Raw genomic sequence first — 72089 nt, forward strand, 5'->3', positions numbered from 1 at the left:
CTGAGGAAGTGCATAGTTCATCCAAAATTTTTTTTTTCAGGTAGTAATTAAATCAAGCAATTGTTATACTTTTCCCTTTGGAAAAACCTGGGCTTTCAAAGGAGCCAACTCATCCCTCTACTTCTTTGACATGGCAGTACAGCCCTGCAAGCAGTACTCTGGTGTTCATAGTTCAACTCTTGAACCTCTTGATGTTTTAAATGACATTTTTCTTATGCCAGCCTTAGGCTATGACTCACAGAAGAATACTGCAGACCAAAAGTCTCTTATCAAGTAATTTTTTTTACTTTTTCTTACCAGTTCTGAACATTGTATTTCTTCCTTTTATCTCCCTCATTATAAAAATATGATGTAGTTTTTCTCTTAAGGTGCAGAAGACTGCCAGGCACACCAAAGATGTGATTTCTTTTCCTGGGTATTGCATCAGACACTACATTTTCAGTCTGACATTTAAAAATTAGACCACCATTAGACCAAATGACTTTGATTCACAGTCCCCTTCATAAATAAATAAATAAATAAATAAATAAATAAGCCCTGTTAATATAAAAATATTTCCTTCATAGGAAAATTATATTATAAAAGGTATATGATCAGCCTTATGAGAGAAAGCAGTCACCATTTTTTTTTCTCTGTGTTTGTTTTCCTAATTGCCTTTACAGTGACTTTCAACGCAGCCTTCAGGGGCAATCCATCATGTGGATGCAATACTTCACCTCTGGTTCAGTCCTGGACATCACTAGCACAATAGTCCCTACAGGAAAGATCTGAAATATTTATCCATCTAAATTATTTCATTTAGGCAATGAAATAAGATTTGAATAAATTTAGGTTACAACATTAGGGCTGAGTACTGTTGAATAGACAAAATCACCAAAATTCACGACACTTTAGTATGTTCACAAAAAAAAAAAAATAAAGAAAAAAAAAAGATATTCATTTATAATAGAGAAATCTCAATTAATTCCTAATTAATTCTCAATTAATTCTCAATTAATTAAAAAAAATCAATTCCTATTTCAATGAGACATTTTAATTTGGACTTTAATAATTCTCAGTGATATGGCTCTACTATGAAATGTATTACTATATTTGGGTCTTTCTGGTCTATAAATAAACCACATAAAAATATAAAAATTGCAAAAACGTAAGGTAAACTAGGTAAACTCATTACAATTTCAGCCATCCTAGCTGCCCTCAGATCACTGCTACACTCCCCAAGCTCTCATTGAAATTACAAAGGTTCAAGCAACTTTCAAAAATGCTTCCCACTTCTCTCATGGAAAGTGCTGAAGTTTCCCTGAGCCATTTCAGTGAGTCAAGATTCAGGAAAACAAAGTTCCCTTTTGAAACATTTGTTCTTTTCCTTCCTTCCTTCCTTCCTTCCTTCCTTCCTTCCTTCCTTCCTTCCTTCCTTCCTTCCTTCCTTCCTTCCTTCCTTCCTTCCTTCTTTTTAATTTTAAGTATTTGAATTTAAAAACAAATATTTCATGCAATTTCATGCAACTGTAAAATCTAAAACAGTGCCTTTATACTGTTGGGAATTTGATTTTCTTAGCTTCCCAATGAGACACATCAATCACTTTTGTCCAGCAAAGTGCCAAGATGAAAGAGACTGAATACATCACTTATTTAGTAAAGAGCAAACTCCTTCAGGTTATTTTTAAGAAATCTCTCTGACTGCATTTGCAAAACTGGACATGTGGCAATGAAGGCATTCCAACACAGATTCCAACATGGAGACCATTTGATATGTCTGTGACCCCTGCTTTGCTTATACTTAGCAGTCAGGGTAGGATGTGAAGATGCAGTTGAACCCAGAAATAACAGAATTTATTTACAGTAAAATGTTGGTCAGAGATGCCAACATGTCCTACCCTGCACCAGCTGAAGATATGACTGAAAGGATTTCTTGTCTTGGGTCTGTCGGGGGTTCTTGTGCAGGATCCTGTATCCTGTGGCTGAAAGTACCAGATGCTTCAGAAACAGGAATAAATGTAGTATGGAAAGTAATATAGAAAGTTATAAACAAAGGTCCTCTAAAGGTCCTCCTAAATAGGTCCTCCTAAAGGAATCCGTGTGACTTGGGCTGCTTTGTCTCTCACCTAAACTTTAATCTTTAGTGTTGCCTTCTCAATTACTGGTAACATCTCCTGTCAGTGTCAACGCTTTTCATGCATTGTGGGAAATATGTTCTAACAGATAACCTACTGCTTTGCACATTGAGGAAAGCTAAGTTCTTTAATGCAAACACAGCTGTGTCCTTCACTGGTTCTGAAATCATTAAGAGGCTTTGGATACATTAGGATACTCAGGATACATTAGGATATTCAGGATGTACCCTTCCCTATTCAGCACATTGATTCAGCACACTGGGAGGGAAGATGTATCTCATGTGCCTTGAGAAGTTCTCAGGGTCAGTGCTCATACCTAGGGTTGCTTTAATTGACAGACTGAAAGAGGCATTCACACCATGTGATTCATCTCACCTATCTCCAATGCCTACTTTAGCATAAGATAAATTGTGCCCTAAAAGTTCCAATTTTTCTCCACTGACTGTAATGGAGACTAATAACCTAGGGAACACTGAGATATTAGCTCAATTGCAGGTGTCAATGTCTGGTCAAGGATGAATTCCAGTCACCGTGACTGCCACTTAATGAAGAAATATCCAATCTAGCTTTCAAACCATCAGTAGCTAACCTCCATTCCAACATGTTACTCAGCACAAGTAGCAAAATAAGCCTGAGAAGCTGGCCCAACCTGCCACACACTGCCCAGTCTGAGTTCTGTGCATGACAATGCATGAATCTCCTTGCCTGAGCTAACTGGTTTATCGCAAACCCAGCCCTGTACAGCAGGATGCCACAGAGGGCACAAATACCTTATGTATTAAGAGTCTATGCACAGCTAAAAGTGATGAACTACTGAGACACAGCTAATGTTAGCTGTCTTTCAGCATAGGCAGACTTTATGCATTTGGTTTTCAAAAGACTATTAGGACAGCCTGAGTCTTAAAGAAGGTAAATTCTTTGCATTGACATCAGATGAGTTGTTTATTCTACAATGGAAAGAATATTTTGTGATCTTTGTTTCCAGGGGTTTTCAAAGTCTCCATAGAGATTAGCTTGACAACTTCTAGCACACTTTATAAAAACAAACAAACAAACAAACAAATTAACCATTTGATCTAATTTGAAATCAGGTCTATATATTTACTTAATTGCCCTCCTATTGTGACAATTTTCTTTATTTAGTGACAGACTCCTTGCAATTTCAGCTAAATTTCATTTATAGTATTCTACTCGCTGTCAAATTGACATATTTGTATTGATGTATCCTGTGTTTATTTGCAGACTTTGATATACATGCAGATGCAAAAGAATCTATTCAAACTTTTTCCATAAGTATTTCCTTGAACTATTTACATAGTCACATCAATTTCAGTGTTTCTTTACCATGATTGTCCTTTAGAGAGTTTTATTTTATATCATGGTGGAAAAGGCCTGAAGACTTGTGACTTTTTATATGTCGGTGTTATGTTTTACTAATATGAAATTACAGACCAAAGATAAACCCATAATTTTCCTGACTGGAATTAATTATTCACTCCTCAATGAAATATACTTGTAATAAACACCAGAGAGGCTGTCAAATCAGAAACTAATGGTTCTGCTGCTCAGAGAGCAGAAGTTCTGATTGCTTGGGAGAAAGTACATAGAATTAGCAAATAAAAAACTTGAAAATGAGGCAGAGACAGACTGAATATCAAATTACAATCACTATTCAGATTTCTTGCTATTTTTATGATTTTTTTTTAAAGACTAGGTGTAATTTATTTGCATGTATTAAAATTCAATTAATTAGTATTAGGTTGTGCATTGTTATCAATAAAAGGGTTATAGTTCCTAAAAAAAAATAATCCTGTAGCTTGCTAAATACACTTTGAACAGCCCTAAACTATAGTCTAAAAACCCTACAAAGTCTTCTGCTTACACTTACTGCAAGGAACACAAAAAGGTTTACTCAATATTTAAAATTAAGTAGATTCACAATCCATAGTAAGACTGATAAGAAATTTATGGGACAAAAGTTAGTGCATTTTGTCATTTACCTCTTCCACCTACTTTTTTTTTTTTTTTTTTTTTTTTTTTTTCCCTAGAATATACCAAATTGAGGTCTGGGTTGAAATGTATCACTTCCCATATTGTAATTTTTTGACAAAAAAAAAAAAAAAAGTCGACTTTTTTTTTTTTTTCTGCTCACTAGACAGCTATGCTGTTAAATTAAATATTGTGTTTTCAATGGTATGGTTGTCTTAGGAAAAGAATTGTATTTTAACACTAATTAAAACTTTGCTTTATTACAGCCTGCAAAAACAAACAAGAATATGCAATGAAAAGAGATGGAGCTGAAGAATCTGGTAAACTAGAGCTTCAAGAAACTTGGGTAGTTAGAAAGCCAAAGACAGGTGGATGGGTTGGATGGGTAGGCACAAAGTCATGCAGAGTTGCACCAGCAGAATCTGGTTAAAATCCAGTCATTCTTAATAATATTTCAACTATGAATTCTTCACAAATAGTGTATGTTTGCAGCTATCCTTCTAGCTACAAATTTTGTATCATAAACATACTTTATGAATAAAAACTGGATTTATGTCTCTATCAGTTGAGATGTGTATCATGGTTACACGTAATGATAGGGTAATTTTCTTTGTAGAGGCTCACACAATGTTGTGTTGTAGATTTTTGATGAAAAGTAGTGCTAATGACACACTAATGTTTTAAGCTGTTTCAGAGCAGAGCTTTCACAGAGGCAAAGACTTTCCTACTTCTCCTACTGCTCTGCCAGCAAGGAGGCTGGGAGTGCACCAGGAGCTGGGAGGGGACACAGCCAGGACAGCTGGCCCAAACTGGCCAAATGGACGTATCATACTGTGTCGTGTCATGCTCAGCAATAAACGCTGGCGTAAAGAAGGAGGAAAGCGGGAACATCCACAGTGATGGCATTTTTCTTCCCACTAAACTGTTATATAAAACAGGAAAATGTTACTGTTACAAGACATGACACAAGGAACTCTGTTTTCCTGGAAGTGGTTCAACATCTGCCTACCAATGAGAATTAGCAAATGAATTCCTATCAGTTGAGGTGTGTTAGCTCATTATGTTTGCACTATCTCATCTTAATTTCAAAAATAAGCTAGTAATGAATTAAGTGAACAACTGCATTGGTATGGTTGCTTAGCACACAGGCATGAACTCCTACTGAAATACCTCACCCTTACCATCAGAGAGTGGAACATATCCAAGCTCCATAGGGTTCAAAGAAAGCTTGCTCCAAATAGCTTTTATTATCACAAACCAAATATACTATAAGAACAATATGTGACAGACTTAATGAAAACATCTCATTATACAGTGGTCATTAATATTCATTGGTCTTACTGCAGCATAACTGAGCTCTATGAATAGGCCCAAGAGCAATGAAGTGCCATGCCCATTTGTTGTGGACTGATTTGGCTGTCATCTCAGTGGGTATCAATGAACTAGGAAGTAAAGTATTACCTCTCCACTACTACTGGAAGTAATGTAGTGGTAATTCATTTTGTTTTACAGACTACAGCAGTCCCTCATGCTTGCTCTGCCAGCAGTGAATTCTGGAACCCCTAAAGATTTATGAACTCAATATACAGTTCACAGTACTCTGCACTTCAGAATGAGGTTGAGCAGGAAAAGGTTAGGTCAAGTAGAGGAAAGTCAACAGTTCTTGATCTACCTGATAATAAATAAATAAATAAATAAATAAATAAATAAATAAAAATAAATAAATAAAAATAAATAAAAATAAAAAATAAAAATAAATAAAAATAAAAATCTAATAGGCTTCATTTCCATCCTCATTTTTTATCAGACTTGCAGGATTTTTATCCATAGTTACCTGAGCAGAAGTTTCTCCTGTTCTCTCCACTCACCAGTAATGACAGAGAAAGCCTTAATTTTCCATATATCTGTACGAGGACAAGGTAGTTTTACTCATCCATGTCTCCTGTCTGGTTGAAAGTTATTAGTTGTCCCTGGAAAGAACTCCACTTCAGGGAGCAATGCAGTAGAAGTATCTCTAAGACTATAACCAAATCAAACAGCTAGTACATAAATGTTTTCCTGCCTACTTAGAGATGGATGAATTTCCTTCTTACACCTCTGAACACATGAAATGGGAGAATGATAGTCACTTTGTTTTCATAAAGGTTTGTACTTTCTGTGTGAAGGCAAGCACAGAATTTCTCCTGCATAGCCCTATTTCTCAATTGCTTTTGCTCCTAGGAAGATTGTTAGGTGGGCTCCTATGACTGACTTCCCTTTCTTTGAAAAGGAAAAAATGGTCTTGCATCTTCAGAATAAAATTCTAAACTAAAAAGATTCTATGGAAGGCCCCTGCATTACTAACTTTTCTCTAGTGATTACTCAGAGAGAGTCCTGTCCATAAACAGGACTGCCCGGTAGATACGTGTTGGTTGTGCATTGTTTTTTGTTTGTTTTCCCGTTTCATTCTACGGTACTGATTTCTTCAAAATATCTATTGTCTCTCTTGTTCATGAAGCTTATCTCCAATCTGATATTACTCAAGTGTAGAAGAATTTACATTTTCACAAGTTGCAATGACAGCAGAAATCTTTATGTACAAGAAACTTTAATTCCAACTCTATGACATATAACATATAACATATAAATCCATACTCTAAATTTAACTCATGCTTATGGCTTATGGCTGCTGAAATTGCAAAAGTAATATATAGTAATTAGAAAAAAAAAATGCTCTACTATCAAAAGGAATAATTAGTTTGTTTTTTTAATTCTAACACACTTTTTATTTTATTTATTTATTACATTTATCTTTGAAGCAAAACCATTCAATTTTCTGATCCTACAGGAAAGGAATAGAATCTCCTGCAAAACATCTGACATCAGTGAATTCTATGTGGCCCAAGTGTCACTCCATATAGTGATAAAAATTTTGACAGATTTTTTATGGACATTTGAGTTGTATAGGTACACATGTCTATGTCTTTTAAGACCTACAGTTTTTCTACTGTGTTATAGTTCTGTACTAAATGCCACTAGTTTCTAAAAGCCAATACTGTTCTTTAACTAAGTCAAAATTTAAATCAAGAAAAGATTTCTTTCTCCTTCACTACCCATACCCCACCCCATCTCTGGAGGGAACAGAAAAACAAAATAACGGAATTTCCTTAAAAGGCAATATTTATAGAAAACTTCCTTTGTAACATGAAAAACAAAAAAAAAAAAAAACAAAAAGCAAACAACAAAAAAAAAACCTTCCTCAGCCTAGAAGAGAGGGATCTGGGGGTCGTGGTAGACAGCAAGTTGAATATGAGCCAGCAGTGTGCCCTGGTAGCCAGGAGGGCCAACCGTGTCCTGGGGTGCATCAAGCATGGCATCGCTAGTAGGTCGAGGGAGGTGATTGTCCCGCTCTACTCTGCGCTGGTGCGGCCTCACCTCGAGTACTGTGTGCAGTTCTGGGCACCACAGTATAAAAAGGACATGAAACTGTTGGAGAGTGTCCAGAGGAGGGCTACGAAGATGGTGAAAGGCCTGGAGGGGAAGACGTACGAGGAACGGCTGAGGGCACTGGGCCTGTTCAGCCTGGAGAAGAGGAGGCTGAGGGGAGACCTCATCGCAGTCTACAACTTCCTCGTAAGGGGGTGTCGAGAGGCAGGAGACCTTTTCTCCATTAACACCAGCGACAGGACCCGCGGGAACGGGGTTAAGCTGAGGCAGGGGAAGTTTAGGCTTGACATCAGGAGGAAGTTCTTCACAGAGAGAGTGGTTGCACACTGGAACAGGCTCCCCAGGGAAGTGGTCACTGCACCGAACCTGACTGAATTTAAGAAGAGATTGGACTGTGCACTTAGTCACATGGTCTGAACTTTTGGGTAGACCTGTGCGGTGTCAAGAGTTGGACTTGATGATCCTTAAGGGTCCCTTCCAACTCAGGATATTCTATGATTCTATGATTCAACCATGCATAAGAGTCCAGTGACTTGATCCACTGGCAAAAGAGAACATGTGAGTCATAGAACCATTCAGGTTGAAAAAGACCTCTGAGATCATCTAGATCAACCTTTAACCTGTTACTAAAGTCCACCACTAAACCACGCTACGAAGTTCTAAATCTACATTTCTTGAAGATCTCCAAGAATTCAAAATGCAACATAAATTGGAGATGGACTGATTAACTAGCTTATTTTCTCTGTCATTGTGCCATCTATTGCTTTTCAACAAGTCCATAATAGTTCTATTACTCCTCAGGCTGGCAGTCAGTAACTTATTTATGTTTCTGTGGCATCATTCTTCCTGTGAGCAACTAAACAGATTTGTATTGATGTGATGTTTTTCAGCACCCTAGAGAGTCAACCAGTAGAGCTAAATGTTACTTTAATCATTCCCAGCAGAGAAGTCTAAGTCAATGACCTGTATCTTTGAGCTGTATTACTTTTAGATGCTATCATTTATTTCATAATAAGCAGTCAAACAGAGCTACCGTCTACAGCATCTGCGTATCCGCACACTCTTCCAGGGAGTGTAAGTTATATTAATTTGGTGCTATATGACGGTTTAAATATTTTTTAGCCATCTTTTAAGGTTTACTTTTGGTATTAGATAATCGAGAAGCACACAGTTCACCCTGTTAACCACACAGAATATGTGAATATGTGAATATAGAATATGTGAAACCATATTGTCAGCTGTCAGTCTTTATGAAAGTGTATTATATATTATTATTATTAATAATAATTATTTATTTACTTTGCTAAATAAGTTTAAATTGCTCTTAAAAAAATGTAGAATTTACTGAGGTCAGTAAGAATCTGCCCAGATATTTCAGCAGATTTCTGAAGACTGTTGTAGGCCTTCCTTAAACAAGGAAGAGATGCTTCTATTTCAGCTATCTCAGCCTGTGAATTACCAGCTGAAAGCTTAGAGATGCTGCTGCTTTGGTCATGATAGTCTAAAGAGAGAGATAAGATTACATTTGTAGGATAAAAATTACTCTTACTAGAAGACTGAAATAGTTATAGAGGAATTAAACACTTGAAGGAACCCATGTCTTTTGAGTCTCTAACAGGGAAGCAGCCTGAAAAGCCAGCCCAGAGAATAATGGGTTTGAATCTGACTTGTTGAAATGCACAGTGATCACTTAGCCTGTCAGAGTCAGTCTCAAATTCCATTAAACTCAGCAAGTTCTTCATATGCAGATAAGTTGCTTGCGAGATCTTCTCTTGCAACATCTGTCAAAACTAATATTATTTATTTATTTATTCTGCTTATGACACCAATATTAACAAATCTACTTTATATGTTCTATAAATTCTACCTGTGAAAACAGAAGTATTAGTAAAGAGGAATAAAATGAAATATGTGATATTTCCAAGTAGTCTGCAGAAGAGCATTACAACTCACTCACACAGTATTGAGAGGGCAACACAAATTCAGATTCTGGGAATAACAGGGAAATTGCCAGGAGAGCAGGCACAGGGATGTTCATCCAAGGCCAAGCTGGGTGTGGGGACAACCTTCATGCAGTCTAGCAGCCTGGGCATGCAGAGCATGAGCAGAGCCATGGTGGTGGCCATCCAGGGAGCCCTGTAAGGTTCAGCAAATAGTTTTCCTGCCTCTATGACGTATTGGGATATTTCAGCCTTAGCTTTCCTGTGGTCTGGGATGTAGTATGAGACTCTTCATGAGACTAAAAGGGTGTTGAATATTGTAGATATTCAGATGCAAGGTAGCATCAAGTGGCAGATCCATGACATTTTTCTGACTGTCAGGACAAAAAATATACGGGTTTCTTCTCAAGCTGGACCTACCATTCTGTAACATGTATGTCAAATATTAAGCAACCATGGTGATCAGGAAAACTGATGTTCAGGCCTTTCAAAACTGAAAGAGTAAAGGCCATATCTTTTAGTTTCTTGTTTTGTGTTTCTTGTTTTTGGGTGCATTCTGCCTTAGTGACTGAGCATACAAACGATGGCAGATGTCTCATCACAGTGCTTTTGAGAAAGCAACAGACATTAACAAAATAGCCAACATTTTTTATTAATTGTTAAATGCTACTTTTTTTTTTTTTTCACCCATGAGAATCAACTCACCTACACACAATTTCCCACTGAATATCTTTCAAGTTCTCTGCTTTTGAAATATTCACACTCAATTTATAGTTAACTTGCTCTTCTATACACATTTTCCGCCACTGTACTCAGTGATTCAGCAAAGGAATAACCTATTATTCATAGATGTAGTGCTTCCCTAGGACTGTTCATTCCTTTTATTCACAGTGGAATGCACCTTTATCAACTCTCCTACACCCTTCAGTACCTGTGTGTTATGAAACCACTGAATATAGCACATTCATTACAAAAAGAAATACAGTGGCTTTCTTCCTAGCCTTCTTTTACACTATGAGAAGAAACAAAAAGAATGGATAGAATATACACAGCTAAATGTTTTGTTTAGTCCCTAACATCAAAGGTTGTTAAAAAACAAAAGCAAAACAAAACAAAACAAAACAAAAAACAGCTGATCTAATTTATCTTTTACTGTTTTTATTATTCTGTACTATTTTCCTTGGGTGTCAATAGGGTTGCACAAGAGTAGACATGTTCAGAAAAAGTCTCCAGATCCATAAAAGTTATATTAAAAATAAAAACAATAATGAAATATCAAATCTAGGAGACCTTTATCTGTCAAGGAGGATTAATCAGTGAAATAGGTCCAACCTGGTTTAAACCAGGAATTAACATATCTCCTGTAGTTTCAGAATGGTCCTTCATTGAGTTATTTTTATCCTCTTCAGACATCAAATTAATTTTTCACTTAATTTCAACTCTTCATTTTTATATCCCCTCCCTCCCAGCTATAATTAAAAGTATCTTAAACAAAGCACAGATTTACTAAATCAGTTTTACAGGTCCATTCCACCCTACTTCCAAGGTGCAGTTTCACTGCAGTCTCTCTCCCCAGGTCCACCTTTTCTCCTCCTGCTCAAACTCTGGGAAAGCCTGATTTCTAATGATGTGGAGCCATCTGGTGTTTTTCACTTATGTCACACATTCCTCTAACCTGCTTACAAATGGCAGGTTGCTTTATTATTATAATCCTCTGAAAGGATCAAATAAGTTTAAATCTCCTCCCCCCAAGTTATTTGAAATATTTTAAATATTTTTTGCATATTTTACTCATGTTCTTCATAGGTGGAATTCAACACAGCACTTCAGGCTGATTAAATATTGAGTCAAATTTACACAAGCAAGGATAAACTGGAGAGGGTAAAATAGGAAAACCTCACCTTGTCTTGTTAAATGCTTGAGGAACCTTAACTTAAAGTTTTCTTCAAGATCCTTAAAACGTTATTTCTTGGCTTCTAAGGCATCCATAGGTAGAACAGGTCCCCGCCATGGCACTGCCTGCTTCACTAACCAGATTCCTGTCACTGTTTATCACACCTACTTTGAAATTTGACACTTGTTTGCTGAGAACATGGGACACTGATTAGTTCAGATTTTGAAAGTATACACTGAATTTAGAGGTAATCCAACTGCACTGATAAGTGTATCAGTCCAGGCTTCACCGAAGGACCTACTATTGTCAGTGGAGAGCTCTGCTGCCTGCCCTCTGAATGTGAAGTTAGACACAGGACTGTGGCACTGAAACTCAAGACCAAGACCAAGCTCTCATTGTCTAAACAGGAATTAGGAACTTAAAAATTGGCTGACTGGATCTTGAGTAGTTCTGAGAATGATGGGAGCTACCAGACAGTTAACTGCATTGCAAATCTGGCCCTAGTGCTATTGCAGTCGTACCCAAAATCCCCTCCAGGAATCAGAGATTTATTATTCATCAGTCTGCTCCACAAAAGAATAGCAACCTTTCCTGTGGACAGAAAAAGCCTGTCAAAACACTTTAGGCCCTCAGAATATTAAATGGACTGGTCTTCATGGCAAAGCACTGAATGTAAAAACAGTGGTGTTCTTCCTAGTCTGGTGGCCAGGATGAACATGGGTGCATGTGGAATTTCATATTCAATGAAAGAAATAGGGTGCAGAGCCAATGTGCCATATGTTTGAGATAGGGCTTGATTTAGTGTGCTTTGATAAAAGAATTCTTGGTCACATTCAGGAACAGAATTTAAGCAGCCAGGAGAATGTGATTACAGAGTAAGTTAAAATGTCCCATGAGTCACCACAGCAACATTTTAAGGCATGCTGTTTCATCATGACCACGTATAATCTAAATTGTGAGATGCTTTTTCTGAACTGTAAACCTAAAATGAAAAGAGCATTTACATTCTTTTATTTATGTATTAGAATAAGAACCACAAGCCACCTGAGCAAGTGACTGAAATAAAAGCATTAAAACTAAGTAGAACTATTTGCATCAAAAATTCAAACTTCATAATGACAAATAAAAACAAATTGCAGTTTAGTAATTAAAATGACAAAATAAAAATAATTATCTTCTCAGAGGGGCAGTTCTGTAACATTTTATTTATTTATTTATTTGTATTTTTGTATTCTTATAATGCATTTTTAAGTTTCTTTGGCAGGTAATTAATTTTAAATTCTCAGGGGGAGTCTACTTTCTTAATTTTGGTCTTAAATAGAAGTCTAGTCTCACTGAATCAACAACTTTATTTAAGTTATTTTCTGTTGTACTTTAGTGCAAAGTCCAGTGACTACAGCTGTAATCTTTTCATAGCCCATAAGGTACTCTGGACATTAAATAAATTAAGAGTTGTGTAAGAAAGGGAAGTCTAAGCAATTTTATCACTCACCTTATGCATATTGTATAGCCACTACCTTATTGCTTTTTCTTTACTGTATCTCTCAGCCAAGTAACAGGTTTAAGATATCTACAAAGGCACATGACAATTATCTTGCTTAAAATATTGATTTACTTTTTTTTTTTTTTAATAAAAGACAGTTAAATAAATTGGAATGTCCCTTATGTCCCTATTTCATCCAAACATAAGATATTTTTCTGCATTTTACTGATATTTCTGAAGAATAACTAATTTAGTTATACATTCAGGGTCCACATGGTGTTTGGTGCTTTATAAATCAATAATGCAATCTAAAAAACAAATGGAGTTTTCAGCTGCAAACCAGCATCCTTTTCTCCAAACTGACCTGGCACAGTAAATTAATTTGGTATGAATTCAGTTTCTGGCCACTGGCTTTTACTGAACCAGTCTATAAAAAATTCTGTTCAATTTCCTTTCCTAAAGGCTTTCTCAAATGAGCCATCACATTTGGGTACTCAACTGTTGTCCTCAGTCTATAGGTGGCAAAGACATGAGCAGGGTATATATGAGGCATGCAAGGTGCACGTAAGACTCGGGCTGCTCAAAACTCAACATGACAATTGAAAGAGACACTTTCCCAAGATTTCTTTTATACCATGTGTGTATCACTGTTCTGCCTACAGCAAGGTGAAGAAATACTCCACTAGCTTTCATTTAACTAGCATGGATGGTAGCAGCAGTCCAACCAAAGGTCATGTCACACCACAGCTCACCCCTTTGTCCAGTTTTAGTTCAGATTGCTGTCCAGACTGCACTGGCTTATTGCTGTAGCTGCTTTAATCATGTGTCCTGCAACTAGCATGAATAGACTCTGGGAACAGCTGCCCATCTTCAAGCAGCAGTGATGCTGGTACACGATTTTGCTAGGCAGCCACAACCAAGTAGAAGGATGCATATCTCTTTCCCAGACTGTAGGAGGAGTGGGGACAGGTATTACTGAGGTGACACTAACAGAATGTCTGGGTTGGGGCTGGGACAAGAAGGAGAAGGATTCATCTGGGACATGAAGACAGGACTGCAGGTCTGGGGATCTCAAAGATCTCCACTGACCCTCAGCATGTCACCACAGCACCTCTGCTCCCAAATTCACCCCATCCCTTTATCTTTGATCCCTGTATTGCCTATCTGTGGCCACAGCCTTTTCCCAGTCTGTCCTCCATTCTCATCTGATCCACAGCAACTTCCTCACAGATGCCTTTCCCTTATATTACCTTCTTCACATCCTATGCCCAAAGGGCCAGACATACACATGGGCTATAGATGGAGTAAACAGCCTGGTGCCAGCTGTTACAGATGTCTATGAGCTTAGTGATTTTCACCATTTGTAATGTTTGTGCATGAGACTATGAGTAAACTCCAATTATGCTTTTCTTAGCAGGGGAGCACTACAGAATATAAATTATTTAATGGCTCTTTTACTTATAGATGCTTTAATCAATACTTTATCAATTATTATTACCAGCGTGAATAATGCCTGTGATCTTTCATAAGCAAAGTGCTTAAATGCATGCCTAAACTCAATGCTTTATGTTCAATTTAATCCTTGACACAAGCAATTTCTTATAAACATCAAGAAAATTGGGGCCATAGGGCCTGTGCTGTGAGATATTACATCCTACAAGGATACAGTCCAAAGCTGGCCAAGATCATTGTTAATGAAATGACTGTTCTTTTCGGAGTGGAGTGTGCCCTACTGGAAATTGAGGAATAAGTGTTTATTTTGTCTTCATTAATAATGGACAAAAACTAAATTATATAAATATATATATATATATTCTAAATCCTTGTCAAAATATTAGTTTCTTCAACAGCTTAAAAAAAGTAAACTTTTATAATATAATGCAAATATTGTCTTAAGGAAAAGTGCAATCAAAAAGCTCTTTATCAGTTTTTAAACTGCAAACCAGTATTTTCATACAGATATATTCACTGCTTTTCAGCTAACCCCAAAATAAACAATAAAGAAAGTTTCTTGAAATGCACCTCTTTACATAAAATCAACAGCTACTTCCTATGCTTGTGGGGTACTTTTTTGTTGTTGTCATTGTTATTCATAAACTTGTTTACTTAAAACAAGATTTCCAAGTTATTTAGGTTAAAGCTGACTATCTTTTTAATAATTTGCCACAACAATATTTTAGAACATCAAGTATTTGAAGATTGGTTTTACTTCTGTTAATCTTCTGACTCCTCTTTTTCTTAAAATAGCTTAGAGGTTGGTTACATGTGGGCTGTATTTGTCATGACAGAACTGAAAATATTTTTACTGACCAGCTGCTCCAAGAAATAGAAGGTCTACAGGTGATCAAGGAGAAAACATTAAGGAAAAACAAACAAAAACAAAAACAGGCAGGAAAAACAATAGCATACATACATTACCTTTGCAAAAGGAAGTTGGTTGGCCCCAACTTACGCCAGTTGGCTGTAGGTAGGATGGGAAGAGTAGGGCATGATGTAAAGGACTGAAAATCAACCAACTGCAGGAGCCATTTGGGGACATGACTTCTTTCACAGAGTCCAATGATTCTGTAGACACAATATTTTCCACTGTTGCTGTGGACCATTTTAGAAATGTCATATATGTAATTCACTTTATGTCATACATATGAGGTTGGGAATTTTTGGTCAGTTCCTGTGTACTCTTTGTTTAACGGCCTCTAAAAATAAGAGCACAGAAAGTTAGTATGGTTATTATTTAATATTATTTATTATTATTTTTGTTATTGCTATTATTATTATTATTACTACTTGGAGTCACTTGTTGTATAATATTTACTTGAAATGTTAAATAGAAATAAAATTAATTCTTTTGCCAGTTTTGTGCAGTAAGAGTGAGAATCCTTGCTGTCATTAGGAGTCTACCTGAATATACTCTTTTCAGAGTCTAGTTGGACTTCATGCAGAGCATCCCCTTAAAAGATTTCGTTTCACATCATTATAACATTATTTTGGAACATAAACTATAACAAGATCTTTTTCCTTAACTAGGTACCTTCTTGGGAACTTTCTTTCGCTTAATTGCTTCTGTAACAAGCAATTTAACTGCTAATGAAACACTTTTATTTTGCTCTTTTGACCTTCAGGGAAATAATCTAAACAATAGAAAATATGGTTACTCATCAAAATAGTAACAGGAAAAATCTGTGTCTTTAGAGCACAGAAGTGGAAACAATGGCTGGAATCCATCTAGTGGAAACACTGGAGTGGTTGTGCCTTTTCTTTTCCTTTTCCTTTTTCCTTTTCCTTTTTCCTTTTCCTTTTTCCTTTTTTCTTTTCCTTTCATTTTTCCCTTTCCCTTTCCCTTTCGCTTTCCCTTTCCCTTTCCCTTTCCCTTTCCCTTTCCCTTTCCCTTTTCTTTTCTGTTTTCCAGCTATTTTACACATCTTTCAGCTGATTCGGTTAAGTACTGAATGAAATCCCTGTCTGTTTTCTGCTAACACTCTTTATCCTTTCTCCTTTCTAGGACTAAGTTTTATGACTCCAGTTAGTCAACTGTTTTTTACTCCAGCTGTATTAATGTACCCAGCTGAGCTTTTATCCCAGCAGAATGGCCAGTCTTATTGCACAGAAGAGATACTGTAGAATACGCAGCCCAACAGTGCAGACATAGTCTGTGAGACTATCCTAAAATAATCACCACAGCAGTGATTCCCAAGGAGCAGCTGGCTGTGCTGCTCATTACATTCTCTTCAGCTATTTTAACAATAATGTTTGACAGAAATTTTATCTGAAGTCACAGAAATGCAGGACAGCTTCACAAAAGACCTTTCAAGAGATCAAAATATGCTTGATTGTTCCTGAATAGGAGATGAACAGAAGCTCCTTCTTTCTCTTGTTTCAGCTATAATTAAGACTCTTGCTGTTGTCTCCAGTATCTCCTTCCAAATCACAAAGAGCCTAATTATATGACAGCCTATTTATTCTTGGTTCCTTTGGCCAAATTATAGATGTATGGTAAATTACAAGTAGTGTTCTTTTTCAATTTTCATAGCTGATACTGACCAAAGAAAGAGCTGGTATCCTTGACCAGCAGGTACATAAACCCATTTCCCTAATACTGAAGCTGGGGATTAATCTATCTGTGATTTATCGTTCCTAAGTAAGGAAGAGTAACAACACACATCCAAAGAGTAATTCATCCTTCTGTGGTATTCAAGATCCAGGGCTGTGGCAAAATTGCTAAATGAACAAGCTGCTCCCCTACTCTCTTCTAGGAAGAAGGAAGGAAGGAAGGAAGGAAGGAAGGAAGGAAGGAAGGAAGGAAGGAAGGAAGGAAGGAAGGAAGGAAGGAAGGAAGGAAGGAAGGAAGGAAGGAAGGAAGGAAGGAAGGAAGGAAGGAAAAGAAAAATCTTGGGATTTAACTCTATCCAATTTAGACATGGACTGGACTGCCACACTAACAAATTTATTTGTTGAGAGACATTCTCAAATTCAACCAGAAGGCAAATAGGAGTGTTTTCAGAGATATTTCTGCCTCAATGTCATAGCCAAATGTGACCAATGAACACAGAAATATTTAGCTCTGGGGAAATATATATATATTTTTTTATTTTTTTTTTTTTCCTTTATTTAATATTTTGAACATAACATTTATTATGGAAGCCTAAAACAGATTTTAAATTTTAATGTTTTTATAAGTAAAGAAAGAAACCAGAGCACAGACGACTACTACTGCCACTCAGAGGCTAATACTGCTTCATAGGCCACGCTTTCAGCAGGACATTCAACTTAGACTCATGCAAAATTCTTATTTGGCATTCATCATCATCTCTAGCCAGATAGACTATAACTATGAGATTATTTGTTTTGTTTCTGTATTTGAGCAGCTACTGGAGCAGGTTCAACCTTCTGTTAAAGCATACTCTAATAGAGAAACTTATTAGAGAGGATGAAAACAAAGTACGATGCTTCTGCAATGTTTCTTTCTTCTCTGATTGAGAAAATTTTCCCATAAATATTTCAGTGCACCACATTTAAGAGTAGACATCTCCAGTCTTGATTAATGATAAGGTCATTCTCTTGCATATAATCTATTGTGTTATATGAGAAACAGTACATGGTCCTTGTAATCAAAGATTGTTGTACAGTAGTGAATTCAGCACACACAGTCGTACTTTTACACCTATGACTTACAAAAATCAATAATCACACCAAAAAAGAAGGTACAAGTCCTAAAAGCAAGTAACACTGGTACGGTTTTCTAGTAAAGGTTCTTCATAACCTCTGACAGTGTGAAGGTAGGATCTCCTGAAGCACTCTGGGGCAGAACAAAGGTTATTGTGATATTGTGACACCTCAACTTTGGTCTGTAACAAATTTTTAAATGTTTGGGCCATTTATACCCTCTTATTGTGATTTTCCATAATGAGATATATTCTTTTTAACTTGAAAATAAACCTTACCATCATGTGCAAATTTCTTCGGATCCTCCTTACTAAATTTTAACCTTATGATATTCTGGGGACTCCATAGTGGTTGCCGCTGTCCATAGTGGTTGCCACTTGGATTCTATAACACAAAAACAGAGAACACCCTCAAATACGCATTACACAGGACTTGGGGCGAACTGAGGAGGAACTAAGGAGGAAAACTTAACATAGAGCAGCTAGCATACCTCAGCCTCACTTGCCCTCTCTAGTATGACAGGGATGGTTTCCAAATAGCCTTTTCTATCATCTTGTCCTTCAGGTGTCCTGAGCCTGAATTTCAAGGCAAAGCTTTGTGTTTTTTTGTTTGTTTGTTTGTTTGTTTTTGTTTTTGACTTTGGTCCATGACACAAAACTCTCTCTGGTAGATTTGGCCTCCTCTTCTAGAGCGTGTTGCTTCTAGGCTCCTTTCCAGGATCTCAAAGCGCCCAAAGGTGTGATGCTCTGCATGGAAAGGTCAGCCCCGACAGCTTTGTACTGTGGACACTGTTCAAGAATATACAGAGCTGGACAGCTGCCAGATCTCAGCATTTCTAATACAGGAGTAAAGCAGTAGCAAGACTTCATCTAAATCAGCGGGCAGTCTGGCTATTTATCTGTATATAATGCAGCTTGCATATTTTTTGTTAGTAGCTTTAAAGATAGCCAAAGTATCATTGATTGGTTGTACACATCCCCCAAAATAACACTAAAAATAGGCAGCTTACCTAACAGTGTCTCAAATCAATTACTGGCATCCTTTCAGGATGCATTTAATTATGCAATCCTAAAATCTCGAATTGAAAAAGACTCACAATGTCACAGCTAGTGAAGGGCAGATGTTTAGCATCACTGAGACTCATTAAGTCCTCAGCATTAAGCTCTTTCTTTAACAGAGGGTGTCCAAGCAGGGTTGCTTTTGAACTCTAGCTCTGAAAGACAACCTGGACCTTCTTTAATATGTATCTTTGGTCCTCCTTGTACAGGGAGAACAAGCAGAATTCCTTCAGAGAGCCCATCTGGCTCTTCTGCTACCTACCTTAATGTTTATAGCCTTGAAATCCTCTCTGATCAAATTTTACACATTATTTCTTGCAAAGCAACTATTTTAAGCATGCTCAGACCTTTATTTGCAAAATTACATGACCCTTTTTTGACTTTGCAGTGTTAAGATTATTTAAAATGTTTGATCTGTGTCCTACTAAACTTACATAAATTAATTAATTAATTGTGACCACATGAACAGAGGGAAACACCCTGTGTAATTCTTGGATAAGTCTGGAGCACATTTTCCACAAACAGTTGACGCAACTAGAGTAACTAATTCTGCCACCTTTACTCAAAATCAGCTAGGGGTTAGGAAAAAGTGAGGAGGGACAACAGGCTGCAGCCTTTAATGAACAAGTTTGTGGGTGAATTTCAGCTGTAAAGAGTTCAGAGATGATGTTTTATTTTTAGAACATCAAAGATTTCTGTGGAAGCTTGACTCAAAACTCATTTTCCTTCCCTTGGACATACACTTCTTAGCTTTTGAGAATTTTAGGTTAGCTCAGCACAAAAATAAATAAATAAATAATGAAAAATATATCAGCTTTCTTTACCTGGTTAGTCTTCAACCTCAATTGGACTTCCATCCTTTGTGATTTAATTTTATGTAATCCTACTGTACTATCAACAAAACTGACACTACCTCTTAGGAAAAACTAAGCTCTGCTTTTATTTGTGTGGAAATTGTACAAAACTCTTCACAATCACACAGAAGGTAAGAACATACTAATATAAAATCAAAGACATAGGCAAAAGGGAAGAAGAGCAGCAATGATGTTTTGGTAACTAGTAAATGTCAATAGTTCTGTTAGCATGAGGTCATTAAAAGCATTCTTTTAATGGATTCTTTCTTCCCCCTCCAGAAATGTTTTTTTTTTTTTGGAGAAAAGGTGAAAAACATTCAAGAATTTAAAAGACCAAGGGAAAGAATAAGCTGGGAATAGCATAGGGCAGAAAATAGCTGACAACTGGAAAATAAATAAATAAAAATCCAGATTTGCAGGTATTGGCTGATTGGCTATAGCATTGATTTTCCAAGGAAAGGGACTTATATATATATTTATTTATTCAGATGAACTCCACCTCTACTTATGCAAAATTATAATGCACAGTGAATTCAAATGGTTGATAATACCTTTCTTTAGTGCAAGCTAAGGCATTGTAGTTGCTGTGGGATTTAAGACAGATATCTCAGTGTATCCTTTGTTTCACTGACTTTGTTCAACTCTCTGATTTTGATAGGTTTCATACATGTATATCTTCCTATGCACCATCTGTAGCTTACCCACATAAATATTTTAGCTGAAAACAGAAGTACACTTCTACAGTAAGTATCTCAGTCACCCATTTACTGTGCTTCTGTCATCATTATGGGGAAATATATAGAATGCATGAATTGGGTTCTTTTTGGATAAATTTAAACAGGAAGAAAACCTTCAGGAGATCATATAGTATACTCCAGCTGGAAGCATGCATTTAGACTACAGGACCAGAATAGAAAAAATCCAGAATAAAAATACTTGGAATGGGAGTAGGCATCAGATTATTATTACCAGCTCTTTTTCTCTATAAATCTACTCTTATGAAAGGTAGTGTATGTATATCTTCCAGATACCTGATTCCAGATAATGGATATCATCCTCATGGTCCTTTTCTATGGATTTTGGTTTAGGATTGCCCTGAAAACTGTTGCTGGTAGTTATAAAACTTCATTGGCTAAGTAAAACTTTTTCCAAGGAAACTGGAAGCTGCTAGGTTAACTCTGTACAGTGATTTTAATATACTTTCCTCCTTATCAGGACTGGTATTACACAGGACCGTAAAAGGAGAACAGAGGCAATGTGAAAACAAGGTCAATGCCTCATATGACCCATACAAAATATGTAATGTTTATGAAGTGTTTCTCCTTTTTTTTTTTTTTTTTTTTTCTGCACAGTTGAAATGTCTCTCATGAAGCTGATAAAAATCTCTCTCTCTGCAAGAAAAGCTCTCATTTCACACAGACACCTCCTAAGTGACAAATACTGTGACTATGTGTCCAAGGCTATTCTATCTTTGATTGCCTCTCAGGTAGCCAAAATTAAGGTAGAGTAGCACCTAGGCAAACAGCATGCAAAACTCTGTAGCCAGTATCATCATTTTAGTTCCTTACAGGTTAATCACAACTGGACTGTGATGAACAAAATGAGTCCACAGAAAAGATGAGTCAATTGAAATGATTAAAAAGTACTGAAGCTCTGTGTTATTTGTCTTTTATATGTTATTGATGAGGTTAGGTTTAGATATCAATTTCACATTTATGAAAGTATGAGGGCATCTGTCAAAAAAATAGATTTTGGAGAAGAACTCTTCCCTCTCATCAACTTTTATTTCCCTTTGTTCTTTTCTTTCATTTTTAATAAAAGTAAAAAATCTTGCTTCTGTTATGTAGCCAAAATGACTGGTCATTCATCTTACTATATTCCTCTAATTTTCTTTTGAGAAGGATGTTTTTTGTGAAGTTCCTATTTCTGACTCAGACTTCACTTAACAGCAGCTGATGTGAACCATATTATGTAGCAATCTAATTTAGACTTGCAGGCTAGTCTTACCTTCTGTCCTGTATTCACTTCTGCTTCACAAACTTATAAAAATACCTCTGTCACTGTCTTTGCAATGTTTCCAAGAACATAACCCAACTTTTTCTAGCCTATTAATATGTTTTTAGAATCTGTCATTTCTTCCAGTGTTGCCTTTTAAAAATTTATGATGATTAGATTGTGCTTAACTCCTTGGTTTCAGCTTCAGGTTCTTTAGATTCAGTCATTGCAATGAAAACAACCATCCAGTGTATAAGCAGTGGTTAGCTATATTTGAATGTATGTAAATTAACCTTTTTGCAGTTTAAATCATGCTTTTGCAGTCTGTCTTTCACGTAACTTGGAACTCGCATTCCTATATACTGCTGTATGGGTGTAGGCCAATACCTACTGATGTGTATTTCCTCACTGTGGCCCTTAAGAACAAATCACAGTCACAGGTCCAAGATAGAAAGGGAAACAGTTTCTACCACACTGCAAGATAACAGCACAATTGGTAAGCATGGCTGGAGAACCACAGTGACAAGTGAACTCTTCTCCTTTATAGCAAACTAGTAATTCACTTGTAAACAGATGCTCTGTGGAAACATCCAAGGCCAATTCCACTTTTTTCAGTAACTCTTTATAAAGACCACTCAGCACTATGTTGAAGCAAATTATCTCAGAAGCAATGAAGGCTTGTAATCCTTTCTTTGAGAAAGGATTTCAAGATATATGCTCTCTTTGTACCATACAAATCCTGATTTCCTCATTATTAAGACCTTTATCTTACTGGTAGACAGCCCCAGGGTCAAAATCTCTACTCTACTGGTTTGAAACTCTACTGGAGATAAGGATTTTTCATAACCAGGGTGAATGACATCTCTCACCAAAAACTAAGTCTTGCACCTGGGTCAGAAATTACACCCTGGATCTGTGGAAATTCTTGTCAAAAACAAGACTTTCCCACTTTTTTTTTTTTTTTTTTTTTTTTTTTTATTGGTTGGGTACTGCTTGCATTCCACGGTGAGATAATGCAAGACTCCCAAGACTCCCAGAAAAATCTGTGTCGTATTGGTCATATTGGAACCGGTTGCCCAGGGATGTTGTGGAGTCACAGTCCCTGGGGGTGTTTAAGGAAAGGTTCGACGTGGTGCTCAGGGTTTAGTGGGTGATATTGATGGTAGGGGACGGTTGGACCAGGTGATCTTGGAGGACTTTTCCAACTTTAATGATTCTATGATTCTACATTCTTCCTGAGAAATATGAACTGGCATCTCGATAGTAATATCATACAGTGGGGAAACAATAATGTGTTATTTGAGGAGAGAATTAAAAAAATAAATAAATTAAAATAGAAGAAGAGAAGAGAAAATAATGAAAACTTTTTTTCTGATATTTTCTGATGAAAATCACAGAATCACAGAATTTCTAGGTTGGAAGAGCCCTCCAAGATCATCGAGTCCAACCTCTGACCTAACACTAACAGTCCCCACTAAACCATATCCCTAAGCTCTACATCTAAACGTCTTTTGAAGACTTCCAGGGATGGTGACTCCACCACCTCCCTGGGCAGCCTGTTCCAATGTCTAACAACCCTTTCGGTAAAGAAGTTCTTCCTAACATCCAGCCTAAAACTCCCCTGGCGCAACTTAAGCCCATTCCCCCTCATCCTGTCACCAGGCATGTGGGAGAATAGACCAACCCCCACCTCGCTACAGCCTCTTTTAAGGTATCTGTAAAGAGCAATGAGGTCACCCCTGAGCCTCCTTTTCTCCAGGCTGAACAAGCCCAGCTCCCTCAGTTGCTCCTTGTAGGACTTGTTCTCCAGGCCCCTCACCAGCTTCGTCGCCCTTCTCTGGACCCGCTCAAGCACCTCGATGTCCTTGTAGCGAGAAAATGTTATAATTCACCCAAAAGAAAATAAAGAGAATAATATATACTTTAATATATGCTTTGAATTGAAGCATTGAATATAGAATATTCTATATTCATATAGAATATATATAGAATATATATATATAATATATATAGAATATAGAATATTCTATATTCAATGCTTCAATTCAAAGCATATATTAAAGTATATATTATTCTCTTTATCTTCTTAGAATTTTCTTAGAGTTTCTTATATAGAATATTCAATGCTTCATATATAATATAATATATAATATATATAATATAATATATGAAACATTGAATATGCTTTCCTCTGGACTTTAGCAATTTTAAGGTGATTTAAACTTTAGTCTTCAGCAGCTTCAGGGTTTTAATTTCATTTTCTAATTATTAATTTAGAGAAAAGGAAATAGATCATGTTTGACTGAATATATCAAATTCATTCTAGCATTCAGGTTTGTCTCCTTTGTTCTTATTGTCCTCACATTAGTAATTATTAGTCAATTTTGTAAAGTCTTGCCAGTACTCTAAATGCATCATACGCACTAGGGAGAACAATTCCATGATTAGGGAAACTGAAGCATAAAATAAAAATAAAAACCTAAAATAAAATTTAGATTCATGTAGTACATCTGCAGAGACAAGGTCATGGAGACAGAATGATGCTTCATTGAAGGAGCTGATGGTGAAAACACTGCAACTTTCTGCTTTTTTCTGTGTGGTTTGCATATGCAGTTCTAAGTTATCTAAGAGATGTGCTTGTTACAGCCCAAACATTAAGCCACGAATTTATTATTTGATTTAAATATTTTTGACGTATTAGAATGTGACATCTATAATAAAATATATTCAGGCATCTGTAAGGCTATAATAAACAAACAAAAAACCCTTTGACTTCAAAATTCATTACTGTTCACTCCTCGACATAACTTCAATAAGACTGCACCTTCATGTATCATGAGTATATATGACAGTACATAAAAAGGCAAATATTCTTGGAAAGAAAGAAAAATAGGACAGCACAAATGATGTTAAAGCATTGTATAAAATGCTTGAGAAATAAGTTAAATGTAACACATGGGTATGAGTACAAGAAAATGTGAATTCCTCACACAAAAATTGTTTCATTTTGGAAGCTGCAAACATGTGAAAGAGGGAATAAAATGTACAAGGAATTAGACAAAAATAAGTGAATCAATAAGACAAAATCTTCAGGATCAGACCTAAAGCATGTCACTTTTTTAATGGGTTTGAATTTGTCTGTGTTAATTTATTGCATTTTATATCTATGTCATCTGTAGAGGAGTTTCCTCTCCAAGCTGTTTCTTCTCCACGTGGATGAACACCACCCAGTTCTGCTTAGCTGGAGCTGTGCTGTCTCTTTCTCAAATTTCTAATGTCAGCTCCAAAGCAGCTGCAATCAGAGCCTACTCATTGCCCCATGGCTGGAAGCAGAGGTAGAGTGACTACAAGACAGGGCAAAAGCTTCACATACTATACAATATTCTTGCTGGAGGAATCGCTAGTCTTTGAAAGGCAAGGCAATCCTTCCAATCTGTGATGGACGATGTGGTAAGAATACTACTGTATTTTCTGTAGAAAGCAAGATTATTTCTTGCAGTATTATATATAAAAAATAAATAAATCTCAGTTCTGTATCAAAAGCTATGTTTGGGCCCCTTTACTGTGCTTGGGGGAAAAAAAAAAAAAAAAAAAAAAAAGTTTCTACCTTCTACCATCACTACTTTTTTGAGGATCTCCAGATGAAATTTCTGATACTGATAACTGTTATTGTCTTACAAGATATTATAAAACTTCATAATAGAGTATTTTTAATGAGGAAGGTGGTTCTAATTCAGTATTTATTGCATCATAGAACAGATCTAATTTATTTCAAATCTAAATTAACAACAATCAATTTTCTTGCACATTTTTGTGTATTGATGATAGAATTTAGCTAGAGATGTGTAAATCACATTTTAAGAAACACTGTTCATACAGTACCAGAATATCACCATATGTAGGGGATGACAGACAAGATTCTCATCTTTTGTTATCATGTTAGGCCTTCATGTGCTTCATTCAAAGCCAATAAAGTCACTTGCTGGTATCAACAGGCTTGACTCAAGCTCTCTACAGAGAAGCTACATAAATAGGCACAGGATAGCCAACATGTTCCAGATATTCATTTTGAATGAGTCATTTCTCATGCAAAATGGAAGTCTGTTGGGTTTGCTTTGAAACAGCTGGGAGTCCTGTTTCCAACAAGGCACACAGAGCTTCTCTACATGCTAGTGCCTCCAAATATCAGGGCTGCTTGCAAGTCTTTACTGTGATGAATCTTGCAGAGAGTGAAGTGACAATCAGTCTGAAGCTATGAATGCTTCAGGAAATTACCACCCCTGCCCTCTGCATCTCCTGCACATTTACTGGCAAGTTCTTGCTATATACATCTGTGCAAGGAGCAATGTTTCTTTTTGTTTGTTTGTTTGTTTCTGGTCAGGGCTGAAAGATGATCACTTGGGGTTTAACACAGTTTCAGTCAGTCATATGAACTCAGTGAGAAGCAAATGTAAGGGATGCAATTCTTTTTCACCTTCCTCCTTCAACAACTTTGATGACAACCTCTCATTAAGCTTCTTGCTCTCCCTATTCAAATGTTGTGTTTTATCCTCTTTTGATTCAGACAGCAGCTAGCTCAATTAAAAAACGCTGTCTTATTTGTAATACACCTCCAATGAATTAGCAACAAACCAGACAGGAGAGTATTTATACAGTTCTTAGTAGTAAGGCCCACTAGTTTATCATAATTACTGAGATTAGCTTTTGAAAAATTAAAAGCATGTTTTTATAGGAAGAAGAATTATCACAGGAGTTATCACAGAAAAAGAAAGGAATGACAGAGAGAAGAAAAGACAGAGAAGGGGAAGAGATAACATTTACTGAGTTACAAACATTGCAGATATATAAAAGAAAAATGAATTAATCAAAGATTCTAGAAAAATACAAAAAAAAAAAGGGGGGTGGGGGAGGAGGAGGAAGACAATAATAACAGAACTTACAGCAGTTGTAATACTCAAGTATGAATCAATATTTTGTCTGAGAGCTTTCCAAGAAGATAGGGCTTTTAACCTTGCAGACCTCACCAGCAACAGCAGATTTCCAAAATGGCAAGTGCATCCTCTTAACATAGCTCCTCTGGCCACAGTAGATCCTTAAAACTTTAAAAGCCCAGTTGCTTCTACTAACACCTGGACTGAAAATGCATTGACTTGAAAGTAGTTCTATTAAATATGATATCGCATGACACATCTGGGTGACTTGTTTGCCAGGTACACAGCCATAGACTTATGCCCTGTTGTTTCTGCACCGCAAAACCCAAGGTTCATTTACAGCTCTCACAGGTGATGCATGCTTATCAAAGGGAGTGGAGGGTGAGGGGGGGGGGAGGGAACAATTGTACAAATTAAATTGTTAAGCCAAATGAGGGTGCACATAGATACACACTACCAAAATATTTGTTGGAGCCATGTGTTTGTCTATTTCTATCTTATTCCTCTGGAATTAAAATAACCATCTGCTATATGGAAAAATAAAAATGCATACAGCTGGAGCTCTATTCAGAAAACAGAAAATAAAATAACTATTAAGTTTTTTTTACTTTATATGGTAGATACTAAAAACAAAACATCAACAAAAAAATCAACATAGTTCATCCCAAAGATTAATGCAGTTTAGTACCCCACATATGCTCGTCCCTTCCCATAAACTATTTTATTAATCATATTTTAGAAGCCACAGTTACCTTTCTCACACCTACCTATAACAGGAAACTGTAGTATTTTTTATTTTTTTCTGCTCTTCATCTTCCTGTCCATAGCTCAGGATCTCCCTTCAGTATATGAAAAAGGGTTATGGACTGAATCATATAACACTTGCATTTGGTAAACTCAGATAATATGAAGAATTAGGGGTGTATGCGTGCATGCAAGTGAGTGCATGAGTGATGCTTGGATTATCTCATTTTTTCTGGCTGCAAAATCATAGCTATGATATATATGCAACTGACAGCCTGGGGAATGTTCTGAATGTCTGACCAAAAGCCTGGGGCAAAGATCTTCACCTCACACCCAGAGATGGATAAATAGTCCATCTGCACGTAGGCTCGTGGACATCTACTGGCATGTTTATGGAGATAAGTAAATCATTTTTAGTGTAAGACTGACTGCTGGGCACTTTCCACCCACTGAGCAAAACGTCCAGAGTCAGATGTCCCAGAGTTTTTAACCTCATACTACTTGTGCTATTTTGCAGTCCTCCCTCCTTTTATTAAATGCACAATGTTGAGTTGCCACATTGAGACTGTCTAGACAGAGGGTAAAAAAAAATTAAAAAAAAATAATTTAAAAAGTATAAAATCTTAAAGGTTTTAAAATCAGGAGGAGAAGATACAGCTTTTCCTCCCCTTAAGATGTTCAGCTTTCATAGCTATTCAGTCAATCTCATAAATCTGAAGTGCTTGAACATGATATCCTAGCAGGTGTGAGGATGGTAGGGCAGATGCCCACCACTACCTGTGAGTGTCTAGGTTAGTGATTCCCCAATCAAGGATCATCTCAGTGTTTACGGAAATCAGCAAGAACAGTAAGGCTCAGAGGGAAATGGTGAAAATGAACACTGAGGAGCAAAAGGAAGGAAGGAGGAGAATTTTAGAAATGAATACCAGTGCTCAGGAGTTCACCATACACCCAAAAGGTTAGACTGGTTAGGAAATTCCAGATTTGGGTTCTTTTTTTTCAGCTGTAGCTGAGCTACAGCTGTAGGGTTGAGCATGGATATAGAGGCTGCAGGAGGAGCAAATGGGCTGAAGTAGCAAAAGCAACGAAGGCAACTTACTGACTGCACTTCCCCAGAAACATAGGGGAGGCAGCCAAAAGCAGTGCTGCAGGCTCCTGGTGCAGCCCTTTTCTGCCTCAATCCCCGCCAAGGAGTTGAGGGAAAGGAGAGGTAGTGGGAGGAGGCAACGCATACACTTAAGAGAGAAGAGGAACAGAGTATAAATTCCAACACAGCTTTGCTCTCTCCCCCTGCTTCTCTCTAGTGAAAATGTCCCTGCTCCTTTCTCCTCCCTTGTTGTCCTCTTCACTCCTGTAATCCCACTGGATTGTACTACCAGCATCCATAGAAGATTATTTGGACTGAACACTATTGTTGTGAATCACTTGTATCCTAGGAAAATCAGTTCTGCCAAACAAGAGCAACAACTAACAGAGTCTTCTAGCTAATGCTAGCAAAATTGTCTGGGAATGATTTATGATTTATGATTTAGTCAATCAGCACCATAACAGGGAAAGAAATATTAATGTCATTCGCTGACCGTTATTCAAACCAGTAGATATCTTGGTGCTTGCCTATTTGAGTGTATACACTTTTCTCTGTTAATTAAACTTCTGTTGAGAAAAAAATAAGAGCAAAACTGTGATCTTATGGATGATTTGCCCTGAAGTATTCAGTGCAAACAGTTTAGCCAGAAAAAGCTTTGTAACCTCTGCTTTGATTTCCTCAGAAGCTTTCCTACACTCCAACTTAGCTGTACACAGTTGTTGCATTTTCCTTGAAGGCTCTCAGCACCGCTACAGCTCAGCCCACCTCTGCTGGCCAGGCAGGGAGGAAGGCTCCGTGAGGAGGTAGCTGTGACCCCCACAACCCCTCATCCAGGCACTGCAGCTTTCACATTCAAAACTGTGCTAGTGCTAAGGTGAAACACCCAGAGAGGTGATAAACCCTTAATCATTAGAAACAGTCCCAGGATTGATTTGCTTATAGGTTCTGTATAAATTAAACACAGCTCATAACAGAAGAGAATTAAAAACAAACAAACAAACAACAAAAAAACAAACAAACAAACAAACAAACAAAAAAGGTTTGAAGAGAAATTAAAAAAAAAAAAAAAAGGACAAAAAAAAGAAAAGACAAATATTTTAGCATAGGATGCTAAATCTAAAAAATAAGACAGGGTAAATTCCCATTCCATGGGAAGCTTTGGTTCCTCTCTGGAAACTTAGGCACCATCCTAGAAGTTACCTTTTTGTCTAGTTTAAAAAATAATTTTAAAAAATATAGTGAGTTAAGCTAACCATGTGAACTGTTCTGCATCTGGGAAGGTTCCTGCCAATATCAAGAGAGACGACTGTTCAGTGTTTGTCTTGCTGATGGCACAAGGGCCCGAGTTACAAAAATAGGCTGTCTCTAACTTCTTTAGAGGGAGCGTGCTGGTTCAGGCGAGAGTTTCTTGCCTTCCATCTGCCTGCAGGCTCAGAATGGAAGCTGGAATTCCGGAAGGTTTCTGTCCCCACTGCATCAGCTCAGGCAGGAGCAATGCCAGAGCAGGGAGAGAAGCAGAGTGCGAGGCCAAGGTTTATTGCCAAATCAGCACGAGGTGGCAGCATTTTAGCACAATTCTGCTGAGCCTGAGCAGGACGTGACTTGGTAGCTTCAAACTCCGGTAAACTTTGGATGAAGGGGGTCTGGCAGAGATATGATCTGGAATGAATAGTAAAGAGCTATAAAAAAGTGCTGCTAGCATCATAGTCCTCACACACTTTGGGGAGCTTGTGGCAAGGTGACCACAAAGTGTGCTCAACCATTGCATCAAAACAGACCACAAAAATCCATGTTTGTCTTAATATGCCAACACTGTGGACCTAAGAAGAAAGTTGTTCTTTGGTTGAAACTCAGGTTATGCTGCTCTGGAAGCCATGTCCCATTGTAGTGTGGCTGGCAAAAATCAGTGGTGTGCAGATTGCCTCTGCTTTGTGTGAGGTGGTGCAGAGCAGGGCTCCTGTGCAGATTCCTTGTTGTGCAGGGGGAGTGCTTAAAGTCTGAGCCAACCACAGGAGTGGACTGCTAGTGGGGAACTTAAGCAATCTCTGTGTTGGGTCTGTGGCATACTTATGGAAGAATATCCTTTATTGGTTGGAAAACACCAAGGAGCGGTAAATAAATCATCTCACCTGATAACCTTTGGCAGTAGCTAAAACTTTGTCATTATTAAAAATCACGTATTGCTTTCTATATGAGCTTTTCTAATTATAAATAATTCCAGCCACCGATCCCTACTGTATGTTTCATCACCAGATCAAAAAGCTATTTGTGATGCATTATAGGTACTTTCACAGGGGTGAAGTCATTGATTCATTTTTCAAATTAAATGAAGCAGACCGACCACCTTAAACCTATCAGGAAATAAATAAATAAATAAATAAATAAAGTTCAAAAAATTATGTTCTTAGTTACTTTGCAGCTGTTTTCTGTGTGCTTTTCAGTTTCTCGACATGTTGTTAGGTTGGTGGCCACCCAGAGTGAACATGTTGTTCCGTTATTGATCTCAGCAGTAACACGGATAAAATGTCACCTCCCTGCTGCTCCTCATTACTCCCAGCTTTGTACAGTCAAGGAACTCTGCCCCAATAGTCCCTGACACAGACATCTCAAACCTCAGCACAATGTAACATTAAGCTGAGTGCCTGTCCTATGTTCCTGCATGAGAAAAGTAGTATTTGTCTTTCTAGGATTTTTTTTTTTAATTAATTGTTCTGGTAGCATAAAAAAGCTGTTTGCTGAGGGGAGCTGTCATCAGAGCCTTGCATGGTGATACTCTGACAGTCTTGTGGGATTTGAAAGGAAAATAATATGAGACTGAAAACTAGCTCTACAGCTCAATATTTTTGGCATTAAGTTAGGCTTCCATAGTAATAATATTAGCTGTCTGTGTTTTCTCTTCAACAGCAGAGAGCTTTTAGGGAAGAATACACTACTTCTGAGCCTTTTACATCATATTAAAGATAACAATAACTTTCTGAAATTAAGTAGAAAAAATGGTAGTCCATCTGCTCCTGTCAAAGTCCAGTTCTTTTCCCTTGGGTACAATATGTAAACCCACAATGGAATGAGACAGCAGTGAACAGGGTTACAAAAGTGTCAGTTTTTTCCTGACCTGTTTTTGCTATTGCTGTACTGAAGGCAACATCCTCTTTCACCCACTCTTAGACCTAGCCCTGGGCTGAGAAGCGAACTTCTCATCTGCCTCACTTAGAAGCTCAAAAAGGAGTTACAGGGGGAAAGATATTGAGTAGCCTCTCTAACCCTGAGTATCTTTAAGCAGAAAGCAAAAGGAAAAATAATAGCAAAGAGATGAGTAAGTGAGACAGGAGGAAGAAGGGCAAGAGGGGGAAAAATCCTCCTATCCCAGATAGTCAGAATTTAGGTAGAAAGAAGGGAAGTAAGAGTGACCTAATCCCTCTCCCTGAGCTAGCCTGGTTTGCACTAAATGGATATGAATGTCCTGGTAGATCTAGGATTCAGTCAAATGATGATGACACTACCTATAATCATAATCTCACAATGCTCATCATGAATAACTTTTGAGGTAAGAGTCTCCTGAAGGCAGTGGTAGACTTGTTCTGTGAGTACTAACCAACTAAAAAGCAATAGTAGATAGATAGCAGTAACTGTTAACAGCTGATTTTCTCTTTTAGTTCATTGCAGTGGATCTGAACCATGAGCAGTCTATAATGATGTTGTTAATTAAATGCCCCATTCAGGGTAATGTATCACCTTCAGTTCTGGCTGAGGCTTTTACATCTTATAAGAAGGGCTGACTTGACCTCTCTTTCTTCTGTAGATCTTTCAGTACTTGTTCATGAGAAATAAAAAGGCCAAATTTCTCAAGATCATACCAAAAGTTTGCTGAGAAAGTTAACAATATAAGTTATTATTTTGCTAACATCCCACTGCTGATTTATACTACCATTCTCAGGTACTCAATAGGAAGGCTGGAACATTTTAAGATGTATTTTCCCCCTGAGGAAGGAGTAATTGAAATTTGTATTAAAGTTGATTAGATGTTTCAGCTAATACTAGATTCCCATCCAGTGTCCAGGAAGAGATTATCTGTTTTGAAATAAATTATTTGTTTTAAAGAGGTTACACCCTAAAGAAGAAAACTGAAGAAAGAAAAGTGACTTGTCCAAGACCACACAGAAAGTCCATGCTAGATCCAGGACTATGCCATATGACTAGGGTGCTCTACAGTTTTACCATACTTCATTGTCCTTAGAGAGCTGCTCAGCTTTTAGAAATTCTGTCCCGTTGTGGAAACTTCTATTTTCCCAGATCAGTGGCAGAAATAGAGCTAGAAGTGCTGAGCTCTGTGATGTCCCAGTGACCACAGCAGCAAGAGAATAGTGACCAGAAGGAAAATAAGAAAGAGCTGTTATTTCTGTTTCATCCCAGCTCCACAATTTGCTCTTATTTCACCCAAAGATCTCTGATGTGGCTTTCATTAGTTTTTATTAGACATATGTGATCTCTGTAGAATTTCCAATATTAGTCATTCACTTTGCTTTCTTGAAATATGTTATCACAATTAGTTTGTTTTGCCTTTTCATTCATCTGCAACCCGTGCTGCAACCACATTTACACATGAAGACTGACCAGTCCCATGCTCATGTCACTGCCTCACACTTCTACTTTAATGAATGAAGTGTCTCAGCTGCAGTTGCCCTTCACAATCTTGTGACATTTTCTATTTATACCAAAAAGTTTTCTTCTGACTCCAATCAGGCACTGTTGTAAAATTTAAATATCTTTCCAGACAAACTGTTCTTTTTCCTGTGACCACCCTCAAGATTTGGAATGAAATCTGATATGGGGTGCTAGATTCTTACCTTTAGGATTCCCTTTAAAGCTCTGTTATACTCTTTTATCTCAAAAAAGGATCTTGATTTTCTGAGACAATCAGCTAACAGTTCAATTTATGTTATTGGTTAACTATCACCTTGGTCTGTCTTGAAGATGTGATTGCGAGATATGTGTGTCTGTGACTGCCTCAGCCCATGAACGTACAGCACCTTGAACAGCTCAGCCTTCTGCTGTAATTATATTTCTCCTACAACAATGGTATGTGAGGAAAAAAATAAAGTAGTTCTCCAGAAATTCCTTGCTGTAACTTCCTATGCAACTTTAGGCATTCAGAATACTACTTTAGTGCCTGAATCTCAAGAGAGTCCCCATACCCCCAAAACCTCCATCCTTCGCAACAACTAAGAACACCCTGCCCCAGGTTACCATAGTTCCATGACAAGAAATTTCATAAGTAGTCTCCAACATGAGAGATAGATAAATAATCTAAATTTCTCCATCCAAGCTAATCACTGAGAGTGGCTCTCCCAGTATCTGTGACATCTTGCCATTAGCACGTGAGGTAAGCAGCCAGCTCCTGAACATGGTTGATGGCTGTGATGAATTCTAGCTGGAAGGAGGAATTCCTCCTGCAGTCCCAGTAATTGCCTATGTATCTGAAAAGGTGGTAGGGTACAATTCTTTTTCAGAGTAGATTGTGATGTGTTATTCCCAAATGAAATTGTTAATAATCCCAAATTGTCTTGTCATATACCCTGAAGCTCAACATGGGTTTTAAAACCTGTCTGTGTAAACACTGGGGCAGTTTGCAATGCAACTCTTACAATAGACCCTGAATGTCTAGCCTAAGGTTATGAGCACTGAAAGGTGACATATTGCTGAACAGCTGAGCTGTAACAAAGTATTTTTGAGGATATTGCCTATAAGGAACATAACTGGTCAAGGCAGAGCAACAGTATAGACCTAGGCAAAATTACAGGAACATTTCAGCTTTCAGCAGAGCTATCTTAGCAGTGCATTTGTGCAGTTCTGCTAGTTCCTGTACATTTCTGAGCTTATTCAGAGCTAGCTGTGCGTGACATAGTTTTACAGGAATAACTTGAATATATCTGTGCTTCCATTCTGTGTCCATAAAATGGGCTATCTGTGCTTCCCAGCCTTTTGCAGATAGCAAGGACTGATAATAGCAGAGGATGTATTTTGATGCAGGAGTGCTGTCTGGCCTGACAGCAACAGAAGCCCTGCATGTACCTTTACAGGGAACTAAATTGGAGAAAAGTAAAATTCAGCCTCCCTCCAGAGAGATAAAGTGCTTAGAAATGGCATTTGTGCTCACTGATCTCCTTAAAAGAACTTGCATACCACATGTGATGGAGAAGCTGACTCCCTTCCAGGCCCTGGAAACTAGTTGCAGCCATTAATTCTTTACATGCTGCATAATTTAGACCTGATTAAATCAGCCTGGGAGTTTATTCCAACACTGCTTTTTTTTTTTTTTTTTTTTTTTTTCCAAATAGGTGCATCAGTAGTGTGGGTTTAAAAGCATGACTAAACAGTGATAGTGACACAGTTATATATATATATATTAAAAAAAAAAAAAAAGAGAGAGAGAGAGAGAGAGAGAGAGGACAAAGTATTCTGCAAAGACTTCTCCTTTATTCCCATGAGTGAGGATGGGGAAGATGTGAGACAGAGAAAATGAATATCAGTGAGAGGAAATTTAATTGGCAATGGCAGATGTTTTTGTGTATCAAAGTGTGAACACCTTCATTTTCAAAGACAGTTTTGGCCATCTCCCACTCTGGAAATGAATAAATAAAGAAGAAGAAGGTGAAAAGAAAAATGTTGACACCTTTCCCACTCTTCCTTCTCAGGACAAATGCCCTAACATAATTTTTTGAAGATGAGCTTCAGGTGTACCAGTGGGTATTGCTCTCTGTTTTGGGATACTTTTTAGAAAAACTCAGTTTATACTTTCAGTTTATACAGAATTATGCTCTCTGCTGAACATTTCTAGTACTTGGCAATCCCCTGATTCTTTATCAATACTGTACCCACCGGAGTGTCCATCTGTCCAGCTCTCAATGGTGTAAATGGATTTGTCACAGTGGTTGGAAGAAACAACATTCATTGACACTGATAGTAATATTTTTTTTTGCCTCACTAAATATGAAAAGGTAGTCCATATCCAAGGAGATAACTGTTTTTGTTGTTTGTTTTTGTTTTTGTATTTTTTTTTTTACTTCCTGTGAATGTTGAGATAAAGTTAATTACAGACAGTAGAAATGGAAAGAGACACATTTACCCTCTGGGAAGGACCTTTTTAAAAGTACCTTTTACTTCCATAGGTAAATCAAGATTTCTATCATACATTCTCTCTTTATGTGTAACTCACCAGTTCGTGCAAATTGAGACATCAGTCCTGCTTTGTAGTGACCAGCATGGACCTAATGAAGGAATAAGAGAAAGCCCACACCAAGGACATCTTCAGAGTAACTTCAGTGCCTAAGAAATATGCCCTCAGAGAAAAAAGAATATTGTACATTAGATAACGACATACTTGTCAGTTCAGGTGTTGTCACCTCACACTTGAAATCACTAACTGTCCCAGGCTACCTTCTTCCATGTAAGGAGCAATTTCACTTGTAAAATATAGTATGAAAACAAAAAGAACATCTGTCTCATCTCATTTTTTGATTTGTTCTGTTTTCATTACAAGAACGGTGGCATAAAAATGGCAATTCCTGCTATTTGTCTATGTTTAAGCCAAACTAATCCGCACAGTTTATATATACAGTTTACTAACATTCCTGTGAGTAATAGTCTTGATTTCTCAAAGATCAGCTAGAAAGTGATAATTGAAAAGCAATAACTTTTTATGGATCCTTGCCAGAACGAGCATGTACACTAATAATACAGTATTTTGTTTTCTTAGGTTGCTGTTCCTTCGTACAGCAATTTCCCTAATAAAAGCACAATGTACATTAAACACTTCAGAATTTGCTTAGTAAAAAGATACAGCATTTTGGAGAGCTCCATCACAAAAACATTTTTGATCTTCCCTTTAATCATAAACAGCTTGAATGCGGCAGGAAACCTGCAGCTCTGTTTCTTGTTTAAAAATGTATGAACAGTTTGATTAATGGTTTCATCTACCAGATGAGTGGAAGAGAGGATTTTCCTGGGATTGTAGTAAGTGCAGACAATTGCTGGAATTCTTCAGGAGAGGACTGAGTTCCTCTACATATATTTTCTTAATTAAATAATCACTACAATCACTGCCACTAAAGCAACTTGTGTTGTATTTCTGTGTTGTTTCAGAGGACAGATAGACAGATTTTACTTCTGCTGTCTCACAGTTTCAGATTTTCCTGGGGCATTCTAATGGCTCCAGTGGGCATTCCTAAACGTCCCTTTGAGGCATTTCTCAAGATCATTTTTTTTTTTTATTTTTTTTTTCTGAACAGACAGCAAGTCTGGAAGCATGTCCCAGTTGAAGCACTCCAGGGCATCATCTGGAAGAGAAGGGTCCCTGTGTGCCTAAGTGTTTAATGGGGTGTTGATATGCCACTAGACATATCTGGACCAGCCTTGGACTCCCAAGACTCTCCTTGGGCTGCCTGCAGCAGCTCTCTGAGCCCTAGCCCTGATCTAGATAATGCGTTGGTGGTTGATAGAGCAAGTTGTGCTCCCAGAGGTTCCTGACATCATTTCATGGAGGCAGTCAACAAAGTTAAGACTTGCCCATCTTTGGAAGTCACCTCCAACTGGGCTGGATTCACGACTTTCCTAAACTCTGGGCAGAGACAGATGTCCTAGCAGTGATGTCTGCCCAGGTATATCCCAGATGGTGTGAAGGGTGCTTGTTTAGAGCTGGCATGAAACTGTAAGAAAGAACCAGGTAGCTGGAGCAAAGGACAAACTTTGGGTTGTGTAAGGTGGAGCAAAGGTCCTCCATAACCGCCACACCTTGGGCTACAGTTAAACAAGAGGCTTTAGCTCAAAGCGGGCAACAACTGGACAGTTTTCACTTTTCTAGAAGGTAAACTAGGAACTCATTAATTCAGCAGTATAGGACTGACTGGTATCTGTATGATATTCCTCATTAATTGTTTTATATATTGATCAAGAGTGTGTGGGATTCATTGCACTGTAAATACATTCCTTAACATTCTTGTGCTGCAGAATATGCAATGTAATTGTATTCCTGACTAGATCATAAAAGTAGATCATCATACCTTATCTGAAAAAAAAAAAAATCATATTTGTCTGTATTTTACTCATATCTCTCCTTCACATTATTCCTGAATAAAGAAATAGGGTGGACTTTTTTTTGTTTTTCTTTTGTAAACACTGGAGTTGAGCCTCTATGCAAAAATACCTGGGAATTCTCAGAGCAATAAGAAACTACAAGAGCTAGAATTGCTAACTCAAATATTCTGAGTGCAAATATTAAACTATAATTCTCCAGTGAATTCTCTGATTTTGTTAACTTCAGAAAACAGATGTCTGAACAGATACAGTACCTAGATAATCCTTTTATTAAGGTGTAGAAAATGTTTTAATTTTTATTTCACTTTTTTTCTCTTATTACTATGAGCTGTGCCCCATAAGAACCCTGTTTAGCATTCCCAAATCCAATTTGCCTTTTTTTCTATATCCAATTCCATAATACATATTTTGCATAGGATTTAATTAATTTGCTAACAAATAATCAATTTTACTTAAAAATCTGAAACACTTAGCATGTCTCTCTGTGATATATTTGTTTGGAGCCCTTTCAAATATTCAAATCACTGAACTTTTAAAAAGAGTCTTGGAGAATTAAACATTTCTCAAGTATTATTTTTCTCCATTTTTTGCTCACACGCACACACAGGTATACACATTCACATAATGCACATTCTTACTCTTTTTCTTTACAGATATATTTTATATGTCCTATTCTTCTATTACTTATGATTACTAGTGAATTAATTGAAATGAAAGTCTATCACACTATGCAAATCAGCCAGTTCATTCATATCCATAGACTTATGTTGGAGAGCAGAAACCTTCACACCAGAACTCTACAACAGAAAAATTGTGACATTTTCAACAATTAAACATATGAGGAAATATGCAGTATAGTGGCCCCACCATCAAATTGGAAAGAGATTAAGGCACAGTCTGCCTCCATGTTTCCCTTACACTCAGCATGCTATGGTATAGCACATATATCCCAGGTCTCATCCAATACTGTAGACAAAACTTATGCCTTGAATGAATGGATTACTTCAATTCCAGGTCCTCTGAACAAAGGACAGGGTGTCTGTCCTGGAATTTTTCTTTTAGACAATTGCTCATGGGTTGGTAATATAGCAATGCCCTTCATGGAACTTAGAACCTCTTTCTCAGGTTTTCCTTAGGAAAAATAAAGGACTCACTCTGTTGTCTTTAGCAAAATTGTCTGCCTGTGCACAACTCTATGTGTCTGAGACTGCTGTTCTGGAAGAGACAACTTTAGATATAAAATTTATGAAGCACATTTGGCACAGAGATTATAAATATTTAGTGATTTGGGTGCACACAGTATGTTATGTGACCTGCATCTACATGAGGCAAAGCAGCCCAACCTTTGGACCACAGAGGCTGAACATCTCACCATCTTCTGGGCTGAACTACTCTTGGAAAGACTTTATACTTTATACTAATTTGCACTATTTTCTCAACTTGACTCCCTATCCTATTGGGTGTTTAATATATCTTATTATTATTATTAAGCACTTTGAGAACCAGGATTGAAAATAGTCACTTACCAGTAGATATTATCATCCTTATGGGATAAATAATCTATAATTGCAGAGTACTCTTATGTGTCATTTCATTTTTTCATTTATACTCTGTAAAGCTGAATCTGTCTGATGTAGTTAATTACTGCACCCTCCACTGTGACAACTTCCTTGTCTGTATTTTGCTGCTCTGATGCAGATGAGCTCAGATACCCAAGCAATGAGCTGAAACACCCTGATTCACAAGCTGATGATGTTAAAATATGGAAATGTATTTTGGCGCACATTCAGGTTATTGCAACAAACAAGACAATGGCCACTGCTGCAGGAAAGAGAGCAGGAAACTAGTTTTCCAATGGATATAATATTTTAAAATCACCCTTTTATAATGCAGTTTCAAGCACCTTGAGGAACATCATATGCTGCAGCAAGAATGAATGCACTGCTACTTATCAGGGTGCCTTGCTACAGAAACACCCTGCATCTTCCTTCCCCACATCAGCATGTGGCAAAGCAGAAAGAGGCCAGCTGGTTCTTTATGATGGCAATGCTTTAAGATGACTGGCTGACGTAGAAGAAAAACAAATGTTGCAAAGGTTATCCAGTGGAAGAGCAATCAAAGCATTGTAGGGTTTTGATCAGCTTCCTGCTGCCAACCTCTGAATATCAGCTTGAACCTCTCACACTTCCACCTTCCCAAAAGGACTCAGTAAATACATTAGTTACAATTTTATGCAGCTCACATGAGGATCATCCAAGTTCTACACATGCATGAATTTTATATACCCTGATAGCTCTGCAAATAACTTATTATTCCCAGTGGAAAAGTCTGGCATTTGGTAGCACTGTTAGGTAAAAAATAATCCATTTGTTGACAAAATACGAACACACACTTTGCAGTATTTTGTGCTCTTGAGGGAATTCAGTCTTCAGGAGAAAGTCACTGATGGTTTTTGAGGCTGAGAATGCCAAAGCTATGTTGTTGTATTTTAAACATAATGCAGGTGTAGTGCTGCATTCATAATTCACATTCCCACTGTTGTAGCCTTACTACAACAATAGCATCCTTCTTTCACCATCAGCACAAGTGACAGAAGTTTGACAACTTGTTTCAAAAACCTTTGGATAATGGGGCTGCTCAGAATTAGTGAGTGGCCTGAGTAATTTATTTCTGTGCTTTTCCAATTTGCTTTTTATCCAAAAGACAATGAAAACAATAAAAACAAACTACTGTGAATAAACAGTTTCTTGTGGTGCTTTGTTAAAAGATTATTTTCTAGAAAGCTTTTCCACTCCCCAAGAAATATGCTGGCTCCTCTCTGCAAGTAAGGCAGATGTCTCATGAAGAATATCAGGACCAAAATTTCACTGCAGTCATTCATTTACATATTTGTCCCTGAAATATTAATACAAGAGCTTTTCAGCTGAATTGCTCCCATGTAGCACCATGAAACTTCACTCATTAAGACCACATTCTTTGTCACAGTGAGATGTTATAATCACAGTGGTTTACAAACATGTAATCACTTGTTTTCCATCTTAAACCTGAGCATCAGCTGAGAGTACTGACCAGCAGTACTATAAAATGTGATTGGAAATTATTCTCATTTTTCTATGAATTTTATTACAAAGATGTCATCTGTAGATATTGTCTCCCACACTGGAATACATTTCAGTTCTTACTAGCATCAGGGAGGACTGAAGACAAAGGCTCAACCTTGAGGAGGATCCTTGTGACAGAATATAATGATCTGATTTAGGTTTCTTCTTGGATGATTTCAACACCTAGTTTTTCCTGCAAACGATTCTTGCATACTTCTAGGACATTTAGATTTGAAAGCCATTTTTAGCTGCATTTTAAATTCAGATCTATCTCCCATGAAAATCAAATGAAACTCTTCCTATCAAAGTACTGTTTTAAGGTTCATTAAATACTAAAGGTGGAATCTTTTTAGAGACTTTGTACCAATTTTGTAAAAAATGTAAATATTGCTTTGAAATAATGTCTTTAAAAATAGTACTTTATATGAACTTTATATGAACTACTTTTTTTTTTTACATAAATGCCATTTCTAATAACTAAAATTCATAATATTTTATCTATAAAGATATGGTTATCTTATCTGATCTTATAGGTTATCTTGAATGAAATTTGAGTTATGACAATCCAATTATATAACAATAACATACAGGTTTTCATTCATGTGGTTATTCTAATAATAAATCAAAATGGTGAAACAATATATAGTGGAGGGCAGAGAAGTATGCATTTTTTATAAATCAATTTGAAAAATAATATAAAAAATTAAAAAAAAGAAAAAAAAAATGAAATCACCAAAATGACAATAGTATATAAAATACTGCATACTAATTTGATAAAAAAATTGATTAGTCTACACAACTAATTCTTATTAATTTTGAATAATTTTTGCAGCCTGAATATTTATACCTTAAATGTTTGCAGGACTATATTCTTGGACTGGAGCTTGCAGTAGTTTTCTTTCCACATAGATTATCCTCAAGATCTTAAATGACTTTGTGGATTCAAACCAACATGACACAATGATAAATCCAAGTTAGGCTGTGTATCAACGCACATTTCTTATTTGACCCAGTAGTCGGAAGCATCTCCATCATTTTTCTGATGTCAGTGACATCATCTTATGAAAAAACAAGGCATATGGAACTGGCCTGCCTAGAAGTAACTGACAGCACATGACCTTGGCATGGAACTCAGTTTATGTTGTTGATTTACTTAACAAATTCCCATCGGGTTTCTAAGAGATATGTTTGGCAATTAATACCTCCCAGGCTAAGTGTCTCAAGTCACTGCAGTAATAAATCTCATCCTAAGAAGACGTTGAATTTTCTGAGGTGCTACTGAATACATATGTACAAAAAACAATACTTTGTTGTTCTGTTTCTGGGAGTTAAGTCATTCAGAGACATATTCTGCCTTTTCTGAGGTTTATGTGATATCTCTCTTTCAATTGCCAGATTATGTGTTAATTCCACTTGTCCAAATCTTATATGCTATCATGACAATATATTTTTTCTATCACTTAAATCCAAATGTGAAATGCTTTCCAGACATTGCAAGCATTTGGACTTTTAGTGTCAGTCCATTTTCAATAATTACCTGGCAATAAATTACCTGAGAATATACAGACAGCTTCTGCTTCTGGTATACATAATAACCAGAAATTAGCAAGCAATTTCTAAAAGGAAACTGTTAATTCTGCCCTCTCACTCCAGGTAACCTCCATGGCTGTAGAATTATATTGTTACCATTGATTACTGCATCCACAACACGGCAATTTGCAGCAGATAAATGGCTACCAAAAATAGCATCCTGCTGTTCTCTATGGGAAGTACTTGGAAATTCTGCAATAGTGTTGCTATTGCTCCAGCAACATGAGGACAAGAATGAGGAGAAAGACCAGGACAATGATGACTACCTCCTCTGCTCTATTCTTTCCCACAAGTGGTTTCCTACCCTGCTTCTTTAGCTCAATGAATTTTTCAGGGAGATGAAGTAGCAGTGGTATAAAACACCACATGTTTGGATTACTCCAAAAAATCATATTTGGAGGACGATAACCTAAAGTTGGAGAATAAGCTAAAGCTTTCTGTGACAGTCAGAAGTTTTCAGAAATATTTTAGAATTAAAATCAGATTTTTTTCATCCTCTCTTCTCTTTTCCTGCATATGTTCATCAGTCTTTTACTGAAATACATATATATTTTTTTATTTATTCATTTATGGATGATATATATTTTGTTATTTATTTTCTGCTATTTGATATCCTATCCTTTGAGTATTTAAAAAGTTGTCCAGTAAATATCCACTATTTCTTTATGGCAAAATAATCAAACAAAGCAAAGGGATATGTTTGAGTCTTAAAAAACAACAACAACAACAAAAAAAAAACCAACAAAAAAAAACTAGTTTTTTCATTAACCTCCTTTAAAAAAAAAAAAATCTTTTCCTTTTCCATTAAAAAATATTTGACCAGATATAGCTGCTATAAAATGTTGAAAAGTAACTGGATTGCCATATAGAATTTCAGTTAAAAACAGGAGAGCCTGAAAGTCTTTTTCTGCCAGTGTTAAAATGCCCTCGATGCGTCTAAAAATCTTTTTGACAATTTTATGCTCTAACTTCAGGGAGTAATATGTTACACCTCATCTCACTAGCTAAAGAGGACTTGATAACAAAAGAAATCTCTTCTCAGCTAAGTGATCGTGTCTATTATATTTGTCATCTACAAGCAGAATGGACCCCTGGCAGTAAAGGACTCAGTTTTACCAAACTGAAAGTAATGAAAAGCTAAGTGAGCAATTTTAATAAGAAAACAAAAAGTGATAATTGGAGTTAGGTTATAAATGCTTTGATAAATGTCTAAAACCTCATACTGAGAGAAGGTTACAACATTTAAAAATTCAGACTCATCTAGCAGAAAAGTAAGAACAGCAAAGGTTAAGAAGCACATAGGAATCTAAATTAACAAATACAAGTTATACAGAATCAGATAAAGAAGGAAAGAGCAGGTTTTGTAAAGGTTTTGTAGAACCAAGCAGGAGTATAGGATCCAGGAAAAAGAGGAATCCTACCACCAATTCTCGTCAGTTGTTGGACAAAAAATGGTAAAAGGTCCATAAAGTAGAAAAGACTGTGCTCAGGAAATGTTGTTGATCTGCAGATGAGGGAAATTGTTATGTGATATGGCCCCCAACAACAGTCAAGGACATAAAACAGAAGGCAATAAGGTTAAACATTTTAAAATTAAGCATGCCTGAATAATTTGTGTTTATGCATCTTTAAAAAGTAAGCCAAAGTGGTGTGTGAACATCATTGCTGAGTTTTAATGCTCTTGGATAACAGGAAATTTCTGAGTAACACACACACACACACACAAAAAAACAAACAAACAAACAAAAAAAGCACTACTAATATTTTTAAAGTATTTATAGGTTTCTTGTGTTTATATAATCACAGACAAATAATGCACAGCTGATATAGTATTCTGTTAATACAGAAGTATGGAGAGGAACAAATGAAATTAGCTGTGTTTTAAGGAAAAAAAAAAAGTCTCACTATACCGACTTTTTTTTTGCCCTGAGGTTCTAAGGTTTAGTTGAGAATGGTATAGTTATAAAATTAATATACTTAGTGACTTATTAATGCTTTTGAAAAAGGTTTTTTGTTTTGCTCTGTAACGTGTTTTCACTGAAATAAAAAGATAAAAAATCAACATTGATATATTAGAAGGATTAACTAATTAACTGATTGGTGTCAGAATAATTGTAAACAGTAAAAGCAGATCTGTTTCTAGCAAGGACCCTTGGGGTCATCTGTACTGAACTTTTTTTTTTTTTTTTTTTTTTTTCCCAAGAGATCTTGAAGGAAATGTGAAAGGTAAAAGTTAAATAGCTAGAAGTTGAAACCAGATGAATTTGTATGGATTCCACTGGCCTAACAAATGATCCCACTCCCAAGCTTTAATGAGTCAAACTGGAAACATAAACTGATTTAGTAAATGATCAAAACCCTTTGGTATAAGGAGTGCATGCTAATTTTGATTAGTTTATCCTGACTTAAATCATATAAAGAAATTATATACATGTTGTCTTTGATAAAATTGATTAGAACTACTTCAGTTAGTACAGTTCAGACTCTAGGTTAGACCAGCTTCAGCTTAGCTCTGCCTCTTATGAGTCCTCTTCACGGTGTCTAAACAAGAGCAGCTATTAAAATGAGTTGATCATTTATGTATATAAGAAATTAGAATGATTCTGCACTGATGTTTGCACTTTACACTGATTGTTCTCCTTTCTGAGCAAGGTTTAATGTTGCCACACTCTAGAGAGCTGAATGAAGTTGTCTATACTCCTGTACCCCAACAATAAGTGTGGAAGACATCAAATTTGCCCCCTTGAACATAATCTAATGTTTATATAAACATGAAGATTTTTTTAAAAAGAAATCATATCTGTTTTATACTAGATTTCTGATAGCCATACTAAAGAAATATTAGATAAGCTATGAAAATTGTCACAATTTTCTTTCTCTGCATTAGGCAGTATACATCTATTAAATTAGAGAGACCTCAAAATGTCATTATGGTTCATGGATATTAACAAAAGCAGAAGAGTTAATCAAAGTAGCATGGGCATTAATTCCTGTTTTGCAATGAAAAGCAGTCAGCTCTCAGCTTACCAGGAAAAAATCTAGGTGACTTTATTTTGTCTCTTAAATCTATCTGCTTCCCTCCTGAATGTCATTTCTTTTTCTGCTCTAGCCTTTGGCCTACAACCATCTGCAGGGTGTACAGTAATGCTATTAGACAGCTCAGCAGGAATTGGTCACACCTTCTGTGGGGGTATCTCCTGTGAAGTATCAATTTGTTCCACCAAGAAAATGGTTCATTTGTTGCTGTGTCCTATTTTACCTTGTTTTGTCTTTCTCTATTGTCATTTATTTCCTGAACAGTTTAGTCACTGACGTTTTAGAAAGCCACTGGCTCTCACTAAAGTGTAATATATAATATACATATGCGAGGGATGTTTATAACACCGCAGTATATCTCCAGATGTATTTGATGTATTTACCCCTTTCAGATGAGGCTGGAAGTTTGAATAGTCATTGTTATGCCTCTGGGAAGTTCAGTATGTCTGCTTCTTCTAATGACAATAGCTTATTCAGGTGCAATGCATACATATTACTCATTTAGCAGTCATCTATAATTCTATGTGAGACCGGTCAGGTTTTGGATAAATAGGCCAGTCATAAAAAAGTAAACAGCTGAGATTTTCTTGTCTCCCACTTATTGTCAGCAATAACAAATTTACAACAACAATATCTGTGCTGTGCCATGCAGGATATTCATTTGGAACATTTTAACACTGAGTGCTGTCGTAATCCCCTGTCTTCCTATTCCTCAATAAAAAACAACTTCATAAAAGCCCTGGATCAGATCCAGGTCATCTCAAACCTGGCTTTCAGAGTGCTTCAGTTTGAGGCTCTTACATTTGGGAAGAGGACTGAATGAACCTTTCTAAACTGTTTTCTATTGCCCTTTAAGGGGAAAGAAGTGGGTACTTCTAAAGGACTCTGGGAAGTCCAATCTACTTATGGGGCCTGCTGCTACCCTACAACTTTGTAAACTACAAAGTACATCAGTACTCAAACAAACAATCAAACAAACAAAAAACAGTAGAAGTAATGCTGTCTTCACAGCATCCAAGTAGTCAGTACTGGTGTTTTGAAGCTCTTTGATTTTATACAATATTTAACCACTTCTGTCAAGGTTGCATTGGTCAGTGAGAAAGTAAAGGCAGAGACAAACAGTGCCTACCACAGAAGAGTGAGTGCAGGTCTAACTATTTTTCTTTTTTATTATTATTATTTTTTATTATTGTTCTTTATTTTTTATTTATATATATATATATATAAATAAAATATTTTATATATATTTTATATAAATTAAATATTAATGTATTTATATTAATAATATATAATATAATATAATATAATTATATATTATATTATATTATATTATATTATATTATAAATTAAAAAATAAATATTTTATATATAAATTAAATATTTTATATATTTTTTTATAATATATATATAAATTATTTTTTTTTTTTCCAGAAAGCACCCTTTCTAAGAGGTTTGGCACTAAACACAAAGTCTAGGAGAGAACACAAATCATAAGTCCTGGCATCCCACATACAGTTTTAAAATATTTTATCCGAAGTTAAAGACATGTCCACAGGTCAAAACAAAACAAGTAACTTGAAGTAACAAGTAACAGGGAAAAGGAAGAGGTTTAATGTGAAATTACAAACATAAGGTATTCTCCCAGTAAGCTGTTCATTGCCTCTGAAGAATGTGAACCTATCCTCCTGTTATTTATATAATATATGAGCCCAGAAACTCTATCTGATTCAGATCAAGTCATCTCATCTTTTCTTTAACCACCAGGACAATAATTTCTAAGTTAGTTAAAAGCTGTGTTGATGGAGATTTTTATGACTGTTAGCAATTAGTCAGTACAATCAAAATTCTCACCAAGCTCTGTGATTCTTACAGAAGACCAGCCAAGATGAGTCAGACGTCAGACTATATGCTTTTCCATCAGTAGCCATAAATAAATGCTTACAGAAGAGTCAAAGAACAGGACAAGCATATACATTTCTTCTTCCTAGCACTCTTCCAGACTGACCTTTTTTTTTTTTTTTCTTTTTAATATATATACTTAGTACTTCAGAATGGATTTTTCTGCTAGAAACTTCTCTCTTCTCAAACTCACATCCTCTTTTGGCAGCCACAGCATCCTTCTTCTTCTGAGGACTGTGTCATTAAAATCATACCTATCCCTAACCACTTTCAAGCAACCAAATATATTCTCAGATGGTAAAAATCCATGCTCGGCAGCACTGTATTTGGACAGCTATTTGTTTCTGTTCATTCTGTTTATATTTATCATTTTAATATGTATCAGTATTGTCCACCACACATTTTTTAAGTTAAGGTGTTGTTTGTAAAGTCATCAGCATGATCTCAGTAAACAGGCATTTAGCATACGGTTGTGTCTGACAGCAATTACTGTTAGCTGGAGGCACTCTACTCTGAAAGAGTGAATGCACACTTTTTGCAAAGGAAATTTTTCAAGCTCTCTCCAATGTAATGGTATGAGACAAGGAACACTTGGACTTGTGAAAACAGTGAGGAATTTAATGTGAGGAATTCTGTATGGAGAAGAAACAAAAATGATGAAAAGCTCTATGAGCCCTAACAGCTTGCCTATAATTCAATCATATCATGCAGTTTGAGAAGTCCAGTCCCATGTATAATAGTTGAAGAGGAGACCCTTGAGAGAAAACCAGTGCAATACAAAAACTGTCTTTGATCCAGTCTTTGATCCGGGTGTCTCAATAAATGGCTGCTGCTGGTCATTGGGCAGGTACTTAATGACAGTCAGGACACAGGCAAATTATTTAGTATCTAAAGACTCGGTAAACAGTATGAGACAGAAGAATTCCATAGTAGGTTAAGACATTTACATTAAAAAAATTATGCAGGAACTAAATTCAAAACAAGTAGACTCAGGTATCATACCTACATGCCCTATGTCCCAGGAAAGTACCCTAACCCCACTCTCCTTATAATGGAGAGCTGGCAGTTTAATGGAGTCTTCTGTGTAACTGCTGATCAGAGCATGAAAGGAAATATGTCTCCTGTGCACAGTTTTCAGGGTATTCCCCTTGGAAAGATTAGGCCTGAAGTGTGATCTCTGCTCCCAGGACCTAGGACTGCAGATTAGGACTGTCTCATGTGAAACACATAAGTAGACTGTGGAAGAATGCTGAGAGCCTGTCTTTGCCTGTCCCCAGGGAGTACTCTATCTGCATAACCATGCTCACAGGTAAACTCTTTCCAGGATTTTCATGCTTTTGTGCACAAAACAGTAAGCACCATGGGGAGCATCCCTAAGGAGCCAGATGTTTTATCAGAACAGGTAGAAATCTCTGACAGATAAAGATGATCTTTATTTTGTTATATCATGAATAAACACCTAAAAATTTGCATACTCTAAAGACAGAAATGCTACTAGCAATATTCTGGTTATGTTAATTAAAAGGAGAAAAAACAATGAAAAAAAAAAAAGGAACAAGAGAAAAGGAAAAAAAAAGAGAGAGAGAGAGAGAGGGAGAGAGAGAAGAAAGAAGTATGATCCAGACTTAACTTTAAAAGTATGTTTTGGAGACTCACTGGGGATGAAGTGCAGTAGAGCTGCCCCCTGCCTCAGCAGTCTGAAGACCAGGTCAGTCTGGGGACACCACTGGTCACAAAACCTTTCTTACAAGTGAGAAATTGCAGGCAGATGAAACACTTTGTTTTGGGGAGGTGGGAGCAATATCTCTGGATCTCAAGGAATTCAATCTGCAATTCAACCAAGGACTCCTGGATGGGCTTCTAGATGTTGCTGAGGCAGCCAGGGAAATGGGCTCCACATCGCAGGCTGATTTACAATGCTACTCTGAATAGCATGTCTCCAAAGTGTGTCAGTTGCTGAGTTTGGTTGGACTTTTACCCACAGAGGTTACTCCCTTTAATGCAGGTCGTTTCTGATGTTATGGTTGAATGTCCCATGAGAGTCTGGTATGCAGTATTACAAAATACAACTTGTCATAAAAGTAACTTGTCTTTTTTTTTTTCCTACAAAATAAAAGTAATTCTAACTGCAAAGGGACAATATCTATCTGTTTATCTGTTCTTAAGAGTTGTGAGACTTCTGGGATTTGATTCATGGTGGTGGAATTTATAAAGGCATGTGGGAAATGAAAGGATCCCCATATTAAACTAATAAGTTCTTGGTGTTCTTAAAACTGATCAGGATGACAGGACTATTAAATAATACTTAATGTACACCACTTACAACTGGCATCTTTTGAAAAACACCACTACGTGTTTGAATTGATTTCCTCTTTTAAGGGAAATGACAGGCAACAGTTACAGTTCTAATGTTATAAGAAAGAAAAATAAGACATGTTTATAAAAAATAAAATAAAATAAATAAAATACTGGAGATCAGGCCCAGTCAGCATGGGTTCATGAAAGGCAAGTCCCACCTGACCAACTTCATCTCCTTCTATGACCAGATGACCCATCTGGTGGGTGAGGGAAAGGCTGTTGACATAGTCTACCTAGACTTCAGCAAGGCCTTTGACACGGTCTCCCACAGTGTTCTCCTGGAGAAACTCGCAGCCCATGGCTTGGACAGGTACATGCTTTGCTGGGTTAAAAACTGGCTGGACGTCTGAACCCAGCTGGTGACTGGTCATGAGTGGTATTCCCCAGGGGTCGGTATTGGGGCCCATCGTCTTTAATATCTATACATGATGACTTGGATGAGGGAATTGAGTGCACCCTAAGTCTGCAGACAACACCAAGTTGAGGGGAAGTGTCAATCTGCCTGAGGGTAGGAAGGCCCATCAGAAGGGCCTGGACAGGATGGGTCAATGGGCAGGGGCCAATGGGATAAGGTTCAATAAGGCCAAGTGCCGGGTCCTCCATTTTGATCACAACAACCCCACGCAATGCTACAAAATTGAGGGAGAGTGGCTCAAAAGCTGAGCAGAGGAAAAGGATCTGGGGGCAGACTGTCTTGGTTAACACTTGCCTGAATATGAGCCGACAGTGTGCCCAGGTGGCCAAGAAGGCCAACAGCATCCTAGCTTGTTTCAGCAATAGTGTAGCCAGCAGGACCAGGGAGGTGATCGTCCCCTGGTGCTCTGCTCTGGTGTGGCCACACCTCGAGTAGTGTGTCCAGTTGTGGGCCCCACACTACAAGAAGGACATTGATGCCGTGGAGCGTATACAGAGAAGGGCTACAAGGCTGGGGAAGGGCCTGGAACACCAGTTCTATGGGGAGTGGCTGAGGAAACTGGGGTTGTCTAGTCTGGAGAAGAGGAGGCTTAAGGGAGACCTTATTGCTCTCTACAACTACCTGAAAGGAAGGTGTGGGGAGCTGGGGGTAGACCTCTTCTTGCAGATAACTAGTGATAGGACTAGAGGGAATGTCCTCAAGTTGTGCCAGGGAAGGTTTAGATTGGAATTTAGGAAAAAATATTTTCATGAAGAGTGGTTAGGCATTGTTAGGTTGCCCAGGGAGGTGGTGGAGTCACCATCTCTGAGGGTGTTTAAAGGGAGTATGGACGTGGTGCTTAGGAACATAGTTTAATGGGAGATATTGGTGGTAGAGGGATGGTTGGACCAGACAATCTTGGAGATCTTTTCCAACCTTAATGATTTTATGATTCTATGATTTTATGATAAAGCAAGTTTGCTACTGTTTTCCTATTATGTAAGATCCAGAATTTTACATTTCTTTCAGTGTCTTCACAGTCCTTGATGAACAAAACAAAAGTTACTGGTGACTAGCACAAAAAGCAAAAACTTTTAAAGAAAAAGTTCATTATTTGATATGCAATAGGACTTCTAGAATGACAGAATTTTTAAAATCAACAAGAAAAAAATTACAGTAGTAATTATTAAGCTATAATATTATTAAGGTGATATTATATCTATCTAAAATACCATACAGATTTTATTAAGTGCCAGCTGTGGAGTTCGTGCATATATGGTAGGCAGATGGAAATGATCAGCTGTAACATCTCCAAAGGGGCTTTTGCAGTGCATCAGACCAGTGAGTCATGAAATGAGAAATTTTTGTGTGACAGAACCCAGCAGTTCCATACTAGATGACAGCAAACACCATCAAGTGAATATTCTCCAGACTGACATGAAGTGAGACATACTATAGTCGCTTGCCTGATATTTTTTAAAAGATATTTTAAACATGGAGTGTATGATAGTTCATTTATACCTAGTTTAATTTTTTTTTGTGCAAAATTATACCCAGTCAACTTCAATTACTGCAGGAATAGTATTAGATATAAGTGAAAATAAAGTTCTGTTGCTGTTTTTATATATAATACTAAGACGTGCAACCTTTTTCTTTTTTTTTTTCTTTTTCCTTTGAGATACAAAAAGATTCTATATAATAGGCTCAAAGTGAATTGTAGTCTGAAAGCTACAACTTCAATTACTGCAGGAATAGTATTAGATATAAGTGAAAATAAAGTTCTGTTGCTGTTTTTATATATAATACTAAGACGTGCAACCTTTTTCTTTTTTTTTTTTCTTTTTCCTTTGAGATACAAAAAGATTCTATATAATAGGCTCAAAGTGAATTGTAGTCTGAAAGCCATCATGTTTATATGTTCTGTTTCATAAACTAAACTTCACCTGAAAGTTACATCTTTTTCCACCCTTTTTAGTAAGTCTTTTCTGCTCATTTATTTTATCCTTAAAATAAGATACTTTTGCATCTTATATTCAAATGCCCAAATATTTCTCTCTAGAAGATTTTCTCTCCCAAAGTCTTCAGCTTCCTGCTTAGAAAGCACTTTCTTAAGCTACTAGTATAACATCAAACATTGAAAAACCATCTGCAGTTTTTTCAGGTCACTAAGAGAAGAATAAACATGAGATCCCAAAATTGCTTTGCCTTTCTGTCAGCTAGGGACAAGAAACATTTCAGTTTGAGTGCATTTATTGAGTCGTTACAGTGTTATTTTGGTTCTCCAAGTGACCAGTTTCGGTGACTACTTTCATGGTCTCCATGAGCCATTTTTAAATTTCAAACTAAATTCTGCCCAAAAGTGCTTTGGTATGTTTTGAGAGTCCAGGATGAGCTTAGCAATGGGGTTAGGCCAATTTTTGACTGGCTGCAGAAGGTTCTCATAAGCCACAGTGAGCTGATAGGTCTTACTGACAACAAAGTGTTCTTGATTCATTGAATTGAAATGTACAGTGACTAACAAAAATTTGGAACACAAGCACCATTTCATGTGTTCCATGTTGACCGTAACTTAAATACCACAAAGGGAATAATTTTTCATGCTTCATGCTTTGATAGAACTGGAAGATTGGATGTTTGGATGACAACATGTGATTTGAAAAACAGATCAATTTTTTGTACTAAACCAAATGAAATTGGTTGTCTAGATATACTTGTTTAGTTATACAAGAATTTTAGAGAGCAAATAATTTTCTTCTACAATTTAGTTCTTTCTGTTCATTCACAACCTTTATTTTCCTCTTGCCTTTTTCTTCACTTCTCAGGGAGTAGTCAGGAGTGAATCTGCTTCCCTTCTTTCCTCTGGATGCTTCCGCAAGACAGTTAATGTTCATTCCACCTAATCCACATTTGTAACATCTAAGGAACTCTCTCCCAGAAGACAAGTAAAAAGCAATTTTCCCATCTGCAGCAATGCATCTGGGAGAGGCTCTACTGAAGTCATTATGCTTTTACAGCTGAGCACTTTCAACCTTCAAATTACCCTGAGTTTCCTCAGTGTCAAGACACAAAGAATTTACAGCAGAACTTGATATAAATTCACCTTTATTATGTTTTGAAGACCCATAGCTATAGGGGATCTGATTGTTTTACAAAACTGCCATTTCGTAGCTGTCTGAAACATTTCCTAGCTTCTGGCTTCTAATCTTAGTACGTGGAAGCATAATTGAGGAAGCCACTGAATGGGAGGAAACATATTCAAATTAGCCAGTGCAAAAAGCATATCAGCACCATCTGCAGTCGATTTCTGCCTGTTCATTCAAGAGTATTGCTCCTGCGCTATGACTGGATGCCCTTGCTAGAGCCCTCCAGAAGATGTAACTCATTGTCTTGATTATTTGAAACCTAATTAATCATAATACTATTAGAGCAGTTGCGTGTCAGTTGATAATTACATGTGTTTAGTTTGTTTCTTATTTATTTATGTTTGTTTATTTTATTTTATGATTTTTTTTCTGTGAATTTACAAAAACAATAAACTCTTTCATAACTCTGTTGCTTCAGTGCCTCAAGAAGCAACCCACAGGCACAGTAAAATTCATTTCCTAAAATTCAACAGGTTATTTCATTTTGCTTAGAGAAAGGCCTTTTGTAAGCATTCATCATTTCCTTTCGGAGTAATGCTATTTTTTATTTTTTCACTGTCATTGGAAGCAAGGTACCACAAGCTTTTGGGATATGTGTGTTCAAGGCTTACCCTCTTTATCTCCAAAGAATTGTAGGGTCATTTCTCCACTTGATACAAGCACATAACTCCTATTATACTAATGGAAGTTCTAAGTATGCATATTATTAACCCCTTCATTTTGTCTGTCAGCTAATATTCTCTAAGTGCAAAGAGTTCTATTCTATCAAGATACCTAAACTATTTTTCATCCATTGTCACATTTGTGGATTCCATTTGCCTGCTCCTGCTCATCAGTCTTTACACAGTATCATAACCAATTTGTTCCAACACTGCTCTTAATGAGAAAAGTGAAGCCAAAGTTATTTAAGTTGATACAGTAAAAGGTTTTGCTAAAGGCCAACTGCTTCATAAACAAATCCTTTTGTAGTTTAAAAAAAATATATAATAATCAACAACTTACATCAAGCTTCTTGGATTATTGTATTTGGAACTCGTCACCCTACATTTTGTACAAGCATCTTTGAATATCTGCTTCTTCTGTCATGGTGTTCTAAAGATAGATGCATTAGTAATAAAACCTTATTTGATTAAATAATTAAGTCCTTGTCAGCCATAATTAAACACTAGCCCTTAACAGAACTCTAATTATTTCTGCTTAGATTTCTCAGGTCACACAAACAACTCTAGCTTTTAAAAAGTGCAGGCACTATTAATCTAATTTAGTTTTGTATTTTGCTTACTTTGTTTGTTCTAAACTGATTCTTCATAGTAACAGGAGCTGAAGATCATAAATGACAAGTGTCCCATTTCTGCATCCATTTGGGGTCCTTACCTCCCCCAGTGGGAATCTCTCAGAACAATAGAACAACAGATGATTGCCTGCTTTTTAACAGGCACAGCATCCACAGTAGAAGTTTGGCCTCCTAATACCAACCTAACACTGTAATCTTATGTTCCATTTGTCTACTTCCTTTGTACTTTGTGCAGATATATTTTACAGCAAGTTTTCTTCAGATTCTAAGCTCAATTAAGTGTGAAAACTTGGAGCAATATTTTATGATAAAGAAAAAATTCAGTTCAATTCACAAAATCTGAATAAAAGGGTAGAAAAATATTGTGATCTATATTTCAGTTCAGCTAAACAGAAGAGAATGTTGGAAACAAAATTTAATTTAGAACAAACTGTTACCATCAAATATGAGACTGACCGATAATTTATAGCTCTGAATTCTCCCTACCTACAAACTTTTGTAATGTTCAGAGACAAAGGAGAATCACAGAAATAGCCTTATAAATGCAAAGCGTAGAATTCACTGCTGTAATAGAGGCTTAGACAACCCAACATCTTCCCATGGTCCCCTACAGACACTGGAAAGATTGGACTGTCAACACTGACAGAATTGTGTTTTGTGCAACATTTTCAGATATAGTCCTTAGCTCAGATTTTCCATAGGAGTCTTGCTACTTGCGTGGGATCTTGTGAGAGAGGACACCTTTCCAAGAGGAGCCTAGCAGCTGCAAAACTGCCTGTGCAAGGGTTGTGGGCTGAGAGTGAATCTGATTCCTGTTCTGTGTATTTGTCATTCAGCTGAGCTGGACATAAAAAGGTCCCCATACCCAGCCATACAGGATGCAGAACTATCAAACTGTAAGTGGAAAAGAATGGAGACCAGAATTTTAAGCCTTCTCTCCTCACACTCTTCAGTCTTCTAAGCTGTATTATATCCTTACATTGGGTGTTTTTATGTTCATAGTATTTGCAACTTTAATCATACTTCTCTTTCAAGTAAGCCTACTTTTAGAGAGTCTGATAATGTCAAACATAAATGTAAATCTGAAAACAAAACGAAACAAAACAAAAAGGAAAAGAAATCTACTAACATTCCATTTACTGTTTGAGAGGCCTTTTTTTTTTTTTTTTTTTTTTTTTTTTCTCACAGAGACTAATAGTTTGCAGCGTAATTGCTGATGAAACTGAAGACTATCTCCAAAATGAATCCAAGGTCCTGTTTCAACTTAGTCTGGTAATGCCTTAGCTCCAAAATTGTGCCACAAGTAGTCATTAGCCACTGAGAAAATCTGACTCAGTGAAAATGACCTCTTCATTAATGGAGATTGCACAGCCTATATTGGCTGTCTTGCAACCTTCAAGGTGTATCTAATCTATTTGTTCCACTTTTGTGCCCCACTCATGTGGGGCACAACAAAAAAGACCATCACAAGATATAAAGCATTTCTACGGTGTTTATTTGGACTGACGTCATGTCTTAAGGAGAATGTGGGGGACTTGTAATACCATACGAGAGTAAAATGATTTAATCCTACTCATGTGATTGTATGGCCTTTTATTTTTAAAAATAGCACAGTAATGTCCTACTCCATCAGACTCCTTCTGTTCATCCTTTTATACACAAAAACAAAAGAATGAAAGAAAATATAATTATTTATTTATTTATTTATTTTATGCAAGCTGCACTGTTTATTTCTGCACATTATTGGATTGATAAACTATTTCAAGAAGCAATTTCAATCAGTTTTAGAAGAAGTCATATGGGGTATAATGAATAGTTTCATGGGTTATATGCATGATAAAAATAAATGCATAAAGGCTAGCATCTCTATCCAATCACATTTATCAGCTTGAACAATATAAAGGGGCTTTGACTTCTGTTAAAGGTGACTGATCAATTCAGGCTTTTCAAGCATGAGTCTTCCAGTGCAACCACAACAACTAATGCTCCCAAAACTGATGTTATAATAATTTTCCCTTGGGAAAAACAAGATTCCTTGAGATTCTCAATGTCATAATAAGCAGAAGCAGACAGAATCCTATTGTTAAAGCAAAGATAATGATGCATGGGTAGAGATTCCAAAATGCCATTCTTTCAACTATGAAATGTCAATTTTGTTGTTTGAGAGCATTGGAAATATGATGAGTCGTGACTCAGTCCCAGGAAGCACTTTGAGCAGGCATGGGTTCAAAGCTTCATGCTCATGCTATTGCATTTTTTTTGACATCTGTCTGTGTCCAAGAGCAGCTGGGTGTTTTTTGTGACATGGTGCTGTTGTGAGCTAACGAACAAATAAAACAAATGACCATGCTAAAAGAACCAGATGAATTCCACATGTTATTCCTTCTGCTTCTCTTATAAACTTAAAAAATAATGTTTTGGTTTGGTTTGGTTTGTTTGTTTGTTTAACTTATGAATATGACATGAACATTATTCTAGGAATACTGTTCATGCTGCTGCATATCTTCAGTATAAAAGAAAGTCCACTATGCTTAGACTTTCAGTCCAGATAGCACAGATTACTTGGATATTCTATGACTGTGTGATTAAATCACTTACGCTTACATGATGCATTAATCACAAGACAATGGTGTACAGAATACATAGTGAAAGTCTAATCTCTACATGTAAGAAATGGTCATCTGTGAGGCCATGATGAAAAGAGTACAAATTTTTGTAAATTAAGTGATGGGCTGTGAATGAGCCAGACTCAAATTGTTTTGAAGTTTGAATTCCAGGAAGAGTATTTCTGTATTTCTTTTTTCAACAATATGCTTTACAGTAGTCATTCCTCTAATCTGAACATGAGTGCTAGTCCAGCCCTTCAGAAGGAAAAGTAGAAATAAATTACTTAATTCAGTGAACATTTCACTGTCATCCTGTACAGGTGGCTAGCACTGAAACTTCACTGAGCTGCTCTTGCAAGCTCTGACACACAGTGGCATAGTTCTGAAAGTTCCTGAATTACAGGTGAGTCAGGCAAGCTCCTACCTGCCTTGTTCTAGACCTTGGATGAACAAGCCTGGCATCACACCAGTGAGAAGCTGATATGCCTCAAGAGTTTCAGACAAGCTTGATCAGATGCACTAAAACACTCAACTTTATGAAAGAAAACAAGCATTTTAATTTGTTTGTGAAGGCTTGCAAGGGCTTTGCTTGTATTGATTGAATTAGATGAGCAAAACAAGGTTTAGTCAAGAACCACTGGAGAGCATGTATATTTTGGAGACATCCTGTGACTTCATTCCCCTCTGCTCCCCCTTTCCTTTCCCACTCCTTAGAAATGTTGAGTGATTTTCCATCTGTTTTGCTAAAACAAGTCTGGGTTAGGTTGCCAAGTTCTTCATTATTATCCTCTGTCTTCTTTTTATCTGAATATATCTAGACATTCCATGTGAGTGGAAGAAGAATTGCCATTTGTGGAAACAGAAGAAAATACACTCTGATTTCTTATTTCATTTTTCCCCTTCATTTTTTCAGTCTCTTCTCTTCCTGTGGAGATATACACAACTTTTTTGTAGGATTTTTTCAGGGACACATCTAACCTAGAAGTCAGGATAAGGTGAGCACCAGGAGGAAGAGAAAGTCATCAGAGATGCCATGCGGCAGAGACAAGGTACAAACAGTTCAGGAAGAGAAAGATCCAAGTTTCTGTCAGAACCAGTCAAGATCATGCTGGAGAAACACATGGTGGACTTACATATTAATGGATGTGTAAAAAGTTAAAATGAAATGGACATGGACAAAGCCTTTTCACTAAACTGATCAAAGGCCAAAACCTCCATTAGACAGTCAAGACAAGAGTACCCACATCCTTCCTCCTTGCTTTTTAGTTTAGTCATTTCATCAGTTTTGCAACAGCTACATGAAATTGAAGATAAATGGTGTTTTCTGTCCAGAGGGGTCCTTATGAGCTTTGCCAAAGTTATATACTGTTCTGTAATACAATTTGAGACAGACAGAGCTGACTGAGAAGAATTTCCCACTAATTCATAACACCCTGAAAATAAGTTCATGAAAACTGCCAAGTTTTGCTTACAGTAATTTTTATATGTGATAGGGTTTTTGTTTGTTTTTAAATGAGATGTATTGTTGGTCTCCCACAAGCTGATAGAAAAACATTTCAGCTTCCATTGCTTAATAAAAATAAAAATATGCAAGTCAATGCCAGCAGTGAAAATGTTACTGAAAATACTAAGGGCAGATGGAAGCAAATAGATTGATTATATTAAACCAGAACAATAAAAACTGTAAGGCAGTTCCAAGCCTGCAGAGAAAATCATATACTTGGGTCTTTATTATCTAAAGGTGTCCACTGAAATCTGCAGAGTCTGGTAAGGTCATCAATGAAGTAAGAGTAAGGCAGTTCAATACCGCCCATATTGAATGGAATTTCTGTGCTGACAGATTCTTGCAATGCTAGTTAGTTCTCTGACAAAAGGACACTCTTGGCAAATTGGAGCTTAAACTCCTTTTGCATCCAAGATTACAGAGTTTCTTAATAATGTGTTATTCCAGCCCTAAATTTCTGTGCCCTTTTTTCCTGTCAGCATGTCAAACAAATGGCAGTATGTGAGCATGGTCTGTGATCAGTGAAAGGGAAGGGTTAGCTCTGGGAAAGCCTAACCAACTTCTAAAAATGTAGGTATTTCTAGGAAGGGCCATTAGGTCACATCTGTACTAAATCCAAACCTTGTTTGTACCTTCAAGCACAAGCTCAACTCTTTTTTGTACTGTTTTCACACAAGTCCCTCTCAGAAAAAGGATTTAAATAAAGGGACAGTCCTGCCTTTCATCAATGCAGCATGACACATCTACTTGCAGACAGAATATTGATGTAGCCTTTTAGAAGCAGCTCAGCCAGCCCAGCACTGCCTTTTTCCTGGGAGCATGGAAGGCTGATCTTCTGGGCTCTCAGCAAAGCCAGGTTCAGCTACCTTAGCTCAGAGGTACCAGGAGCAGACAAATCCAAGGGGGCTGAGATGAGTAATTCTGGGCTCCTGCAAATCCAGCAAGAGCTGGTTCCTGTGCCACTGCCAGATAAACAACATCAAAGTTTTTCTTTCCATGGCACAATTCAATCTCCTGAGAGAGGTGACTTATCCTTGTTTTATTTCAATGATATTGCCAAAGCATTCAAAACCCAATGTTTACAGATATATACTGCATAAAAGAAATCAGAAACAATTTCCTATAACTCATTGAGATTTCTTGTCCATTCCTCAGACAATGAGCTTTTAATTCTGGGTTTACTCTAATACATTTCTTTCTCCTGCACTAACCTCCATTCCATAGCCTAATTTAAAGATAGACTTCGTATAGTCTGTTCAGCAGTTCACTTTTTCTTTGCCGTTCACATACAGTACAGTTTGCAATTTTTGAGGGAACTGACCAACAACAATACCCTGAGCAGTATGGGATCTCCAGATCTAATACTGCCTTGAGTTCACAGACATTTTTTCAAAATTGAAAAGTCTAACATTCTCTCTTGGACATTAGCTCTTCAGCTTCTCTTTTTCTTTCCTGTTTTCTTCTCTGAAAAGAGAATAGATTGGAAAACGTTCCACCTAGTTTTAATCAATTAACCTGCATGAGCAAGCTAAGATGTTCATTGCCATAGGTTTCCCTTACAGGTCATGGGTTGGGACAGGCTTTCCTATAGGGCAAGTCGGTGGCTCATCAGTTGGGTAAACTTCCAGACTGTTCCACTGTCTGTTGAGGTAACAGCATCTCTGAGGTATCAATAACTTCTAAAGGACTTCAAGAAGTGTGACTAAACATTGTGCCTTGTGTAGCTGGAATTTATAAGAGGAGACAGAAGATAAAATGGGTACATGATGATGTTTTTGAACAGTGGGAAACTACATGGACTGCAGAACTATAAGGATGTAATTTTATAGAACTTATCTTTGAGCAGCTAGACTATTAAAAAGGCTGAGTAGTACCTAGAGTTGAGTCATATTAATGCTATGATCATAGGCCACTCCCTGCCCAATCCAGTAAAGATTCAAGAGCTGCCAATCATTCTGCAGATGGTGCTGAAAAATTCATTGTGACAGTGACAAAGATGTTTAAAAAACATCTTCTCAAGGAACTCCAAGGGCCAACTGCACAAATTTTCTTAGTGGTGGTATCCTCAGGAATTAAGGAGGTTATCAAAATCTCCCAAAACTTCTTCCCAATCCTCTTCCACAGGCAGTTGGGTCAGAAGTCAAGGCAGAGGAGACAACTTGCAAAGGAACAGTGGGCATGAATTTCTTCTTCTGACCAAATAAGCCAACTTTGGGGCACAAAGTCATTACATGTATTTGCATTGACATATACGCCTAATGAATAATTTTGCCTAACAGTTTCTCAGACAAGAGTAGCTTAGAATGTAATAAACTTGTTTTCCTGTGAGTAATACAATAAATAAAAGCATTTGCAAGTTATAATATAGATATATTCCAGGCAACACAGGCCCACAGCCCTTCTCCAGATATCAACTTGGTATTCCTGTTAGTGTTATATCACCAAAATATGAGGAAGAGACATCCATATTACATACATAGAAGTCACATTCTATTTTTTGTGTTACACTGAGGTAAGTCAGGAGTCAACCCAGTGAAGAAAACTGAGTGCTCTCAGATACACTGTTATTAACCTGAAAGCAGAGCACAGCCCTGGAAATGCAGTTATATAACATCTGAAGAGGAGATGCTGGTGGAACAAATGATCTCTGAAATGTTACTACTTAATTAAGCAGAAGTCAAAGCCCAAACCTAGATTGCTGCATATTAATTTAGTAAAACAGATTATTCATACTTCAGATGTTACCTTTTCATTTGGGAAAAGCAGGTATGTCCATAGCAAAATAGTGTCTTCCTTTCACTTGCTTATTTTAAATCATACATCCTTAAGGCAGTGAAGAAAACTGTATAGCTGATAAACATTTGAAACCAAGGCGAAAAACATCACAACATATCACCAATATTTTTAGTTCCCCATGAATGATTTACATTCCCCTGCACTATTTGAGATCTTCAAAAGAACATGCCAAAATAGGAGAGCAGTGCACTTGGTTCATGTAAAGTTAAATTTGCTGCGAAAAGTCCAAGACCCGGTTCTCATTTCCAATGTCAGTTGTACACTTGCAGTCTGCCTTTGAAAAGTTTGTGAGGTTATGGGGAGGTGATCAGACTTCATGATGACATGCCTATTGGAAAGCATCCTTTCAGATGCTCTGCAGAGTATTATGACAAAGTCCAGGTCTCTAGGTGAGACCAGAACAAACGGATGTTGTCCCACATTGACCAGAGCAATAAGGATGCAGCAGTTCTCAAGTACCCTTTGCCTTACCTCAGGGAAACTCAGTTTCTACCATCAGCGGTCTGGCACACTACCCCAGCGAAGGGGATGGTTATCTCCCCACTCTCCCAAAGAAAGATGGGACTGCTGGTTTCTAGGTCAGTCTGGGCAATCTCTATTAGTAAGTTTTACAAGCAATAGTAACAATTTTTCCCCCTACCTACCTATTTATTTATTTATTTATTTTTATTGTGGCTTTCCTTACTGGAGCAGACTAAGAACACCAAGTATCCAAATCCTGTCTTATTTTATCCAAAGAGAGGACAACTGAGATTCAGTAATATGTCCAAAATCACTCAGTATGTTGTAGAGTTTCACTCTAAAGGTCTCAGTCAAGAGCATACCCATAGCATTCCCTTGATATGTCCTCCCCTGTTGTTGTGTAGCCTGAGACATTCACCAGTGGATCCTTCCTCATTACAGTTAACACAGAGCGTGTGTCGATCTGCTCAAGGGTAGGAAGCTTTCTCTGGGCTGTGTTGTGTTTCCAGGATATGTCAGGGAAGTTGAAGTCCCCCATGAGAACAAGTGCCGACAATTTCGCAACTTCTGTCAGCTGCCTGTAGAACTCCTCATCTGTCTCCTCGTACTGGTTCGGCAGTCTGTAACAGACTCTGACCAGGATGCTTACCTTGTTGGCCTTCCCGCCGATCCTAACCCACAGGGACTCAACCTTGTCATTCCCAGCCTCGAGTTCCACAACATCTAAAGACTCTCTAATATAGAGAGCCAAACCACCACCCCTCCTGTGCTACCTGTCCCTGTTTAGTGGAGGACTTGTTAGTGTTAGGTCAGAGGTTGGACTCAGTGATCTTGAGGTCTCTTCCAACCTAGATAATTCTGTGATTCTGTGGTTCTGTGACTCCATACAGCAAGTACATTTGATTACAACAGTGTTTGACAATGACATCTGACACTGACATCAGTTTGATGGTGTTCTTCTTTTTCCCAGTCTTGATTCATACACTGAAGAGCTGGAGGTAACCTCCAAATATTGTGCATTTAAATTACAAAAATAACAGGCATCATCATCTTTTCTATCTTGCTGTGAGCTCAGAGATACTCTGCTTCCACAGATGGCCTGCCAGGAATAAGTGAGCTCCCTCAGCCCAGGCTTCGAAGTGAGAGTTTTCCTTCTGCCATGTACAGTGGCTCTGTGGAATGCTTTCTATGCGTGCACATATGTGTCTGTGTTTATACATAAAATATGCATTGTAAATATAAATAATCCAGTATCATCTTCAGCCCTGATTTGTGGCTGCAGGAATTTAACTTATAACTGCTGAAAATGGAAGGAAAACGTGATGATATGAGAACAAATATATTATTTAATACTAATAAATATACTGAAAAAAAGCTTTATATTCAGCACAGCTTAATGAACTGAAGACATTTTCCTTCTCAGCTTTTACCAACATGGAACGTTTTTCTTATTTGTAGTTAAATGAAAGTCCCTCATTCTCTTTAGAAAGTTGTTGCATAAAATGACAAGATAACATAAATATGAGTTATGCTGACTTTTCTTGTAGTCTGACTCTCATGCTAGAAGGCCTAGTTACAGTGACATTTAAGATGTCAGATTTACTGTCTATTGAAAGAATTTTGGTTAGAGTCAATTCAGCGATGAAGAACTCACAACTGATGCCACTTCTAATTAAAAGATAAAATGCTGCCAGTGGAGACAAATCTTAACATTGCTGTGTCACTAGAGAAACAAAAACAGTCCAGCTGTTTTTAAAGTCACTCATGAAAAAGTTTTCTTCTTATTTTCTTATGTTTCAGGATTTTTTAAGAAAGAAAACATTTTCAGGAAATTCAGTGAATTTGACTAATATACCTAAGGACTGTGCTCTCACATCTATCTTCTCTTTCATCTACAACAACTGCTTCAACAGCATGCAGTTCTTCATAACACTCCACTGTTAGGTTTAACCTTTGCTGGCATTTCCAATGAAAGCAGCACTAGGGCAAGGACTGCAGATCTGGAGCTGCCTCCCATGATTCAATTTTATTTATTTATTTTTTAACAATCAATAAAAAGTAGTAACTAACACAACTGTACAAAAGTGATTTAGATGATATAAACCCCTGAACACAGACATATGCCTTGAACACACCAGCATGTTATACTGAGTTGTGGAAGTAAGTAACAGAGGACATTTAGATTGGTGTCACTCACGTTGTTTTTGTTGTTGCTTTTAATAAATGATGAATATACATATATTTCTTTTTTTTCTTTCAGTATCTGGTCAGTTACTCATACCAGTATCCAAGGGCTGATGCACCTTCTAAACTGATGTGCATTATGCATCCATTACATTGCCTTAACAGAAGATCTCACAGCTTTTGTGGAAGAGGATAGTTTGTCTCTCAGATGTTACAGAGCTGCAGTCAACCTGTGAACTCCAAATCTCACTGTAAGACCATGGACTACCTCTTCATCTTCACAAATGCTCTTGAGCAAATCTATAATACACTTTTATTAAGCTGAGATCCCTTCCAGAATCTGACCTTTCCTTTAGTTAGGGCTTATCTTCCTGTTCTACCACCTATTTTCTGCTCCTGTATAAAAAATAAATTCCCACATTTACTCATCTTCAGTTGCAAATAATTGATCACATGCTTAATTGTTTCTGCTATCTAAGATCTCTTCCTGAGAAATGAACTATCCAGAAGGATGATGTTAACCATACTGCCAAGGAATTTCCAAGCTATGGCCCCTGACAGATTTGTTAAGGGCATAAATTCTTGGTATGGGAAGACAGGATGTGGAGCAAGTTTGAAGTGATAAAGAAGCTGGCTTTTTTCCACTAACTGCAAAATAACCTTATTTGAATATGACTGATGAACCTTTGATCATACCATTGTGATTCTGTGTGAGAAAGTTGAGGAAAAATATAAAATGAGGTTTGTTCCTGGAACAGGTTTCCCAAAGCAGCTGTGGATGCCCCATCCCTGGAACTAGATGAAATTTAAAATTCCTTCCAATCTAAACCATTCTGTGATTCTATAAACACAATTCAAAAAAGTAAACCAAATCTTTACATCATAAATTAGGGCTGACACTTTCTAATATAAGTTCAGTCCAGAGTTTCTCAATGTGGTAGTAGGATTTTGTTTCAGAACCAGCACTGAGACATGATATTTCTCTAAGCCTTTTATTTTGGCTGATTCTGACTGGGCAAACAATGATCCCTGTCACTTGCAAAGTAAGAAAGTAATGTTGCATTTCCAGTTGAATGATTCAGTACCATGCCAAATTGAGACCACAGTAATGTCACACATTAACACCTACAGGGAACTTGACTACAGTAATTTGTTTCACTTTTTTACCAAGGACAGTTTGGGACAGTTAGATTTATGAAGCCATAATAAAATATTGACCACATCAGTGGTAGAATTACATTCACTTCAGTTTCATGCTCTTTCTACCTTTTTTTTTTTTTTTTTAGTGCTGTTCAAAACATATTATATATTTCCACATAGTTGTAAAAGAAACATACTGACTTAAATTAATGATTTATATGTAGTTTATAATATTCTCATAATTTCATATTATAGTAATATGTTTCCCCAGAGTTTTTACTCAAGTCTCTGGATAAATAAAGGTTACATTTTGTTTTACCCTCTCCTACCTGAAACTTATAAGTAATTCACTTCCAAAAGCCCATCTATAGCATCCAGGGAAATGTTCACTCCATGGTGACCCTATCCCCTGATGGATTCTCTTCCCTGCTTTTTCATTTTATTGCAATGTTTGCCCTCTAGGGACAGGAATTTGTTGTTTGCTCTCTGCTGAACGTTGACACACAGGCGTTCAGCAGGCATTCAGAACAATGGCAGTAGTGGTGGTAGTGGACTTTCTGCAGGAAGGTGATGACTCTACCAGCACCCCACAAAAATGTTGGTGCTGACTTCTACATGGAAGGCCACTGGCTGACCCATTTCCCCAGTGCATATGTGCATACCACTGTTTTCCCACCTGGGCTGTGAGCTAAGCTGAAGATGATGGTGGTGGCTTTTCCAGCCACAAGGTGCACCTCACTGGACAAAAGCTCAGCTATGTGTCAATACTTGATCTGGGGACCTGATATTAGCAGGACAAGAGGAAGTAGTTCCTATGTGAGAGTTATTTATGTCAATTCTGTGGCTTGAAACTGAAATCCACTGTTCTCAAGGCTTCCTTGATACATCCCTCCTCCTCCTCCTAACACTAAACCAGTTTGTCAGCAAACCATATTTTTAGGTATATTCAGGGTGGGAAAGGATGCTCCAGGTCCAAATACAAGAGTATTTCATGTATAAAGGAAGAAAGGGTGAAGAGGTTCATCATGGAAGAGAAAAACTTAGCTTCTTTCTGGTGAGAGAGAACACTTCTTTCGTGCAAAGAAAAATTGAACAGATCTGTCTGTACTCAGAATGAATTCAAAGAGAGATACAAACATGCAGAGAATATTTCAAATGCCTTCATTATTATAGAAGACAAATAAACATGTTGTCTCAGCCTCAGACCTGGCATGGTGGTGGACTGTGGTTAGAGAAATGTACAAGCATTACTTTACAAAGTGCAAATACCAAGAAAGCTGTTTTTCTGCTTTCTATTAGTGTTGTGGGGAAAAAGTTAAAGTTTTGTAGCTCTGTAATAATATGCAGAATAGTTTCATTGAGCTTTTTATTTTATGGTTGTTTATGAGATATGTGCTGGAAGACATTATTTTCCCTACCATCACCCTGGATAAAAACCTCTTAGTGCTTCTGTGTGTCTTGCTTCTGAAGAGAAAGAAGACCCCTGTTTGTTCTGTGTAAATCTTTCAGTTTGAAGAAGAGCAGTCTCAGCCTGCATCACTTTGTATTTGACCTGTCTGTGAACCAACCACAATGTACCTTAATTTTTGTGCCTGTTTTTGAAGTGTGCTTTGAATATTTGCTTTTACTGTACCTGCACTTATTATCATGTTGCCTCTCAACATGCAAGTCAAGTTCAAACCTTTGGAGCAGGCCTTAGGGCAAGCCAGCCACTGAAGCTTACACATTTCCCCAGCTGAATGAATCTTCAGTTCTACTCACCATAAAATATTTTCAGCTCATTGAAATGCATAATGCAGGAAAGTTCAGCAATGAACAGAGTTTGGATGGAAAAAAAAAATGGTGTTGAGGCTTTATATAATTGCTGTGTTGAGCAGTAACTATCTTCCTTAACATCAGCCTTGTCCCTACTCAGGACAGACCCTTGTCCTCAGCTGTGTGAACAGAACAGAGCAGAACAACTTAGTGGGACCTCACACCAGCTCCATCACCAGGAGACCCACTGGAGTTTTCTGTACATGTATCTGTGAGTCTGCCCCTTTCCCTGCAGCCATACCATACCTTGATACAAACAAATTACATGCATTACTTCTAGAAACACTACTTGTGTTATTAGGTAAATTACTCTGAAAATATGGAGATGAGTGCTGGCAGTGAGATGAAGATTTGATTGAATATAAATACATTGTTTTTGCTTCATCTAACTGCAAAAAATATACATTAAATTTAAATGTAAGATACAGGGATTCAATTTGTCACAGAAACAGGGGAGGTCAGAAAAGACTGGCAAAAATGATGACCTACAACCTCACACACAAAATAAGGTTGGGTCAAAATCAAAATGAAGTGTACTGCACTGGAAAATAGTATCCAGCATGCATGCTCAGACATGGTTTTATTTATATATTTATTTATTTATTTTATTTTTTTAAATTTTTTTTTTGAGGAGGTATTTTGGGGGGGAGTATTTCTGGGCATAATGCATTTTACATATAAATCAATAGATTATTCACTAGTTTCATCTCTGATCAGCTTTTAGAAATACCTTTTGTGATGTATCATCCTGAAGGCTTGAAAAGGTCTCTTCAAACTACACCTGACAGATTTTAGGCATCCAAATAAGAGCCTCTCTGAATCTTGTGGATTCAGAGAGCTGCACAGCTCCATCCCTTCAGGCAGGGGTTTCTGCTCTTTCCAGCTGAAATGAAGACAGATGGAATTTGACAGTGTTTCCCCTTCAGTTGCATCCTAAGGAAAATTAGCTAGCCTTGTCTTTTAGTTGATGCATGCACAAATGACAAACAATTGCCAGCTAGGGGTATTTTCCCACACTAAATCCAGAGATCTGACAGAAAACACTTCTAAAACAAAAGCAATAATAAGGAAGCAAATTTTCATCAGCCTATGAAATTAGAATGTTTTGTAAGAATGTCTGCAATTTTTATCTTCCTTATTAAAGGCAGATGCAAAGTTAATCATGCTATTGGAACAAAAGATGAAGTTAATAACAGGGAGCCCATAGGGCCTTATTGCTAATATTGCTGTGCCTCTGCTATGTTTGAGCTAGACAATAAAAGAGCTTAATTGCAACTGCATAAATGGTGAGTGAGTTCACAAAGCTGTAGCATGTGGATGAAATGAGTGAGTTATTCAAGGACCTTCCTAGAGCAAGTCCAACTGTCTCAAGGATTTCAGGAGCTTATAGGAAGAACACTACTGGGGAAAATGTCACAGAAATCGATCAGAAAAATCTGGGAGCAAAGTTTATCAGTAATACTTCTATGCCCAAAAAATCCACCACTTGTAATATTTATATTAAAGAGTCTTAGCATAAATTAGTGCGATGTAATGGAAAATGTATATTCAGACTGGCTTAAGAGACTGCTAATATAGCTTTCATGCCAGTCCTTCCACTGCCACAGTACCTAGTAACACCAACTTCTGCTATCTGCACTTACAGAATAATATACTCCCCACAGAGTTTCTCTCTTGACCTCCAGCAGTGAATAAAGGAGTTTATATTCCTTTCCATACTCCTGAGTTTGGGAGCTTTCCTCTTGTCCTCATGTATTTGTCTCTTGCTCCAATTTCTTTAGCCCACATCAAAGGAAAATAGCAATTCAGCCCTATTATCACAAATGTCTATTGATATAAGGTCCTTGGGGATGAACCTTGCAAGCACAATGGCACTACCTCCTTTCAGCTCTGCTTTCAGAGGTCTAAGGGCAGACCTCAGACTGAGGGCAGAATGCATCTTTGCACAAGTATTTCAATGTGACAGTTTATCACCATATGACTATTAAAAGGAAAACAATCTAAAGCCAACCCCGAACAAAATAAAACCTATCAAGGATATTTGTTTTTCTTTTTTTCATTCTAGTTTGACATGTTTTATTATTTTATTTTATTTTATTTTATTTTATTTTATTTTATTTTATTTTATTTTATTTTATTTTATTTTATTTTATTTTATTTTATTATTTTATTATTTTATTTTATTTTATTTTATTTAAATGCCTCTAAGTTCAAAACAAGATTAAAAAAAATCATACAAGTACATTTCACAAATTCATCAATATCAGTACAGAGGGTAGACTCCCTATACATCAAAAAATTGAGTCAGAACAAGACTGATTACATGGATTTCAAATTCCCCACTGAATGTCCTGAATTCACAGCAGTATTTCCAGGCCTTCAATGAAGAAAACTAAAACACCATCTACAGTTGTACAGACCTTCCTCTTCATTAGAAGTTGAGATGTTAATAACCTGCAAGATCCAAACATCATTAGAAATCCATTGAATGGATGGTTTCTTACCACATTGCACAAAAATCACTCCTTTAAGAAAGAAGACTTTCAGCTTGCCCACTGCCTTCCACATACTTTTAGTGCAATATATGCTGGATCCATTGGTTATAGAGTGAGATCGTTACAAAGGTAATTTCTTTCTGCAGCATGACTCAAAGCTATAATAAAACTTTTATTGGATCAATACCTGCTCAAGTATTGAAAGTAGTCATAAATTTTCATGGCATTAACAGAATTCAGTAATTTGTCACTCAAATGGTTCCAGACGAACAGGGCCTATGAAACTCTATTTGACAGCTACTAAAGCTATTGAAATAACACAGGTAATTTGGAAAAAATGGTTGGGTAGTTATGTTTCAAACTGTAATTTGTACATCAATAAGATCAGAGAATAACTTTCTGCCAAAGACTGACAGGCTTGTTTCCTGGCTGCCACATTACCCCATAGTCCTGTTCCTCTGTGGATTAAATTCAACCAAATATGCTTTGCTGCTGGACGAAATACAATGTTCTCTGCTTCCTCTGAAACTTTTATGGCTGTTAGCCTTGCAAAAAGTGGAAGTTTTGACCGTCAATGAGATTGTCTCTCTTTCTCAGGAAAAAGCTAAGAGAGAGAAAATATCAAGCAGGTTTTCCCTCAGTTTGTTTTGTGAGTGTTGTGGTGGGCTACTCTTGAGCTTCTCATCTGCTTTTGTCTTAGGCCTTTACATAAAATTGTGATTAACCATTCAACAATGAAACAATATAAAAACAAATAAGTTTTATTTATTTTAAAATGCTTACCTCTAGATCTACAACATTTTCCTTTACTAGTCTTTTTTCTTTGGGTTTTGTTGTTTTTGTGGTTGTTTCTGTTGTTGTTTTGTTATAAGAAAAATAGAGATGATGCCATGGAAGGAAGAATTATCAGAAAACCCTCCACCAGTATCTAATTAACTTATTCAAGTAAGCAGTTTTGTTGTTGTTGTTGTTGTTGTTTTTTGGTTGGTTGGTTGCTTTTTTGTTACTTTACCTGAGTAAATACATTTATTTAATTGCAAGCAATTGTAAAATTTGTTCATTTTAAAAAATACAGATAATTATTTCTGGATTATTTATTTTTTTCTTTTTTTGTTGTTGTTGTTGTTTTGTTTTGTTTTGTTTTGATGTTGTTTTAAATGATCATGTTACTTCAGGCTTCTGCTACACTTTAAGGCTTTCTCTAGCAGAATAGACACCAGAGAGAAACACAACTGAACACATAATCTGTCACCAGGAGGTTTTGTGATGCTGTCATTTGTCTTCATGTCAAAGCAGGAAGACCAGCATGGGATCATATTTTTTAACATGGCTTCTATTAGCACCATTGTTGTGAACACAGCCAATAATCAAATTCATTCTTGAATGTACACACACAGACACAAACACACACACACACAAACCAAAAACAAAACAAAACAAAACAAAACAAAACAAAACAAAACAAAAACAATATGACCTTGACTCTCCAGTTCAGCAAGCCTGATCTGCATCAGCCCTCCAGAGCACCACATTGAAATCTTGTATCACATCACACAGGCTGCATCCCCTGATGCCAGTCTGTCATCAATTTTCCTCACCTTTGAGCAGAAGGTTAATCAAGGCGTTGTCCCAGCAACACCATTTGCCACAAAGGCTCTGGAAGCCATCGATCCATCACTGTGCTCTGGACCAATGCCCATTTACCCCAGTATTGTGAGGCTTTATAGAGAGTTTATGCCACTGTTACTTGCTACAGTTACTTGCCTCAGTCCTCATGATAAAAGAAATATATGCTACCTTTATTCACGTTGAATTTTTAATTATTTTTCACTCTAAAATACATGCATATGACAATAAGATCTTTATATGTGTGTGGGATCTTGTGCTTCAAAATGGCAGGGAGACAGGAACATGTATAAGCTTTGCTCTGGTACTTGCAGACTAATATCATAACTACAAAGCAAAAGATGTTCACAAAAGTTGTGTTAGTTATCCGAGCCCAAAGGCCCGTAGATGATCTCAAAGGGCTTTCTGTACAAGCTAGATTGAAATGATATTCTAGATCTTACACATGACCTCAGATGAATGTGAAATTAACTGTGAAAGACAAATACTTTATGTTAGTGTCTCTTTTTATTTATAGAAACAAAAAATCATAGAAGAATAAATTTGCTTGATTTACTAAGCAACTCTACATGAATTAAAGCTGCTCTCTTGGTAATATTAAGGAAACAAGTCTAGCCAGAAAGAATGACCATTTTCCTTCCACTAGCATAACAAATAATCTCCAGTAAAATAAGGAATGGGGTTTTCTCTCATCTTTTCAGATCTTTTCAAAATACCTTTTCCTTTAACAGATCTTTTTCCCACTCTATTCTCCAAAGTACATTTCTACTGTTCATGAAAATGTAATTCAATTATCATGAATCAATGTATTTGTTAAAATGATACCTGTATCAAGTGTATTTCTTTACATCTCACATTTTGAACATGGCTTTATTAAA

General features: G+C 36.9%; 1 long non-coding RNA gene across 1 annotated transcript; it reads right to left on the reverse strand.

Annotated features, from left to right (window-relative positions):
* Positions 1-15405: 15405 nt before the first annotated feature.
* On the reverse strand, positions 15406-27744 carry LOC119715768 (uncharacterized). The gene is made up of 3 exons (XR_005263177.2): positions 27615-27744; positions 18288-18393; positions 15406-15542 (listed from the first exon to the last, which is right to left on the reverse strand). It is a non-coding gene; the product is annotated as an uncharacterized lncRNA (long non-coding RNA).
* Between the last annotated feature and the right edge of the window lie 44345 nt (positions 27745-72089).

Source organism: Anas platyrhynchos, chromosome 1, assembly GCF_047663525.1.
Source record: "Anas platyrhynchos isolate ZD024472 breed Pekin duck chromosome 1, IASCAAS_PekinDuck_T2T, whole genome shotgun sequence".
NCBI classification, from domain to species: domain Eukaryota; kingdom Metazoa; phylum Chordata; class Aves; order Anseriformes; family Anatidae; genus Anas; species Anas platyrhynchos.